The 68314-nt window shown below is 49.5% G+C and overlaps 17 protein-coding genes across 17 annotated transcripts; 9 read left to right on the plus strand and 8 right to left on the minus strand.

The window, feature by feature from the left end:
* Positions 1–41: 41 nt before the first annotated feature.
* On the minus strand, positions 42–3660 carry FTJAE_5102 (uncharacterized protein; the record flags this gene model as incomplete). The annotated part of the gene is made up of 10 exons (XM_037351576.1): positions 42–701; positions 765–931; positions 985–1137; positions 1186–1564; positions 1628–1692; positions 1744–2168; positions 2228–2613; positions 2698–3242; positions 3423–3488; positions 3552–3660. 10 exons carry the CDS (start codon positions 3658–3660, stop codon positions 42–44), a joined length of 2955 nt encoding a protein of 984 aa, XP_037207787.1.
* An 814-nt stretch (positions 3661–4474) lies between these two features.
* FTJAE_5103 (replication factor C subunit 1) lies at positions 4475–7826 on the minus strand (the record flags this gene model as incomplete). The annotated part of the gene is made up of 4 exons (XM_037351577.1): positions 4475–4796; positions 4848–7472; positions 7622–7673; positions 7727–7826. The coding sequence occupies 4 exons, from the start codon at positions 7824–7826 to the stop codon at positions 4475–4477; spliced, it is 3099 nt and encodes a 1032-aa protein (XP_037207788.1).
* A 342-nt stretch (positions 7827–8168) lies between these two features.
* On the plus strand, positions 8169–9029 carry FTJAE_5104 (ribosomal L16 precursor mitochondrial; the record flags this gene model as incomplete). The annotated part of the gene is made up of 3 exons (XM_037351578.1): positions 8169–8600; positions 8653–8794; positions 8845–9029. The coding sequence occupies 3 exons, from the start codon at positions 8169–8171 to the stop codon at positions 9027–9029; spliced, it is 759 nt and encodes a 252-aa protein (XP_037207789.1).
* Positions 9030–9409: 380 nt separating this feature from the next.
* Positions 9410–10586, plus strand: FTJAE_5105 (replication factor C subunit 5; the record flags this gene model as incomplete). Its single annotated transcript, XM_037351579.1, has 3 exons — positions 9410–9496; positions 9553–10175; positions 10238–10586. The coding sequence occupies 3 exons, from the start codon at positions 9410–9412 to the stop codon at positions 10584–10586; spliced, it is 1059 nt and encodes a 352-aa protein (XP_037207790.1).
* A 3573-nt stretch (positions 10587–14159) lies between these two features.
* FTJAE_5106 (acetyl-coenzyme A synthetase) lies at positions 14160–16681 on the plus strand (the record flags this gene model as incomplete). Its single annotated transcript, XM_037351580.1, has 5 exons — positions 14160–14376; positions 14426–14449; positions 14682–15844; positions 15897–16562; positions 16619–16681. The coding sequence occupies 5 exons, from the start codon at positions 14160–14162 to the stop codon at positions 16679–16681; spliced, it is 2133 nt and encodes a 710-aa protein (XP_037207791.1).
* A 2167-nt stretch (positions 16682–18848) lies between these two features.
* Positions 18849–21233, plus strand: FTJAE_5107 (Disintegrin and metallo ase domain protein; the record flags this gene model as incomplete). Its single annotated transcript, XM_037351581.1, has 2 exons — positions 18849–18915; positions 18979–21233. 2 exons carry the CDS (start codon positions 18849–18851, stop codon positions 21231–21233), a joined length of 2322 nt encoding a protein of 773 aa, XP_037207792.1.
* A 604-nt stretch (positions 21234–21837) lies between these two features.
* On the minus strand, positions 21838–22316 carry FTJAE_5108 (uncharacterized protein; the record flags this gene model as incomplete). The annotated part of the gene is made up of 2 exons (XM_037351582.1): positions 21838–21960; positions 22020–22316. The coding sequence occupies 2 exons, from the start codon at positions 22314–22316 to the stop codon at positions 21838–21840; spliced, it is 420 nt and encodes a 139-aa protein (XP_037207793.1).
* A 2079-nt stretch (positions 22317–24395) lies between these two features.
* FTJAE_5109 (nuclear receptor co-repressor HDAC3 complex subunit TBLR1) lies at positions 24396–26759 on the minus strand (the record flags this gene model as incomplete). The annotated part of the gene is made up of 5 exons (XM_037351583.1): positions 24396–24422; positions 24480–24917; positions 24970–26193; positions 26345–26505; positions 26567–26759. The coding sequence occupies 5 exons, from the start codon at positions 26757–26759 to the stop codon at positions 24396–24398; spliced, it is 2043 nt and encodes a 680-aa protein (XP_037207794.1).
* A 5009-nt stretch (positions 26760–31768) lies between these two features.
* On the plus strand, positions 31769–32906 carry FTJAE_5110 (PL6; the record flags this gene model as incomplete). The annotated part of the gene is made up of 2 exons (XM_037351585.1): positions 31769–32145; positions 32204–32906. 2 exons carry the CDS (start codon positions 31769–31771, stop codon positions 32904–32906), a joined length of 1080 nt encoding a protein of 359 aa, XP_037207795.1.
* Positions 32907–33630: 724 nt separating this feature from the next.
* FTJAE_5111 (ferric cupric reductase transmembrane component 2) lies at positions 33631–35393 on the plus strand (the record flags this gene model as incomplete). The annotated part of the gene is made up of 2 exons (XM_037351586.1): positions 33631–34006; positions 34057–35393. The coding sequence occupies 2 exons, from the start codon at positions 33631–33633 to the stop codon at positions 35391–35393; spliced, it is 1713 nt and encodes a 570-aa protein (XP_037207796.1).
* A 788-nt stretch (positions 35394–36181) lies between these two features.
* Positions 36182–38816, minus strand: FTJAE_5112 (RNA-binding protein; the record flags this gene model as incomplete). Its single annotated transcript, XM_037351587.1, has 2 exons — positions 36182–37335; positions 37385–38816. 2 exons carry the CDS (start codon positions 38814–38816, stop codon positions 36182–36184), a joined length of 2586 nt encoding a protein of 861 aa, XP_037207797.1.
* Positions 38817–41447: 2631 nt separating this feature from the next.
* On the plus strand, positions 41448–42753 carry FTJAE_5113 (calmodulin-dependent kinase; the record flags this gene model as incomplete). The annotated part of the gene is made up of 2 exons (XM_037351588.1): positions 41448–41621; positions 41695–42753. The coding sequence occupies 2 exons, from the start codon at positions 41448–41450 to the stop codon at positions 42751–42753; spliced, it is 1233 nt and encodes a 410-aa protein (XP_037207798.1).
* A 1741-nt stretch (positions 42754–44494) lies between these two features.
* FTJAE_5114 (aureobasidin-resistance) lies at positions 44495–45918 on the minus strand (the record flags this gene model as incomplete). Its single annotated transcript, XM_037351589.1, has 2 exons — positions 44495–45446; positions 45506–45918. The coding sequence occupies 2 exons, from the start codon at positions 45916–45918 to the stop codon at positions 44495–44497; spliced, it is 1365 nt and encodes a 454-aa protein (XP_037207799.1).
* A 7559-nt stretch (positions 45919–53477) lies between these two features.
* On the minus strand, positions 53478–55488 carry FTJAE_5115 (SRP40-suppressor of mutant AC40 of RNA polymerase I and III; the record flags this gene model as incomplete). The annotated part of the gene is made up of 2 exons (XM_037351590.1): positions 53478–54301; positions 54354–55488. 2 exons carry the CDS (start codon positions 55486–55488, stop codon positions 53478–53480), a joined length of 1959 nt encoding a protein of 652 aa, XP_037207800.1.
* A 549-nt stretch (positions 55489–56037) lies between these two features.
* Positions 56038–58531, plus strand: FTJAE_5116 (polynucleotide 5 hydroxyl-kinase GRC3; the record flags this gene model as incomplete). Its single annotated transcript, XM_037351591.1, has 6 exons — positions 56038–56086; positions 56142–56334; positions 56414–56576; positions 56623–56910; positions 56958–58412; positions 58478–58531. 6 exons carry the CDS (start codon positions 56038–56040, stop codon positions 58529–58531), a joined length of 2202 nt encoding a protein of 733 aa, XP_037207801.1.
* Positions 58532–61997: 3466 nt separating this feature from the next.
* FTJAE_5117 (uncharacterized protein) lies at positions 61998–64343 on the plus strand (the record flags this gene model as incomplete). Its single annotated transcript, XM_037351592.1, has 6 exons — positions 61998–62114; positions 62157–62405; positions 62462–62558; positions 62611–63018; positions 63071–63161; positions 63212–64343. 6 exons carry the CDS (start codon positions 61998–62000, stop codon positions 64341–64343), a joined length of 2094 nt encoding a protein of 697 aa, XP_037207802.1.
* A 2016-nt stretch (positions 64344–66359) lies between these two features.
* On the minus strand, positions 66360–66791 carry FTJAE_5118 (uncharacterized protein; the record flags this gene model as incomplete). Its single annotated transcript, XM_037351593.1, has 2 exons — positions 66360–66678; positions 66754–66791. 2 exons carry the CDS (start codon positions 66789–66791, stop codon positions 66360–66362), a joined length of 357 nt encoding a protein of 118 aa, XP_037207803.1.
* Positions 66792–68314: the final 1523 nt, after the last annotated feature.

Below are 68314 nucleotides of genomic sequence, written 5' to 3' on the forward strand. Positions count from 1 at the left end.
TTTTTTAGGCCTCGCCGTCTCACATATCTGTTGATGAAAGATCAAAAGAACTCGTCGGTTGGATCAACGGTCATGTCGACATGGTAACCGGCAATTTCTTGATAATCGCAGCCATAGCGAGCAGCCACCTCGGACTCGGGACTTTCGATATCCGCAGACTCGAAGTTCTCATACTTGAGGTAGGTGATCTGTTCTTCCCGCTGCGTTCTTCGGATGAGCTCCATGGCATGTTGTAGGTCGTCAGTTGGCTCATGGCCACATTCTTCGGCACGATGGAGGATTTGTTCCCTCATGGTCTCGTAGACCTTGTCCAAGTACTGGCACATTTGAAAGGCGGCGGTCGCCTCGCGATTGATTTTGACCGCAAGGCGCCGGCCCTCGATAAGATTTCTCTCCACAGCTTGGTAGATCTTGAGACGTCGGCGGCTAGCAGCTTCCGCGCTCTCTTGTTCTTGCTCCTCGAGCCTTGGCTGCTGGTTGTGTTTGTGTATGGAGGCTACTGCATCCGCTCGATCCCACTCAGCGAAGATGACTTCGTTTCGGGACATAGCCGGCTGCACTTGAGCGGTGTATTTTTCCTTTGCCAGGGAATCTATGTAAATAGATTTCTTGAGAAGATGGCATTCGTCGAAAAATTCCTGTGGCTGGCAACCCTGAATGACGGGCGCATCTGGATGCGCGAGAGCAGCTTCAATCTCAGCCTGGAGTTTCATATTAGCATCAAAGGCTGAAAGGCAGAAAGACAGAAAGGGATATGTGCTTACTCGACTTGGCTTGTAATCCATGGCAGACAATTCTCCATCATTGCCTGCAGTTGAAAGAGCTTGTTGGAACCAGTGTACTGCTTTGCTGTCACGAAGCATCTCGCCGATCGAGGTCAACTCGGCAATTCCATCTCGCCAAGTAGCCACAGCTTTAGGATCGCGGGCAGCTATGCAACTTGGTAAGTACTTATATAAGGCAGAGAAGCATGTGTCAACTTACCAATCAATCGCTCGGGGCTTTCGTTTCGGACGTTCTCAAGGGTTGTGAAAAACCCGCCCAGTCTCTCTATGTTGAGCTCCTTGATCAAAGCCTCCGTGACTGGCTGTCCCGGAGTAAAGTCCTCTGGGAGTTCTTCTTCATCCTCTTCAAATACTAGTACGTCGGAACCCATGTCATCTGTGGCGGCGTAATACTAGTTACCGTCCACTGAATTCTGATAGTAAAGTCCCTCAGGGATGAATCGGTCTGCGCTTCTTGCTCTTGTCAAGATCAACTCGGTTTGGTCGCTGGCATCGTCTCTCTGCTCGGCATTTGGTTCTGGGGTCTTCTGCCCCTCGCATCCAAGATTGGTGTTGGGATCCTCTATGCTCGGAATGACCAGAGAGTGGTTCGTCACGGCGATCCAAGATTCATTGGAAGCGACCCTATTGGGCGGGAGCTCAAGGTCTTCTGTCACCTCACGCAGCAATCGCTGTTCGTCTGCGGCGATTGAGCTCGTTTCGTCCATGCTTGGTCCAAGCAGCCCAATGCTACGAATTCGATCAACAACTGCAAGAGAACTTCGGTGACGGGCATATGCCTACAATTGACAGTCAGAATTCTGATCTCGGTTATGTCCTAGCCAGTACCACAGTAATCTTACCTGTTCAACAGTCTCGACCTCTGTAGGGTCACCTCCGTGCTGCCAGGTTTGCGGTGGGTGGACATCTAGTAGCTGTTAGTTTATGCGAGAGGAAGACTTGTCTTTTGGAAACTTACCATTCGTTGTGTCGCGCTCGACTGTTCCTTGCGGAGCTTTATTCTGGTCGGCGATACTGCGAGTAGCTTGGTTCATGATTCGGTCAGATCGGGTCTGGATTTCTACAAGCTGCGCCTGCTTGTTCTCCATGTGAACTTCCATGGCAACCAGAGCGTCTTGGCTAGTGGACTCATCGTGCACTCGTTGGTTGTCAGAATATGAGACCGGGGTCATTGCAGGCCGAGGGGGGATATTTTGATCCATCGAAACATCAAACTTTGACGGATACGAATGGAGGCTTAGAGTCATTGAGGACACAGGGGTCTCGTGAGCCAATTCTTGCGTGGCAGGATTGAGGTCGCCAGAGAACTCTCGGATAAGCTGGCCCATTTCATTTTTCTCAGCTGGAAGTTTCCAATCAAGGCCCTTGAATGTTCTATCTTGTCTTCAAGACTGTTGTCAGTGTTCTCGATCACATCAAATATATCTGTAAAGAATACTTACTCGACAATTTGATTGGTAGGCTGCGCATCACTCTGGCCGAGATTCTGCGAGGAGGATTGGGAATTGCTCTTAGTGGAAGACCCAGACTTTGTCTTTCCAACCAGCAATATTTTCCATCGAGCTGGCAATTCGCTCTTGTCCTTCAGCTCTCTGTTTCCATCACTCTTGGGTTTTGTCTCTCTATCGGACTTGTGGCTGCCCATAAGCATACTCAAGACAGATCTCAGTGAGAATTTTGGCGACGATTTACTTGTGAGATCGTTGTTGTTTGGGTGTGCCTGCCCAGGGTTCTCGTTCTGTAGAACATTATCCTCCTGTCGAGCAGTCACCTCCTGTCGACCAGTTTTGTCCTGGTGAGCATTCTCTACCGGTCGAACATCCTTTTCCTATTCAGTGATGCGGTTCCGTAGATCAATACGCTGTAGCTCGGTCGCTTCCATCTGTCGAGTAATGTCTTTCTGTAGATCCACAAAGTATTCTCTTTGAGATTTGAGAAGCTCGTAACGTGCCAATGAGGCACCATGGCCATCTGATGTGTTTTCGCTTTCGTCTTGAGAAGGACCTTCGTCTTCGGTGGCACTTGAGTTCCTACTGCTGAGATGCGTGGATGGGTTGGATGTACAGTTTCGTCCGCCGATCGCGATGCCTTCATCGTTGATAGTGGCATCATGAGCATCCCCTTCAGAGATGCCCTGAAGGTTAGCTTGCTGGATTATAGTTGTACATGTTGTCATAACAGACACGTCGTCCCCGTTAGTTTGACTGATAGCAGAGCATTGAGTGTTCTGGCCGACAGGCTTTCGAGATGAAGTGCTGACAGATACGAGATTGGCTTGTGTCTCGCTACTTTCACCGACTTCAGTGATGGGATCGAGCTGATGTGGGACATGGATGTCACTCGGAGCGGACTTTGCCCGCTTATGAAGCTTGTTTCCTGACTTTGTGTCGAACAGTTTTTCCCAGGATAGTTTGTTGCTGTTTCGTTCTGTGTCAGATTCGTTTGCGTTGCGTAGTTCTGGAAGAGCAAAGGTCAGTTCGGGCAAATAGGTAAACAAAGTAAGGTATTCAGCTCCATACCATCGACGCCTGCCTCGGACCGTTTCTTTCTATTCGCAGAAAATACATCTTGAAATGCCAATCAGTATATGGTCCCGTATATCCCTGATATTTTTCGGCGGATGGATGTGAAACTCACTTTTCAGCTCCGCTTTACTCTTCTTGACAAAGTCACGGAATTTGACTTCTTGCGGCGAAGAAGCTCCTAATATAAGATCAGTATGATGCTCTCAGCATGACAGAAGATAGCACATGGGTATCGACTCACTGGTAGAGGTACGGACGTAGATGCCATCGTCATATCGGTGTCTCGCTAAGAAGCTCGCGATCCATTTGCTTCCCCCAAGAGCAGCAGGGTAGGATGCAGAGCCCTGCATCGTGAAGGATGTATCGGGGAAATGCAGTGTATGAAGATGATGAGAACAAGGAATGTAGGTTGAAGAGACTTGGTCACTGTGGTGACATGAAGTCTTGATGTTAGGATGTTGAGATGATGTTATGGTATTGAGTGAAGGTGAAGAAGTTGAGTGTGATGGAGAGAAGAGAAGGAAGGAAACAGACGGAGGAAACAGAAGATATATATAATAATGGGGCTGGAAGCGCTTGTTTTGATAGAATGAGCATGAATCATTCTAGCTACCACTGCTATTGTCCCTGGCAGCCGGCAGCAACTGGCAAGTAAAGTGGGAATAGGATCATAGGCGGTTCGCACTGGCAGATGGCAGCTTCAGTACCACTGCCAGTGGCAATAGGGCCGATCTTAATGCCCTGTATTCACACATACATGCAGCTCCATGGTCCGGTCCATATGCAGCAGATAATAGATGCTATACAAGCACTAGAGATTTTCGGTTGATCATGCGATAATGCCTATCTACAACGAACAGTGTTGCTTGGATAATGCATCTGGCAATAACTTCGCTTACACAAGTACTGGAGACTTCAGAGTCTATTCAAAAACCAAGGTATGGCTACTGCTGTTTATCGAAGATATCTGAATCTCATTTCTTAGTTACTACTAGAAATCTATAACACAACGAGGGCTGGCTCGTTACCTTCGACTCCGTTTTCCCCATCTCGCCTCCATACTAAACACTAACTGAATGTGATATGCCTCTAGCTTACTTACCATGAACCAAAAACCGAATATTATCTGTTACATTTAATGCCATGCAATAACTCGGCCGTCATTCACTTCTTCCCCTTAGCCTTCGCACCAGTAGCCTTGGCCTTGGTTTGACCTCGCTTAGGTTTGTCCTCGTCCTCTTCTTCGTCGTCGCCAGCAGCCTTGGCCGTCTTCTTGGTGACCTTCTTGGCTTTCGGTTTTTTTATATACTTGTCCTTCTTGAAATCGATTTCGTCGTCTTCTTCGTCGACTTCAGGTGCCTCGACTGCCTCAGCATCATCATCTTCAACAGCTTCCTCAAGATCAGGAACCTCCTTGGGCTGAGCCTTGGGAGCGACGACATTGCTGGCCTTCATAAAGGGAACTGGGTGGCTCATTGCATTGTATCTAGAGAGCTCGTTAGTTGCATATCGGAGCATGGGCAGATGGTCAACCTACGTTCGGGTGAAAGCAGCTTTGGTCTTGGTCTCAATCTTGACGTGTTCCTCGTCCATCGGTCCGACACCGAGTTCCTGAACGGCATCAAAATCTTCACGAGTCAAGTAGTAACTGTCCATCAAATCAATGACCTCTGACACTGCTTCGTTGCCCTGCTTTTGTAGGCGATCTACAAGCTGCGTCCAAAGAACAGGGAGGTACTGCTGGCGAATCTCGTTATGATCGCCAGAAGATTTGAGGCGCATGTGAGAGTGAACTTCTCGGATCGACCTACCCAACCTTCCGTACTTGCTGTTGTTGCCCAACCACGACGTGAAGTTAGAGCCCATGAGCTGGCCTGCTATAAAACTGGCGGGGCGGACCGTACTAAACACAGCATGTGTGGGCATCAGGCTCCAATGTTGCTGAGGTCCGTGGATCATGCGATCGACAAGGTCTCCGTCGCTGATGCTCTCTGCTGCATTATCGAACAGTTCGAGAGCTTTGAGCTTGAGCTCGCGTTGGTTATACCCCTTTCCATTTAACGCCATAGGTTTCGTTCGGAGATAGTTCTCTTGTATCATGAGATAGCTGAACTCGTGGTCGTTGAAATAGAGCTCAATCTTATCATTGAGTGTTGACTTGCTTGCGGGGGTGAACAATCCACCTGCCAGCATCTTTTGGCAGATGTCCCACGGCTTAAGGATGACGTGCTTTTCCCAAGCCTTGGACATGGCCTTGCTTTGGTCGAAGTCCATACTTGTCTGGTCTAATTTTGCCGTGGAAATCATATTGATGATCTGTCGAATATCTTTGTTGCTTCCCTCGATAAGAGCATCTACCACAGAAGCAGGAAGCTTGAGCCCTTCTCTGTGGCAAATAGTCATGACGCGAGATCGAACTTGATCCACAGTTGGGCGATTGAATCGGATGTCGAAAGCTGCATGGTCGAAAGGCTTCATCTTGGGCAGTCTTCGCTCGTTACAGATGAGTATCAGAGGAACCTGTGTTTTTTTGCAGAACTTTGCCAAAGCACCGACACCGCCTCGATCGCCCGCAGACATACCGTCAACCTCATCCATGATGAGAACAATCTTCTTCTTGGTTGCATCCACATCTTTGCCGTCGCCAGCAAAGTAACCGAGGAGCGACGTGTTATTCATCACATCACTCACTCCGTTTTCGACGAGCTTCTTGCTTCGAGTATCGCTTGCATTGCTCTCCAAAACGTCATATCCCTCCAGCTTTGCAGCTAGGTGAGCAGCAGTTGTCTTGCCGATTCCAGGGGGTCCAGAGATGATGATGGCGCGCTCGCCACCCATCCCGTCAGCACCCCTTCTTTGAAAGTTGTATTTCTTGTGTTTTGGCCAGTTTCTGAGCCAGTTCTGAATCTTTTCGACTTGAGCCTTATTGCCACAAATATGGCCAAGCTGTGTGGGTGCATACTTTGAAGTCAGTAATTGAACGGGGGGTGCCGCAGCAGCCTTCACAGGAGGCCCTCCAGCGGCAGCCGCTTTTTTGGCGGCCTTCGCAGCCTCTGCCTTTCGAACCTTCTCTTCGGCCTCCATCTCTGCAACCTGTTTCTTGACTTTGTCTTCTTCGGCCTTTTTCTTCTCCTGGGCCTTCTGGGCTCCTTTGCCGCCACCTCCAAATGCAGGAAGTTTGCGGATCAGTTCGAAAAGTCCGTTCTCGTCAATTGTCTTGATGCCGATAGACTTGATCTTTGCCAGCTTACTTGGCCCAGCGTCTTCTCCCAAAACCACAAAACTTGTCTTGCTGCTCGGCTGACCGACTACTTTACCACCATACCTCTTGACAAGAGCTTGCCCCTCATCACGACTAATGGTCTGCAAAACACCGGTAAAGACAAAACTAAGACCAGTCAAGCATTCATCCGCGCCTTCGGGGAGGTCAGCTGCACCGGCAGCTGGCTGGGCAGATGCATTACCACCTCCGAATGCGTTCTTTCGCCAATCGAACTTGGCATTATCATCTTTGGGTGGTGGTGTAGGGGCACGAACGGTAGTAATGTTATCGAGAATATCCTTGATCTCTTCATCTTCAGGCTCATCATTCTTCTTTCTTGGAGCCCGAGGTTTGGCTGCAGCTTTGGGTTTGCTTGTAGCCGCTTTCTTGCGTGGGGCCTCTTCTTCTGACTCTTCTGAGTCTTCTGATAAAGACTTTCGCTTTCTGCCTTTTGCTGTAGGCTTGGCTTGTTCTTCCTTTTCTTCCTTCTTGACGGTTGATGGGCGGCCTCGGGTCGCTATTCGCTTTGGCTTAGGAAGTTCCTCGTCCTCGGATTCGTCCTCCTCGTAGTCGTCGTTCTTGCGCTTACTTCCACCCTTGGCATCAGCTGCAAAAATATCTTCGTCGTCATCGTCCCCGTCATCCATATAAGCATCAGAGTCCTGATCGGCATTGTGGCGTGAGTAAGAGGTTGTTGATTTTCGTGTGGCAGGAGCTTTATCATTCTTCGCTATTGCTGCGGGCTTCGAAGCAGTAGGCTTTCCTCGGGGACTTGATCGAACGGGAATATCAGGCTTTGCAGCAGGCTTTTTGGGTGTTGCTGAACTTGTAGGCTTGCCGTTCTTTGTGGAAGCGAAGTAGTCATCAGCAGAAATAGCCACGCCCTTAGTTTCCTCCTCCCTGTAAAAGGTCAATTAGAAGGCAATTGGCAAGACAGAAGTCAAAACACAAACTTGGCTTTTCTCTTTGGGGCGGGTTTAGTGGTGGGCTTTTGCACTCTGCTTAGGATCAGCTTGGTTGAAGTAACAAGTGGAAGGAAACCAACTCACTCTACTGCTTCATCTTCGTCATCGTCGCTATCTTCGACGACCTTTCTTCCCTCTGAAATTATGTTAGTACCGTTATAGGTCCGAGAGTAACATTGTTTGGCTTACTTGTACGCTTGCTCTTGGCCAGCTCCTCAGCTTTTCGTGGAGCAGGTTTTGGAGCGCCACCACCCTTGGGTCCAAAGAAAGACCGGATATCGGAAGGCATTTTGGCAATCTCGTTTTTTTTTCTTCTCTCTTCTTCTTGTTTTACTGGAGATTGAAGAAGTGCATCGACCTTTTTAATGGCATGCGCCAATGTTGCCTGGGTGAGGGATGGTAACGTGAATCCCAGGCAATCAAGGAGCAGCCTAGAAGTCCGAGTCTAGTGACGTGCACGGTAGCTCCTATCAAACGCGAAGCTGACGCGAGGTCCGTGACTGCAAGTTAAAGTGGTTCCGGATTGTGTGCCTTGAAACTTAGGCATCGATATCAGCCCACCTTCGGCATCGGGAAGATTTTCTGGAGCTCCGTTGTTCGAGGCAGCTTCAAGTCAACTCCGTTCGCCGCCATGAAGCTCACTAACACATCGACATTGCTCAATGCCTTCCAGGGTTTGAGGTTGTGTGCCTCTTCGCCTCTGCGACAACCTCATACCCCTCTTCGGCAGTCTTTGAAGACCCTTGATGCGATTCGACAACCTCAAAATGTTCGAGCCTTTTCAACGACCCCATCAATGTTAGGCAACTGGCTTGAGCCAAACCTGAACCGAAAGAAGAAGATGGCAAAGGGACGACCTCGTGTGGCTACGGGTGGTTCGACCAAGGGTACGACAGTAATTTGGGGCGACTATGGTCTACGGATGACGGATCACCACCGAAGAATCAGCGCCAAGCAATTGAAGATGGCCGAGGACACCATCAAAGTGCGACTTCGAGGTCAAAAATACCGATTGTATAAGCGAAAGAACTGTAACGTCGGTGTATATGTCAGCGGTAACGATGTAAGAATGGCCTTCCCAGAGTTGGGTGGAACATCGGCTTATAGTTTTACAGATGCGTATGGGTAAGGGTAAAGGTTCATTCGATCACTGGGCAACCCGAATGGCTGTTAGCCAGATTCTTTTCGAAATCCGAGGACGACTTCACGAGCAAGTTGTGAGAGATGCTTTTCGCTTGGCCGGTAACAAGCTGCCTGGTGAATATCCTACAACATTATTTATGGAGCACAACTAACCACAATCTCAGGTCAGTGGGAATTCGTTAAGAAGGGAGAGCCTCCCATGGTTGGAATTACCAAGTTGGACGGCGTGACTCTAGAAGAGTTGAAAAGACCTCGACGACACATTGCTCCCGTTGAACTACTGGAGGCTTCCTCGCCTACAACTGAGACTCTGGTCGGGAGCACTTCTGAAGCTTCCCGCAACCCCTAGAGATTTGGGCTGATGAGACAATGCCATGTACATAGAGGTGTAGATCTATTGTTGTAACTTGTATGAATACCAAATTCTAGACCTACTAATTCTAGAAATAAATAAAATGAGATCTATGTTCAATATCCGTATTCTTACAACGGTATAGAACCCATAGTAAAGCTCCCCTTTTCTTGGTGGGCATCAATACCTTTCCTTGTCGAAAGCATTGCAATTGCTCGTTGCCTGCTGAACGGTTGTCACACTTAGATGTCGTGCACAGACCACTTCATTTTCTAGACATCATCCACTCTGCCACTTTACGCGACAACGCGTCTTCCACCATTTCCCAAAAAGCTGCCTCGACACAATTCTCACCTCCAGACCAAGCAGCTTCCACGATGGCACTTATTGTTGACAAGCATCGACCTCGGTCCCTCGAGACCCTCACATATCACAATGAGTTGTCAGATCGCCTTCGCTCTCTTGTAAGTCAATAAACCTGACTTGGATGAGTAGCATTGTTGACTAGTATCCCTTTCAGGCCCAGAGCGGTGATTTTCCTCACCTACTTGTGTACGGGCCCTCAGGTGCTGGAAAGAAAACGCGAATCGTTGCTACGCTGAAGGAGCTCTATGGGCCAGGTGTGGAGAAGATCAAAATCGATGCTCGAGTATTCCAGACGACTAGCAATCGAAAGCTCGAGTTCAACATTGTCGCCTCCGTCTACCACCTCGAAATCACACCGTCCGACGTTGGAAACTATGACAGAGTTGTTGTCCAGGACCTTCTTAAAGAGGTTGCACAAACGCAACAAGTGGATCAATCAGCGAAGCAAAAGTTCAAAGTCGTGGTCATCAACGAAGCGGACCACCTGACGAGAGATGCACAAGCAGCTCTGCGACGAACGATGGAAAAGTACTCGCCCAACCTACGACTAATCCTCTTGGCGAATTCGACTGCCAATATTATTGCTCCGATTCGCTCAAGAACTCTACTGGTCAGAGTAGCGGCCCCAACGCACGAGGAGATATGTGATGTGCTAGCCGTATCGGCGAAGAAAGAGGGCTGGCCCGTTGTGGATGGTCTTCACAAACGAATAGCGGAGGAGAGCGGACGAAACCTTCGACGAGCTCTCTTGATGTATGAAGCCGTTCATGCACAAAAGTACGTTTTCCTTAGTGAAATTGATAGCTGTGGCGTGAAGTAAAAGCTAACCTAGTCGATAGTGAGAAAGTCACTGATAGCACAGTCATCCCACCGGCAGACTGGGAGGCCCTTATCGGTCAGATCGCAAAGGAGATCCTGGAAGAACACTCGCCAGCCAGGATACTGCAGGTGCGGTCAAAGCTTTACGACCTCTTGACACACTGCATTCCCCCCACTACTATCCTCAAGACCTTGGCGTTCAAGCTGATTGCCCTCATTGACGATGGGTTGAAAGGCGAGGTTATTCAGTGGGCGGCTTTTTATGAGCATCGCATCAAGACCGGAACCAAAGTTATATTCCATCTGGAGGCTTTCGTGGCGAAGTTCATGAGAATTGTCGAGATGTATTTGATGAGTATGGATATGTAATTATGTTAGAAAATATGCGGCGTTTTAGGAAGGCTGATGTAGCAAAATCTGCGGAACTCGACGGTATGTGCGTGTCGATGCTTCACTCTATCTCAACTACAAGCCACAACTCTTGTAATGTGCTGCATAGTATATGCTGGCAAAGTAAAGTCATGGTCATATCGTGAAGCAACTGAACAAGAGATCTTAACTGTAAGAGTGCAAACGGGTCCCGTTAGGCATCAAACTTGAGATGAGCCCCAGACCCGGCATGGAGAATCATGTTGAAATGGGGGATGAGGATGGGGAAACGGAACCTTGTTTAGATACCGTGTGCCTGGCTAGAACGCATGGAGAAATGGAAGGAGTATCATTGGCTATGGTATTTTCTACATGTTGGAGAGCATCACTGATATTGACAAACTTACCAGGCTATTGTTAGTCTTATATAGAGATACCTGTTTGGTCAGTTATTAGATCTCTTATTTCAGCTTCTTTAGCAGCCAGGATGAAAAGAGATCTGTAAAACTCAAGTCCGCTAATTCATCGCGAATATGGGAGTAATCGGTATCGTACTCTGTAACTTTAGTGAACAAAAAAGGCTTACTGTGTGATGGCGCATTCACCACTGAGAATAACCGCGGGAACTCATGAGGAAGACCGGCTGGATGAGAGGAGCCAGATCTGTCCTCCGTAGTGTGTGCGTGAACAACAAGTGCAGGCTCAGGATAATGCGGAAAGCAGAGGCGCTCATGGCAAACGGACAAGTTCCATTCGCTGATTGTATCACTTTATGACACTATCTCGGTCGAGTCCCGAAGATACGGCCAGCCGGCAACATTCTACATCTATAGCGTGGCTGGGATGACAGGTGAAGCCACAATCTTGGGGGTTCCGTGGCTTCGGCTATGAGACGCAGGTTGGACCGACCGTTGGGGCACAGATCAACATGGGGACAGGGATTGACTTTGAAAGATTGACATGGAGATGCCAATTGGGGACGGTCCTCCTGATGGGCGATCTCGCGGGAAGCTAGCGGCGACACGGAGAATCGCTTTGGCCTTTATTTTTTTCGCTATAGGAATTATGAAATTACCTGAGTGATCTTTGGGACACCTGTTGTACACAGCTTGATAAATGCAGCAGCACGTAGAACAATGTCCTCGTCTCCAAATCTGTGGTATATATGTTTCAGTCACTTTGGTACATAAAGTGCTGCATCAGAGATATGTAAATACTTTCTCCAAAAGATGGAAGTAGAGAGTACATGCCGCATTCTCTACATAGACCCGCAGAGGGACAACGGAAATGTTCTAACAAACTCAACTTTGTTGAGAGTGAAGAACTCATAAGGAATTAGACCCTGAATGTTTAGCCATGAAAGGGCGAAGTCGGAGGCGGAGATAGGCCAATCATGTTGTACAAATCTCGACCCCGAATGCGGGGAGGGCGTGTGAGGGGGCATATGCAGCTGCCACGCTCCAACAATGTGGGGTTAAATCGAAGCCCATTAAATCCGACTGCCCCGAAACGGCAATAAGAGCACAGCCAGTAGATAAGGAAAAGGCGCCGTATATCCTGTTTCAGACATTGCTGCTGGAAGTGTCGCCAGTTGAGAGCCACCAGAGTATCGAACAGGGCATTCATCTTGAGAGCGATCTCGGCTCACTGTCGACAGACAGGGTCAGTGTTGTCCTGCATTGGCGAAATGCAATGCCTTAACCGGGTTCCACTATATTGCCGGGCTCTCAAAGCTCCACCTCCTCCGTGACTACGATCAATCACATAACACGTTTTGGCTATCAGTACTCCTCTGTGTGCGGCCCCATAGCGGCTCCGTCATAGGATCGAGGAGAGTCAAAAGAAAACTAGGACCTTATCCTGAACAACAAAAAGACCTAGGGAAACTTAGGTGAGGTTTAACTAACCTTTAGACTGATTGTTTTTGACGCCTAAACTTGGGGCCCGAAGTGTTCTTGCTCCCTGAGGTAGATGCATCTCTTCCCAAGGCTGTTCAATCACGAGTAATGTCACGTAATATCTCAATCATAGTAGCCAGGATGTTACTCTGGTGGTGATGGCCCCTAATTGTGCATGCTTTGACTGTCTGTCTGTCTGCTGGCTGACATCACCGGTTCTGTTTAAGAAACAATCTTCTGTTGGCCCTGAAGCATTGGTCTATCCGGCTGCCGCAGATAGTTCGGCAAGCGAACTAGTGCAGGGATTCGGTGATACCTGTACTTGATAGGTGGATATGCCAATGCATCGTCGATGATATCAAATTCGAAGCCATTGGATGCAGGATGAGCCTCCAACGTCGAGACCTATGAAGGTATCAATTCTAGTAGAACTCTGGTATCTTATTGCCTATTACCTTAGGTATAACTCTCTTAAGATAATTGATAGCTAACAGCAGAGCGCGATATGTCAACGACTATGGCTATCGACCTAGGTAACTTCCTGTGAAAGATTGAAGAATATGCGTAAGGCCGTTCTTAAATATCGGGAACAGTGCTACGTATTTACGGCATGTATCATTCAACCAAGTCGAAGTGAAGTTCCTCTACGGTGTGTTTTCAACAGAGAATGACCAGAAATCCAGCATAGGCCAGAACACGCGGGAATAAAGTAGACAGATGGTAGCATTCAGGCCATCGTGTTATAAGGAATACAAAAGCACAAAAGCTGATGGAAACCAGCAATGCATTCTTTTTCGGGCGTAGGGCTTCGGGGTAGAACCGATGCGGTCTGATATGGATGAATGGCCGGTAGGATAATAGGATACATGGCGCGGCAAAAGGGTTCTCATATGTAGCGGCCACATCATAAGCCCTTGTATGTATATCACATTGGCATTTGTGTAATGCCGACGTCAAGTCGCATCTTATTTCCAAGGCTCACATTGCTGACGGGCAGATGCCGTGCTTAGTATTTTGGCCACTCTGAATGCCGAGAATTCAAGTGTGAATCTTGGTGACGATCTACAAAGACTATCAGACTTTCATCAATGCTGATGAACTTACAAACTTACTAGCGGACGTGAGTCGCTAACTCACTACCTACTGGCTATTCGGGACTTGAGGTGGCTCGGGGGAAAGGATCACGGCAAGACCCCCCCCGGTTCGCCGGCCGCAGCTCGGGTTTGGTGCCAACACCCACTGAGACTGATCCCAGTTGGTGCAGGTACCAGTGACAAGTCGCAACGGCCGGCCGGGCCTTCCAATGATGATGGACCCATTTGCCATAAAGAAAGCTCCCCCCGCAAGCCGGGCCTCATCAAACCTCTGGATCCGTCTCAACTATTTCTCCAGCTCCTCCCCCTACTCTAAATCCAACTAAACACTTTTTCTCTACTTTACTCTTCATTGCCTTCTCCAACCTCTTCTCCTCCTCCTCCAATTCGAATACCTACAACTCGACTGCGCGATCTCTGTATCACCATAGAACAGCAACACCGAAAGCTGTAAGTCCTGCAAGTACAAGCAGTTCTGACAAGCTCCACGGTCACGCTACCCCGCCATCAACGTCGCACCTACAGGCGCAACGCTCAACGAAAAAAAAATTATTCTCAAACAAACCCCAGCAAAAGACACAATGGCAACCGCCGTCGAGCAACCCCAAGTGCCCCAGGAGCTCAGGACTTCGGCTCCCGAGTCTCTCCCCAAGAGTGCTATCCCAGCCGCCGTCGCTTCTCCCGTTCCCGCTCCTGCAGCCACCGAAACTGTCTCATTGAGAGCTGAGGAGACTCCCGCACCCGCTCAAGAGACAAAGGCTCCTGTAGTCGCTGAAGCTCATCTCGTCGATACCTATCGTAAGTTTGCGCAACCAACCTGGTCTGCCATCGCTAACTTTCAGCTTAGACCCTCCTCAGCGAATGTTTGCTAGTAAGTCAATTGCGCCCCTCTGTTTTCTGTTGAGGCGAAATTACTCGCCGCAGTGTCTCCCGCTAGACCCTGCCGTGTGGTTCTTTGCTTATTCTTGACTCCATCGTGCTCCGTCTCCCTGGCTCATACTAACCTTGCAACCCGGCAGAGCATCCCCACCGGCCCCACCTTGCCAGTAAGTGATCCCGGCTTCCGCACCGGAGCCTCAACATGAGCTGACCCACTCTCATAGACCTCGAAGAGTACAAGCGACTTTACAAGGAATCGATCACTCAACCCGAGAAGTTCTGGGCTGAGCGCGCACGCGAGCTCATCTCTTGGGACCGCGACTTTCAGACCACCCGAAGTGGTTCTCTTCTCAATGCCGATGTCTCCTACTTCAACGAGGGCCGCCTGAATGCCTCATACAACTGTGTCGACCGTCATGCTTTCAAGGACCCTGATCGTGTTGCCATCATTTATGAGGCCGATGAGCCCACCGAGGGGCGCAATGTTACGTACGGAGAGCTCCTCCGAGAGGTTTCTCGTACCGCCTGGGTTCTCAAGCAAATGGGTGTACGCAAGGGCGACACCGTTGCTATCTACCTTCCCATGATTCCCGAGGCCATCATCGCTCTCATGGCCTGTGTCCGTATTGGTGCCGTACACTCCGTTATCTTTGCTGGTTTCTCTTCCGACTCTCTCCGCGACCGTGTTGTCGATGCCGGCTGCAAGGTTGTCATCACAACTGATGAAGGCAAGCGAGGTGGCAAGTTGATTGGCACGAAGAAGATTGTTGATGACGCTCTCAAGCAGTGCCCTGCTGTCGAGAACGTCCTTGTCTACAAGCGCACTGGCTCAGAAATTCCCTGGACCAGTGGCCGTGACTTCTGGTGGCATGAGGAGGTTGAGAAGTGGCCCAACTACTTCCCTCCCGAGCCTGTCGCTTCCGAGGACCCTCTATTCCTCCTTTATACCTCCGGCTCCACTGGCAAGCCTAAGGGTGTCCTGCATACAACCGCTGGGTACCTCCTCGGCGCTGCGATGACCGGCAAGTATGTCTTTGACATCCACGAGGGCGATAGATACTTCTGTGGTGGTGATGTCGGCTGGATTACCGGTCACACCTATGTCGTTTATGCTCCTCTTATGCTCGGTGTATCCACAGTTGTATTTGAGGGTACACCTGCCTACCCCAACTTTTCGCGATACTGGGACATCATCGAGAGACACAACGTTACTCAGTTTTACGTTGCTCCCACCGCTTTGCGATTGCTGAAGCGTGCTGGTGACGAGCATGTTCGTGGAAAGTTCGCTCACCTTCGCGTACTGGGCTCGGTCGGCGAACCTATCGCCGCCGAGATCTGGAAGTGGTATTTCGAAGTTATTGGAAAAGAGGAGTGCCACATTGTTGATGTAAGTTTTCCATGGGTATCAGGTTGGTGGCCGCTGCTAACATTGATCATAGACTTACTGGCAAACCGAGTCTGGCTCTCATGTTCTCACGCCCTTGGCTGGAATTACACCTACCAAGCCGGGCAGTTGTTCTTTGCCCTTCTTCGGGGTTGAGCCCGCTCTCATCGATCCTGTTTCCGGCGAAGAAATTCATGGCAACGATGTTGAGGGTGTGTTGACCTTTAAGCAGTCCTGGCCTAGCATGGCTCGCACCGTATGGGGAGCTCATAACCGGTACAGAGAGACTTACCTTGATGTCTACAAGGGTTACTACTTCACTGGAGACGGAGCTGCTAGAGACCACGAGGGCTTCTACTGGATTCGGGGTCGTGTTGACGACGTCGTCAATGTCAGCGGTCACCGATTGTCCACTGCTGAGATCGAGGCTGCTCTGTTGGAGCACCACTCTGTTGCTGACGCAGCTGTCGTCGGTATTGCTGATGAGCTTACTGGCCAAGCTGTGAATGCCTTTGTTGATCTCAAGGAGGGTGTTGAATCAAGTGATGCCCTGCGCAAGGAGCTTATTGTCCAAGTGCGCAAGAGCATTGGTCCATTCGCTGCTCCCAAGGCGGTGTACGTCGTACCTGACATGCCTAAGACACGAAGTGGCAAGATTATGCGACGAGTATTGAGGAAGATTGTTGCTGGTGAGGAAGACCAGCTCGGAGACATTACTACTGTAAGTTATCTCCTTGAAATACCTCAAGTGGCATTTGTAACTAACATGACACACAGCTTTCTGATCCTTCTGTTGTTGAGAAGATTATCAAGGCTGTTCACGATGCCAAGCGCAAGTGAGGTCATTGACGAAAAGGGTTATAAAGACATGATGCATATTATCTAGTGGAGTTATATACCATGGATACAAGGCAAGCGGGAAAGGAATAGTCTGCCGACAACGGGAGCAGCCTGGAATCAGATTCCCGCTCGGTGTTTGGGGTTGATGTTGGGATTCAGCCACGACCTGGAAGAGGATCTTGATGGCTTGGGAACCAATTTTTACGAGGTTGATTTATGAGCAGTGCGGTCTGATTTTTCTCTCATATTTTTTAAGCTAGCAAGGCAAAAAGAAAGTCCAATAATGAAACATTGGTTAAGACATCAATGACGTTGGTGATGCAGGGTAGTGGTGTCAGAAGAAGCTAACTGTGACCACAGCAAGTGATTGATGTCAAAACAAGGTTCTGCACGAATCTGTCTTTGAATGGCTGGATGTTTCCTTCTATCGAGATTGACTTGTAGGAGATTTGGATAAAGAAAAACAGGCTACTGCGCCAGCTTTCAAAGGACGCGTGGACACATGTCCGAAGTGGGATATCAAGTGGGATGAAGCAAAAGAGCAAACAGTCACGATAATTTTTTTAACGACATTCCAATATTTAAGCTTCAGTATTTCTGGGCCGCCGCGTGGAACTACGGGAGGTCTAGAACGAGAAAGGACTTGAACGGTTTTCACAGTTGCAGAGATATCAACCAGCTCCACGAGGCAAAGGCGCCAATAGATGGTCCCGCTGGAGTGCCAAGGGTGATAAAGTCGTCATCGTTTTTGGGGGCTGTTGGTGTGTGTACTGTAGGTAAATATGAGTTGCAAGGATGGGATAGTTTTGAGAGTGGGTGGTTTTTATTTCCCGCTGACTGGAGGCTGCGTAAAGTTGAGGGGCCGACTTGAGTATTTGGCTCGTATACTCCGTACCTAATAAGGTGAATGATCTAAATTCAGTTTCTCTGAGGATATCGTAATATCGTGACATCGTTGTAAAACAAGCCTTTTCAGCTACGGTGTGCGTTTTATAAGAAATCTTGGGACAGCCCGATAAAGTAGCAACAACGTGGCAGCAGGGTCTAACTATTGTTTATCTGGGTAATAAAGTCTGTCATCAACACCTCTTATGTCCCATAATAATGAATATCAACTCGTCAATGCCAAGAAACTTGAAGACATAAATGACTAGCAGCGGGGAAGATTAGTCTAGTTAGTATAAGGTAGTCCAGGATTGTAAATGGTTGGATGAAAAGATACGAGGGCGAAACATATTGACCTCGGTCGGATGCCCCGGTGAGGCTTTGGGAGGCCGCCTGTAATCAGATGGACGGACTCAGGACTGCAGGTATTATTAGTCGGAGTTGTTGATCTGTATGTATTCTGGATACCAGGGTTATCAAATTCTGTTGCCAAGCCTGAAAGATGGATATGTCAACATCCGTTGCCATTGAGTTTCATAACAAGCAACTCTGAGATGAGGTTCACGGGCAAAGTTGACAGTTGCTAATGGAAGTTAGTCTAGGTATGGCTGACAAGTGTGACGCTTGCTGTTTGGGAGGCTATGCAGTGGGAGAACCGCGCGGCCTCTGGCTCATGATTCGCTGGCCAAGAGACTTGGTTGTCCCTCCAGCACCCACACCCCAGCCCTCGGGAACCTTGGAACCCTTGGCGTGAGGCAAAAGCCAACGGCGTTAGAAGGATCTAACCTAACCCAACAGCCAACAGCCAACAGGCTGGCTCTAAGCACCCTCCGCCACACTCTGTTTTGCCTTTCCAACTCCCTAAAATGGGACTGGAGTGAGCTGAAATATCCATCCCGTACTGTATTATTCAGATCTCAATGCTCATCATGCTTCGCGATTAATCGTTTCGAATCCCTTCTTCTTCCCCTTCTTCCCCTCTCCTCCTCCTTTGTACTATCTATCCTCTTTGTTCTACCTCGAGATCCAATACTTGCACCCTGACTTCTTTCTCCACATTCTCCTTTGACGTTCCCAATAACTTCCGTCATCCTTCCGACTCTATTTTCGGCCGCTCCGTCTGACGATCTTCGTCTCACCTTGATTACATCTCACCTTACAACTTCCGTTCCCCTTCACTAGACAGTTTCTTCTGTGTTACTGTATGGCCTTGCAGTGATATCTCTCAAAATCGGCGCGCCGCCGTTTCTCTCCCAGGACCGTTCGAGGTCCGATAAACACCATGGTATCATTGCGGTCAATTGCGACCGCTATCGCGGGTGTGGCTTTGTTCTTTGAAACCTCGCTAGGTATGCTCAGCACTTGAAATCTACCTTGTAGTTTGGAACAGTCTTCTAATATCCTCAAAACAGCGAGCTCAGTAAAGCGCAACGCCGTTAACTATATATCTTTCATCGATGAGCCCGTAATCAACACACCATCACACCGTATACGCGCCGACTCGCACTTTGATCTCCTATTCTCACTGCACAATGGACAACAAAAAATACGCCTCAAGCTCGAACCGAACCACGACATTCTACACGAGAACTTCGCTATTACTCACATTGGCGCAAACGGTGCCGTGCGATCTGTCGAGACAGTAAACCGAGAGGACGAAAAAGTATTCAAGGGAAATGTGTTTATTCAGCGAGTCGGAAGGGAAGGTTGGACAAATTCTGGCTGGGCAAGGATAACAATGCATCGAGATGGAGAGGAACCTGTTTTTGAGGGCACTCTGCGTATTGACGGCAACCATCACCATATCCATACCGGCACGAACTACCAGCAAGTTCGACACGAAGACGACCCTATTCTGTCAGCATCAGAGGCTCGGGACGATGTTATGGTTGTCTGGCGGGACTCGGATATCATTTCTTTTAATCCTACTGAGCTCAAAAGGCGTGGGGCTTCGGCTGCACTCTGTGACTCTGACACATTGGGTTTCAACAGCAAGTTTCATGAGCTCCAAGACTTTGACACTTTTGGCGCGGCAAACACCAAATTTCTTTTCGGTCGCCAATCTATCGACACAGGCACAGGGAATGACGGTTCGAGTGTTGACCTTGAGTCTACAATTGGCTCTGTGAGCGGCTGTCCAACTAGCAGAAGGGTCGCCCTCCTAGGAATCGCAACTGACTGTGGATACACCTCCACGTTTAACTCTACTGAAGCCTTGAGGAAAAATGTCATCAGAATGGTCAACGATGCCTCCGAAGTTTACGAAAAGAGCTTCAACATTACGCTGGGTATCCAGAACCTCACCATCAGTGACGGGTCATGCCCTGGAAGTCCATCGGATACAGCTGCTTGGAATCAGAAGTGTTCCAGCAGTGTCGACTTGTCCGATCGCCTCAACTTGTTTTCCGCCTGGCGCGGTCAGAATGAAGACAGCAACGCCTACTGGACTCTTCTGAGCACTTGCAACACCGACTCTGCCGTTGGCCTTGCATGGCTGGGTCAGCTCTGCCGCCCTGGAGCCTCAGCCAACTCCAACACTGGAGGTCGTAACGAGACGGTTGCTGGTGCCAACGTGGTCGTCAAGACTTCGGCAGAATGGCAGGTATTTGCTCACGAGACAGGACATACTTTTGGTGCCGTCCATGATTGCACTTCCCAGACTTGTCCAGTCTCGTCCGATGCGCAGTCGTGCTGCCCCTTGAGCAAGAGTTCGTGTGATGCTCAGGGTGACTACATCATGAACCCATCCTCCAAGGAAGGAATCAGTGAATTCTCTCCTTGCACCATTGGAAACATCTGCTCAGGTTTCAAACGTAATGTCAATACGGAATGCCTCACTGATAACAGAAACATCAAGACCATCTCGGGCCAGCAGTGTGGTAACGGAATTGTCGAAGAAGGCGAAGATTGCGACTGCGGCGGCGAGGACAGCTGTGGCGATAATCCTTGCTGTGACGCAAAGACATGCAAATTCAAGGGTCAGGCTGAGTGCGATAACTCGAACGAAGAGTGCTGCACGGATAAATGCAAGTTCGCATCTTCAGGTACTGTTTGTCGATCGAGCACAGGTCCTTGCGATCCCGAGGAGAAGTGCACGGGAAGCAGCGCGACATGCCCCAAGGACAAACACAGCGACGATGGCACAGACTGTGGTGATAGCCTCCAGTGCGCATCTGGTCAGTGCACATCGCGAGATGAGCAGTGCCGAGCAAACTATCAAAATACGACATCCTCCAATGTGAAGGCATGTACCAACAGCTGTCTCTTGTCTTGCCAGGCGTCGGGCGATGGCTTCTGTACGCAGCGAAACCAAAACTTCCTCGACGGTACACCTTGTGGCGGCGGCGGTCGATGTCAGAATGGTAGCTGCGAGGGCGCTTCGACGTGGAAGGAGATTGAGAACTGGTTCAAGAACAACAAGAATATTGCCATCCCCGTGGGTTGCGTTCTTGCTGCGCTCCTCCTCCTGTCCATCTCTTGCTGCTGCTTTAGCTGTATTAAGCGACGCATAGCTCGCCGCAGGGCAGCCAAACAGCCAGCCATGGGTGCGTGGCCAGGATATCCTCGGGGCCCTGCTCCAAACCAACAAGGCCCCTACATGTACGCCCCAATTGATAACAACAATGGCTGGCAGCAACAGAGGACGCGCAGTATGAGATATGCTTAGACTTTTTCTTCCTTCTTTTTCTTTTTCTTTCCTCTGTGTTCGATACAAAGGGGCGGGCTTGCCATGTCCCGATACAGCATTTGCCGGCGTTTTCTTTCTGGACACAATTGGTTTGAACATTGTATCTCTCTCGTGTAGTCTTTATTGTACGGAATGCATTTGCGCTTCCGCACATGCATCTTGACATTTGTTTTCAACTTGTTGATAAGCGAACCAGGACATACAATGACGGCGGATTCGGAGAAGTACTCATGGGACAGTTGGTGGACAAATGCATAAGGAGCAGACACATTCACATACACAGCGATACACGCATACACGTCTATGTTAAGTTAGATATTAGCACGAGACTATAACGACATTTAGAAGAGGCAAAATGCCACAATTTATTCGATTTCATGTGCTTTGACCAGAGTTTTGAACCACAATGTGATTCCTATAACAGTGAACATTCACTACAGCAGCATAGATAAGCAAATACGGGGTTGTTTAATTCTATTATTTGAAAATCATGATTCGTTATAGAGGGCTTGGGATGGTTTTGCTAAAAGATCCCTATTTCACCAAGGGCAGTCTTCCCTCTTCCTAGGACGAGAACTCTGTACTATCGAGAGATTTTATCACTGACCCGGCGATTCTGCTTACTCCTCGCCGTGCCATTGTCGTCGTGCTTGTCCTCGAAGCCACATAGTTGGCGCATGAATCGAAGCCGTTGACCGGCGATGCTCTGTACACGATGGTTTAGCACGACTAGCATTTTAATATCAAAGCGGTGGTGATACATACGTCGCCGGTCGCCTGCGCATGTGCCATGAGAGCCGCATGGTTATCCAGAATATACAAGGCCTCCCCTCTCCGTTCTCTCTCTATGTGTGTTTCAAACATGGGGCTGCAGGAATCAGTGTCGGCGGTGCAAGGCCGTGCAGCCGAAGCACGATATTGCGGTCCAAGATGACTTGGTTCGCCATCGCTCACGTCGCTTTCTTCGCTGTATGGGTTTTTACCGCGGGCTTGCCTATCGCGCATTTGTTCCGTCCATCCTGATGAGCGATTTGATTGATGGTGTTGCGTTGATGAAGACATTGTGTTGTGGATGATTTTTTTGGTAGAGGTTGGTTGGTTGGTGGTAGTAGGAAGAGAGTTGATAAGAGAGTTTGTTTTGCTTCTGAGGATAGTGCTGAAGATGTATTCGGGGTTGAAGATGAAGGTGCTCCAGGGAAGATGAACAGATTCTCGTTATAAATAATGAGAGAAGGATAGAAAGAGAAAGAAAAAGAAAAGGGAAAAGTGATTGATGACTTCCCGAGTCATTCAGCTTCATTCACATCCAACACAGCTCAACTCATAAACTCCCAATGACAAGCGAGAGAGACAAGGGCCCTGCCTGACCTGGGCTTGAAAAGGAAACCAACCCCTCCAATGGAAGTGGGGCGCACGTCACTTACATAAACCTCCAAGAGACGGGAGACACGCAGAGAGGAAACAAGAGAGAAATACATACAAATACAGAGCTAATGCAGGGAACATGCAAATGCACATGGCCTCGAAGGGAAATAGAAAACCGGGCGAACAAACCAAACCTTTGTGGGGACGGAGTATTTTTTTGGGGGGGGGGGGCGAGACCATCTATCGACGGTAGAAAAGCACTAATCTCACAGTGAGTGAGTGACTCGGTGATGCCCCGGTCTAAGATGTGAGAGAGACACCATCTCACACGATAGAGAATCATCAAGACATGTACACGTACGTCTATTTACTCTACAACATTTCCATGATCCTTCGCAGTCATCAGATAAACACGACGATTGCCAAAGACCAAAGTCAAACGCCCCCAAAAACACAACACACACACAATAGCCTGTTCTCTCTCTCTCTCTCATCTATGATACTGCATTATATACTTTGTGATCTGCAGCTGAGGCTGAGACATGCAAGGCAAACAGTGCATGGTGTCTCAGTCTGCAATTCAGCCTCCAATCACGACCTTCTGTCACAAATGACTACGTTAGAAGAGTCGCTGAGAGGGCCATGAGATCCTCGGTTACCTGATAGACGACTACAGTACAGTACATTGCAGGTGAGACTCCCTGTTGTGCTGAGCCTCAACAACTCTACTGTACTGTGCTTCAGATCCGATTGGCCTTGGTCAGGCCCTCATGGTCCAGAAGAAACCTGAATGTTTCCCGACGCTATGGCCCCTCGTATCTATACCCTATCACTGTCAAGTCTCGAGTGCATCTCTTCCGTCTATCTTTACACCATTCCCTTGTCCCCCATCTGGGTATCGAGTCAACAAACTGCAAGTTACCTACTAATGTAGGCCACCTTGCTGCTGGCCTGATATGTATATGCTAGTACTCCTCTTCCCTCCCATTCGAGCCCCCTTTTCACTCGTTGTAATTGGCGGCGATACGTCACAACGTTCATTACTCTCTTTGAAACTATTGCTTTACTGACATCTTCGGTTTGGCTAGAACCAACCTCAACTCCTTATACGTAAAAACAAGCCTCTTGTGTTTTTCTGCGCCGTTTCATCACCCCAGATGGTATATAATCGTACAAATAATGCAGAAAGCCCCCCCAAAAACAATAACACCGTGGAGACTGGGTATGATGCTCCCCAAGAACCCAAATCTCATATCAGACCGCATCCCCAGTACTTTGCCTGCCTTTCGTATGCCTCCACCTCCCATGGTAACCCAGCCCGCCCTCAAAACCCCTGGTTCCAGAAATAAACAAAAAAAGACAAAGAAAACCAACGTAATGCGATGAAAGCAATGTCGTTTGTACTCCTATAACCTCTATCCATGTTCCTTCATTCAACAAAGAATTCGTGCGTAGAGAGGTGCCCAGATAGTGTTGTGTATGTGCCAATCAGGGAGTTTGATTTCCACCCCCGTGACCAGCCAGCCGTAGTTCGTCGTCGTGTTATACAAGGAAGAGCTTTCGCGAGCTCGCAGTTTCGTACAAATGGTTCCACCAACTATGTCCAAGCGAAAATAGACATTAAGGGCTTCCGACCATGCCCGATCGCATCACAGTCTATTAGACTGTCTTCCTAAGACGTGCCTGAACAATTCGCCTTTTCTTGTAGCGGCTTTGCATGAGGCGCACATCTAGATCCTATTAATGTCGCAGACGTAATCATTTTTGGTGTAGTCGTCATCTTCGAAAGTTGATGATGGCAAGCTTTTCAAGTGTTAGCAAAAAGTGCAACTAGACACATGGTAATGTCCTGTGACTCACCCTACTATTGGAGCCATAGGCCAATTTATGGCCTTCAGCATCCCAGCACAAGCAGTGCTCGTCTTCTTCGTCCGTCTCGGCACTGGCCTTGGGGCTGAGCCACCCCGGATGCACCGGTCGACTCCAGCTTGCTCGTGGCACAGCGTAACTTCCAACTTTCCATATCAAAATCTGAGTTGCTGTCGCGCCCGCGATGAATGCACCATCTGGCGTGAAAGCAAGCCTCATAATTGGTGAATCCATGGTCAAGAAGCACTTGGGCTTGCTTTCGGGCATTCGAGCATTCCAGATAAGGATCGCACAGTCGTCTCCTCCAGTCGCAATTAAACGCTCATCGTCAGGTCCAGGTTGGTTTTCGGGCAGAGGCTGCCATTGCATCGCAGTAATGGTGCCTTGGTGAGCAGAGATGGACCTTCGATGACCACTCTCATCCCACAGCTATACTAGTCAGCATGTCTTTTCGATAAATTACTCTCCAGTATATCCTTACATCAAGTGTGCCTTTGTCGCTGGACGTAGCGGCTAGTCGCGAACGTCCGTCAAAAAGAACCTGGGAAAATATATCGTCTTCCTTGGTCTCAAATTTCCTGGCCTGCACTATCGTTGTATCTGTGCATTGGAGGCATAGCATTAGGTCGCCACCACACAGCAAGAATTCCGCTTCTCCAGTCCAGGCGGCATCAAAAGGTGTAGCATCAATATTGTGGTCCGGGAGGACATATGAAAGAGAGTTTCCAGCGGGCGGGTAGTGAACGGTAATAAGAGTACCACCCTTGTCCGGGGAAATGGCTAGTAGAGCTGTGTTGTTAGGGTTCCATAGCATCTTGATGATTGGAGGCTCCGATAATTCCATCGACTGCAAATGTGCGCCTTCAGCGGACCACACATTGATCGAGGCATGGTTCCTCGAGTCTGTGGCTACTGCAATTGCAGCGCCATCGCTGGTCCACGACATGGCCGTCGTTATGGTATCGCGGGGCACATCACGATCGATAAGGGAGTGACCTTGTAGTGACACGTGATCTTGTCCCGGCTCGATGGGGCCCGCGCGAGGGACAGTCCAAACACGGGCTAGCGCATCGGTGCCACCAGCCGCGAGGATGGACGGATCTCTTGGGTTCCACTCGCATCGCAAAAGGATGGGAGCATTATCTTGCCCAGAGGGTGAGGAAGGTGATGGCGTAGCGCCTCGGTCTCCCTGAATTTGGTTCTGGCCATCGTATACCAAGCGGATGAAGGTCGTCTCTGGAGCCAGCTCCTCGACCTTGTCTACCTGGGTACCCTGTTCAGGGCCGTCAGTCCGCACCATTGGCTCTGGCGCTTGCTCACCCTCTAGAGGTGAAGGATATGCATGGTTATCAGGGTGGTTGTCAATTTCCATAGGTGTCGTTACTGGTGCCGGTGCTGCTACGTTGGGATCCGTTCCTGTTGCTGTTGTTGCCGTTGGTGCTGATGCTGATGCTGGCACCGTTGCTGTAGCCGATGCATCGGCGCCATTCTCCAATCCATTGCTTAACCGTTGTCGCTTTGCTGGCGACACATTTGATAATTGCTGAGGGGCACGTTTCCTTGAAACCTCCTCTTCGATGATGTCCTCTCCTTCCGCATCTTCCTCTTCATCTGCGTCAATTCTTCCTTGTGAGTGCGCGTCCAGAGGTCCAAAAATGCCCATCCGCAGCGAGTCGGCTGCATCCGCTGCTGCATCCTGAGGCAGCTGCATGTGGTGAATTTTGTCAGCCTCTGACCGTTTTGGAAATATGGCCTTGTCATGAATACAGCCCACCTCGCCTTAATGGGTGGGGGGAACAGGCGCAACGCCGAAACTCTCGATAGATTCGCAGTGATTCCCCAAAAAGATTACTTACCAGTTTTCGTAAATGCTCACGCTCAAGCGCGTGGTAAACAAGGCCACGATTAATCACCGAAACTAATGCATGGCTCTTGACGTGAGGCGCAAAGGCGAATTCTCTGTGAGGTTGCTTGACGTGCCACTCCTTTTGGAATTTGGCAGCAGTCTCTCGATAATCTGTGGGCGAGTGTGGTTAGTTTAGCTGTGCTGTGGCGCCTTGAGCGCGCAGACGTAATACATACTGCCTTCAAGAAGAAATCTGTGGGCGCGCAGAAATTCATGGTCAGCAAAAAGGTCCAGAGGTAGGGAGAAAGGGTGAGGGCGAGAAGGCGACTAGGCGCGGTGATTGTGAGTCGAGTACGCGAAGTAGTGACGAACCTCCAAACAAGAAAGTTGACTCTATCCGAGTCGAGGAATTCCTTAGCGACCATGGTCCCAGAGAGCGCCGCAAAAGGCGCAGAGTCGCTGAAGGGTCGCAGTTGACGATGTGAAGAGTAGTTCAAGACAGCAATCGGCAGGCTCCCGTGAAGCCAACCTATTCTCGAGGGCGATGCTGAATTATTCGATGTTGTTTATGGGGTTTGTCCGAGGAAAGGTAAGTGAAGATGCAAAAGAAAGATGAAATTCAAGGTTCCAGTCGGGGCGGTGATGAGTGGGTACGTACCTCCCTCCTCTACCTCTACCGCCCCTGTACTGTGCTGTACCTTAGGTCACTCCCGTCCCAGCCCAGCCCGAGATTCAATCAATGCTTCTGCTCTTGTGCAAGGTCCCTAACAGGCACAGCCAAGCTAGTACAGGATCAGGTCGTTCTGCCTGTGGCTCTCTCCCCGTTTCTGCTAGCTCGAATTAGTTGGGGTGGTGCAAGGATTCATTGATGCATTGGATGGACTGGAAGGCTAGGAAGGGTACGGATACCTTGTCGAGGTACCCTTAAAACGCCAAGGATAAAGCGACATTGCTCACACTGGAGCTACGGGGCCTTTACGGGGAGCTAGGCACGGGGCTGACTGGGGGGGCAGTTTGCAGGTACAACAGAACCATCCAATTCGTTCGATCCACGAATAGCCCCAAGACTTCCAGTGAGGTGATACCAGACCAGGGAGGCTGATAAGCAGAGCAACGGTAAACAGCGTGCTCGGACAAGACTGGCTGCTCGTGGCATCTACTCTCGACAAATAGCGGGATGACGACCAGAAAGCACAAAACGTCCAAGTGGTACGCACAACACACTAAACTCACGTATTACCGAGATGCTTTTGGGTGCAAGGGAGCTAACCCACTGAACGGCGGGCTTGAAATGGGACAGGCGCTAGCGAACGCCAGGTCGAAGGATGGAAAAACAGACAGAACTGGACTCTCCAACAAAGTCGTTCTCTATTTTAGAGGAGAAACACAGTGACACCCATGCCTGGCGCGCTGCTAAAGGTATCGGTACTTTGAAGATGGTGGAGTGGCAGCCAATCGATTCGCTGAGCATGGGTCGTGGACCTGCGGATTGTGGACCTTGAATGCTTGGGCAAGCAGGGGTTTGCTGTGAGCATTTGAAGGTCCTTGAACCCGTTTGGGCCATGGCGGATATTGATGGTGAAATGTAACCTCCAAGATGATTGATGACTGAAATAACAGCACGCACCCCCTGCTTCTAGCCATGACCGTGCCACACATTGAAGACAACGGTAGATATCCCCTGTCCTGGCCAGGCTTGGTCTGGTCTGTTCAGTTGTTGGCCATTCCATCATCGTTAGGTTCGTCTTCAACAGAAGCAAGCGTCCGTCCACGAGAATGGCAAGGTTTCGAAGATCATGCCCCTTGTTGGAGGATGACACTCGAGAGTGACTTGACTGACAACGAGGGGCAACCAACCAACAGGTCATAGCCAGGGAAAGGATTGCTTCGTCTCTTCCCCTTCGCCCATTTGCTGCCTGCTCTGCTCTGCTCTGCCTCTATCAGCAGAAAACACAGCCAAGCAAATCTGTTATCGCTCGTCATCAATTAGATTACGCCCCTGCCGCTGCGAGTGTGATGGTGTTCCGTCAATGATTTCCCCCCCAGTTTGTGCATGAGGCTTCTTAAATCCTTGCCCAATCATATGACGTCGGCTGCCTTAGTCACGGCTAGCCCGCGTTCAATGCCATGCCATGCTTCAGGGCTTGGGCTGATGCATTTCGCCTTTCCTCCCAAAAATCTGAGACGGACGGATGCAGATCGGCCACGACAGGGGTACGGCCTTGGGAGGTTCAAGGCTCGAAGCTTGGGTAAAGGGCTTCAAGACTCGACTTGATCAATGTACCTCTACTTGAACATATGTCAGGTTCTGTCCCCCGCCCATCCCTTTCACCCCTGCGGTACTCACTCCAATTCGAGGTCGTAATGTCACAATGGGCTAGGGATTCCGGGTCCAATTTGGCCTCATTGTCTCCGGACTCGCGATGTCACGACTTGGTAGAGGCAGCAGCTCGTTGTTGCTACCTAATCTCTCATCTGGGAAGCACGACGAAGTAATGGAGCAAAAGCCCCTCAACGATATCCGCCACCACCTCCACCGCCTCAACTTAACTCAACTCAACCTTCCGTCGAACCAGTCTGGGGAGGCGAATGGATGGTTCAAGACAAGCCTACAATCAATAGGCCCACCAAAAACACCGGCTTGCTTGCCAGCTTGCAGCTTGCCTTGCTTACACGCCGCACGCCTGGCTCCCACAGCTCCGGACGGGCAGATGCCACCACGGACAAGCTGCATGGATGCCACACCCAATGTCATCTAGTCCATTCTGAGCATCCATCCATCCAACTGTCTCTGCGTGACATGATATGCACAACTCGCTACGCTCACCGATAGCCGCCAGGCAGGCAGAGAGAAAGACGAGCGCACTCACTGATCAACTGTTGCGAGGACAAGCAGGGCTACAGGTTGCAGGGCATGCTCACGACTTGGCTCGGTTCCATTGCTTGCTGACCAGGTTGCCAGCGTCATCTCCAAACTGCAGTCATAAGCTGTGCAACTGCTCAAAACCCTCGCAACATCTCGTGTAACAGAGACAAAGACTGTTGTCAGCGACTGTGTACAGAGAAACATTGCAACTACATGTAGAATGTTTTGGCCCGTCCCGTCTATCGCAAAAAAGGTGCTCTCACTCACTCACAGCCCTGTCTGAACTCTCGTCATTACGTGGCAATACTCTAGCTCGCGCAAAGGGGCCGCCAAGCAGCCAGCCCACCATGCAACCGGGGCCAGCGGCTGCCCATGCCAGGGTTTTTTGAACCGCCAACTTAGCAGTCTTTCTTTTTTTTTTTTTAAATAAAGATCGTGGTTTCAACTGTTTCGCAAAGGCGACGCGACTTGAACAACCTCATCATCGTCACCCAGGACACGGAGCTGTGATCTCTGGGATGTACAGCTTAACACCCCCCAATTTGCTGCCTCGAGAGCGCCCACGAATGCACGCCTTGCTTCCACCCACACATGCACAGTAGCCCACAACAAACCTCCGAACTTGGCGGGTATCCGCACCTTTTGACTTCGACAGGGTCCCGTGCTCTTCCTTTCTCCCTCTTCTGTTTTTATCATATCAATGCACAGACTTGATGACGATTTCAGTCCTTGAGCCCCTCGCTCGCCCAGGACAAGAGCATAACCACCACCTATATTCGTGATATCCTCCATCCTAGAAGGTCTCATCGAGTATAAACACGCCATCATTTCAATAGCTCGTCGTCACGTGATTTTCCTGTTGCAAGCCTCCCGTGACATTCCCGAGGTTCTTGCTTGACCTTGTGCATCTCCCGTCGGTACTTGGACCCTCCACCAACGCAACATGGCCTGAGCCGTTGCTATACGTACTTGTACCACAAATCTCCGGTTGCGTCTCGAGCAAGCAGCTCCCAATTTTGGATGCTGTCATTTTTGTTGGTATGTTGAAGATTGAGAATGACATTCGACTCGAATGCCCTCGCCTCGGCAACGAAATACGGAGTAGACCATGGCAAGATGGAAGATGTGGCTGTCTCTGCTTTGCCCTGCACGACATTCCAGAGTCGGGAGGCCCCACCGACTCCATTTGATGGCTGTTCGAGAGGCACAGGGGAACAGCATCGACAATCTAAACGTTGTTGACCAATCAGATATGAATCAAGAATTAGTCGCGTTGAATGGCACCCGTCATCTTGTTCTTTGCCGAGGCCCCCGAACCTTGACCGAATTTAGCATCTCCATCTCCCCAATATTGATGATACGGAGTACGGAGTACAGAGCGCGACATCAGTAATATTGAGTTCGATGGCCATGCATCTAAACATCGAGAGATATTCCCGGAGGCAAGGTTTATTGAGTTCAGCGTGGCCTTGAATATGCAACGCTAGCAGGTGAAACAAATGAGGTTTTCAGCAAAATCTCAATCTCAAACTCTAACCGTGGCTTTATCGCTAAAAGGTGTGGGCACTTAATAGTTAGTGGATCAAGGACGTCAATCCTAATGGTCTTCCTTGCTGACAAAAGTCTCAAATCAGAGTCCCTCCGCTGAATGGATGTCTAGATATTTGTTAGCGTGTCCTGACAGAGTCCTCGAAGGTGTTACGATAAACTCAGCAAAGGGTACCTATCCTAAATTAACTAAGTTACCTACGTCTTTTTGTCACTTAGGATCAAGGTCCTGAGTTCTTTTTCCTCCCCTGGAGAGTGAGCCGATAACTTGCTGTGGAGGATGAAATCCAGTATAGGGCTTGCATAAATCAGTGGATTTTCAAGTGATGAAACTGTTTCATATACAGTAGATTTGGACCAGCAATGTCTTGAACAGCCGCATCACGAAAGTCTCCACAGTCAGATCTTGAAAGCTTGAGGCTTGTAGCACCAGCGTTCGTGAAGATCTCAAAGCGCGTCGAATTTTGATTGAGTTTCTCTGGTAAAGTCAACATATATATAGACATTGATACTTGAACTGCTAGTCCACAAGATGGTCAAAGTATCGCTTTAGACTCTCGGGTCCAACGTATGTAAATGAGGAGAAAGAGGCCTCATCAAAATTAACTGATCAGGCGCTCATGTGCATGGCTTCACATTGCATGGGGGTTGTAAGTTGTGGCTGCCTTAGGCTCCTAGCCGAGCTGTGCGCCACAAGAGGCGGTGGTCCCCTAAAGTGGTGAGGCTGGCAACCACAGGGATAGGTAAGTTTACAGAGGACAGTTCAGTTCTCGTGGCATCAAAGGGGAATCAAGAGAATAAAAGACCTTGTAAAGGCCAGCGCCAACAACGAAAATTCCCGATTACGACAATAGCTACAGCGCAAAAAGAATCACTATCAAGCATCGGATTGTTTGACGAATCACGAGTTACTATTGCCGATATATCGCACCAACGGCCCAGCATATCCAACCTGTGATAGCCTCAACGAGTTTGGAATAAGAGCCGATCCGAACCTGAAACCTACATAACCAAGTCACGATGCCGCCTCGAATAAATATTCCGCCGGTTACGCGTATCCTTCTCATTGCTCTACTAGGCCAGTCAATCCTCAGCGCTGCCATAAGATATCGGCAATGGACCGCCAACGCAAACATTGTCATTCCCTACTTGACTCTGGTGCCGCAGTTGTCTATCATCTATCCCTGGACGTTCATAACATCAACTTTTGTCGAGAGTAATGTGTTTACGCTCGGAATTGCTGCTGTAACGATATACCACGGAGGACGATATCTCGAAAGAGCATGGTCATCGGCTGAGCTGGCCAAGTTTGTCGCTATTGTATCGCTGGTTCCAAACTTCCTGACACTCTGCGTTATGGTGCTTTGCTTCACGCTTACACGTAATGAGAACTGGACGTATGTATTATGTTGCGCTCGTAATGCTAGATAAAGAGAAACTGACATAATTGTGTAGCCTGACTGTCATTGCTGGAACCATTCCCGTTCAGATTGCTTTCCTTGTCGCTTTCAGCCAACTCGTCCCAGCGCATACCGTAACCCTCTTCCGCGGTGTCATATCTCTCCGAGTTCCTCGATTTCCTCTCATCTACATCGGCGCTGTTTTCTTTCTCTCTCTTACGCCTCTCCTGACTAGAGCTGCTCTGTGGCTTGCCATCTTTGGATTCCTTACCAGCTGGACCTATCTCCGATTCTACAAGACTGTGTTCCCCGACCTCGACTCGGCACAAGACGCCTCCCTCCGTGGTGATGCGAGCGAGACATTTGCATTCGCCGAGTTCTTCCCTGGCCCGGTAAAGCCATTCGTCGCTGCCATCGCCGATCAGATCTTCCTGGTGATGGTTGCCATGAGGTTGTGTACGCCTTTCACACCGGCAGACGCCTCCCGAAACGACAGCCGGATCCAACGGAGCGCCCCTGGAGGCGCTCGCGCAGAGGCCGAGAGGAGAAGAGCCATCGCCCTCAGGGCGCTAGATCAGAGACTACATGCCGCTACAAGCAATCTGCCAGCGCAGAAGCCAGGCCAGGCAAACCGACCGACAGGTCCAACAGTGCAAAGCCAACCTCAGCCGGCTACACAGACTGCCATGACATCATCCCCCGGCCCCATGCTTGGCGAGACCAAGTTCGAACCTGATCATGACGACGCGAAGAGCTGAATTCTGCCTTAATTTCAAGGGTAACATAAAGCCACTGTGATATGGAAGGATTGTAATGTGCCTTGTGCGGTTTAATTCGAGCCCGCCATGTTGAGACAAAGACTGACCGTAGACGCAGAGTCGCCAGCAACGGTCTTGATAGATGAAGAGATTGACGATTGGCATTGCTAGTGGAGCTCTGGTGTTATGATGGGTTTCCGGGCTTTCCTTTGCAGTTTGGTCTGTTCAGGATCCTAATTAGGATGTCATGGGATGGACTAGTTCGCACCAGGAATGTTTGGTTCAAGTTACTTATAAGCATGAATAACAAGATAAGAGTATCATGATCATCTATCATCATGCGGAAATCGAGGACTCGAGTCAAATTCTCCTATTCCGATGCTTGCGCTGTAAAAGAATTCACATTTGAATCACCCTTGCCCGTTGGCAGGCTTGGTTACTTGCTTCTAAAGTCCCTATAGTAAGTTAGCCATTATGTAGGGTAGGATGTAGATCGGGGTGCCCAGAAGCGCCGACCAATTAGGTTGATGCAATTTGCATGCTGTCCTCCTTGGAGATTGTTGACCAACATATCTTGTCCTCTTGCTATATTCATCGACTAGGACCTAATAAGTACACGAATGTAGCTAAGTTTCAGCTAATTGACTTATATATTCCTGGTTTATCTCATCAGAAACCGTGCGAGCCCTTGTTCGGATTCCAGCCGAAGGCAAGTTAACTCATGATGGGCTGGCCATATGAGTTCCTCACTCTAACAGATGAGGAAAAGCACCAGCGTCGCCTGAGCCTCGACTACTACGCACATATAGCACATCTCTCTGCTTTCGTACCGGCGCTATTATTTCTCGTCATTCGACTCATCAATCGTGTGCGCAAGGGCCGTAACAGCGGGTATCATCAAGTTCCAGGTTCACCAGGCGTCAAAGCGAATCGACAACGATGGATCTCTAGATTTATAGAGAAAGGACCCATTGTGCAGTGGTGGCTAGGCGAGGACATAGTATTCATGGGCAGTCATTGGGGACAACGTGATGAATGGGTTTTGGGTACTGCTTGGACAACATGGCTGTTAGTCCTGAGCGTTCATGGCACAGGCAAGGGTATGTAAAGTCCGTCTCTGATTCGTATGGGTTTGTTGCTGACAATACAGACTATCTCCATCTCACAAAGCGAGTGGGCATCGTTGCAACATCTCAGATGCCTATCCAGTATCTCCTGGCTCTCAAAGCGCTCAACCCTTACGCATACCTGCTTCACTCATCTCACGAGCATCTCAATCGATATCATCGTGTGCTTGGTCGCATTATCTACTCCCTGCTCATACTCCATGCTATCTTATACAACATCTTCTTCATAGAATCTGGCATATGGTTCAAACGTTTCTTCGCCCCGGTTGTATTTGCAGGTGTTGCTGGCTTCACCGTTCTCCATGTCCTTAACGGTACAGCCATGGCTCGCGTTCGTCAGGCTTCATACCGACTCTTCTTCATCGCTCACCTCTTTGGAGCCTTTGCTATCCCCCCATTAATCTACTATCATGCACCGCCCTCACGGTTCTATATTGCCGAGGCCGTTGGTGTCTTCGTTCTTGACCTTGCTGCACGAAAGATCACCACCATCACAGCTCCCGCTACCATCGAAGCTATTCCTGGCACAAGTCTCGTCAAAGTCTCTGCCAAGCTTCCAGCTCCAAAGATTGCCAAGTACGCCAGCCGCCCCGGATCTCACATCTATCTCAACGTCCCTGCGGCTTCGCGACCAGGAATTGGGCAATTCTCAGCTCCTTATCTCGTCTTCGAGTTTCTTTACAATCCCTTCACGGTGGCATTTACCAACCAGGAGACGTGTGAGTTGACATTCGTCGCACGCACAAGAAATGGCCCCATGACGAACCGTCTGCACCATCTATCCTCAACTACCAACGCTGGAGGGTTGACTGAGAAGGTCGAACTTAATATTGAGGGTCCTTATGGTACTATTGGAAAGACGTTCAATGACCTCATCAATTCAGGTATGAACCGTATACTCATTGTGGCTGGTGGTGTGGGAGCAACATTTGCTGTACCACTCTATCACGCTGTTCTAGCTGAGAACTCAACCACGAATGTCCAGCTCGTTTGGGCCATTCGAAGTGCAGGCGACGCCACCTGGGCCGCCTCAACTCCCACTGGCAAGTCTCTTCTCGACGACGATCAAGTGCAGCTCTTCCTCACAGGAGACATGGGTGTTGCCAATGACAGCGACAACGCAGCTGGTGTTGAAATGAACAACTTATCTCAACAGAGCACTCGTCCTGTCGTTCGAAACAGCAAAAGGCCTGATCTACAAAAGATCGTTAACGATACGTTCCAAAAGGGTCAGCAGGATAGTGTGGCTATTCTGGTCTGCGGTCCTGCCGAGATGAGCCGGGAGCTACGCAAGAGTGTGACGCCGTGGGTGATGAAGGGACGCAAAGTCTGGTGGCACAATGAAAGTTTTGGATGGTAGAAGGGAAGACGATGTATGACGGTCACCATGGCTGTTTCTTTTCAGCCTGAAGTATGTTGGTTGAAAGTGTCGAGTTAGCAAATAAATCACACAAAACAGTAGCGTCGGTTGTAAGCCTTCCGAATCTCCACAGCTTCCACAAACTAACTTAGATTGCCATGTTGAGCTAGAAGTAGCTGCTTTGCGACCCCTGGACTGTCTTGAAGGTGGTTGGTACGAAAGCGTTGTGGCGTGTAGAAAACTGTATAGACGGTTATGCCTTGCAGAGAACCTTCTACCACCGGGGCCTGGTTCAAGAGGTCAGTCATGGAAACTCGAAAAGGATACGAAGCTGCTCCAATAGTGAGCGCACTATGGATATCTAACGACCACGTTGGATATCTTAGGTTCAAAACACCAGCCATACCTCATCCTAAAGCAATTCGGTATAGAATGCACACCAATACAACACCGCCGTCGTTAAAGGCCATACTATCATATTCTATGCTCGCGCGAGGTGTAGTCTCCTCCTTGCTAAACCATCATAATAGCCATCAAGAATTTTGTCCATCAACGCCTCACCCATCTTCCGACCTTACTAATAGCGCACCACACTCCGTTATCTAACCCTAAGTAGGGATGCCGTTAAGACGGCGTGAAATCTAGAATATGAATAAACAAGAACAAGAGAATATCAGAAATCCCAGCGTCTAAAAGAAACCGTAACCTTTGGTGGTATCATAAGAGGGTGCCATCAGCCACACACAACATCTCATCTTCATCGAGAGCTCACAGATTGTCGTTCAGTCTCACTGCCGGTATCTAGCCAGCTGCGCCATGATATTCTGAACTTGAACCGCTGCATCTCCGTTCGACGGTGGCTGTGGCCCATGCCCGTACGAAGCTCCATATGGGCCTGAAGGGTGCTGCTGTTGTTGATGTTGCGGCACCGCACCATTCCCACCCAGACTTCCAAGTAGTCCTTGGATGTCAGGTTGAGGTGCTCCAGCTGCTGCTACACTTGAGCCACCTTGAGCAGGCGCTGGGTTTTGGACGCCCCCTTGAACCTGTGCGAGCAATTGCTGAAGTGACGCAGAGTCGAGCTGACCCATCATGGTCGCGATGTCAGCGACGTTGACTGGAGAAGGCTGCTGTTGACCGTAATGTGCGGGAGGCGGAGGGGGAGGGCCAGGGTAATTGGCCGCAGGCGCTTGATACGGGGGCTGGCCTCCATAAGGAGCACTGCCATAGCCATTTCCTCGGTATGTTTGACCATAGTTAGGAGGGCCTCCTGATGCCTTGGCTTGAAGAATAACCTTGGCTGCAGTAGCGGGGTCCAGGTTTTCGTACTGATCATATCGAACATTGTTGGAGCCAGCGGAGCGATCAAAGGCCTGTACCGGAATCTTGCCCGAGCTTTGTGCTCGGATATCGAGATCAACAACGGCATGGACACCTTCAGCCGCTTGCCGCTGAACTACCATGTCCTTGGGAATCCTAGGATGCAGGAACATAACCTCAGACCTGAGACCTTGGGACTTGAAAGCTTGCTCCACCCAGTTGACAAAGTCGCGATTTACATCTGGCTGAAGGATGACCTGTACGTCAGGAACGTCTGCACCATACCTCCGTGGGAGATCAAGCTCGGCCTCATGTCGGGGTCGCCCATAAGGGCTCGGGCTTCTTCGTCGATAATTGTTGTCCTTGCCGTTGCGACTGTATCCTGGGGACCGAGATCGTGCACGCCCCCTGCTGTTGTCATAGAAGCCTCGATCTCGACCATACGACTCATCTCTTCCGTAATCGTTGCGATGAGGAGAATGACCACGACCAGATCGATAATCATCCCGGGTCTGGTGGCCTTGCCGTTCATTTCGACGGCCACTGTCGCGGGTTTTGTTTCTGTCTGGGCTTCGAGCCTTGTCCTTTTTTGATTTGTCCTGGGCCCGCGATACTTCTAGATCTGGATAGTGTTAGAAGCACAACATGTAAATACAGCAAGCACTACTTACGAATTCTACGACCCTTGATCTCGATGCCCTGCAGATTATCCATTGCTCTCTGTCCTTCCTCAATAGAATGGTACTGGACGAAGCCGTACGCAGATTTGAGTGAGATTTGAGCAATCCTCCCGAACCGATGAAATAGATCGAAGACATCCTGTTTTGACACCTTGTCGCTCGAGAGATTACCTGTAGCGAATATGTGAGCGCCATTTTTGGACGCGCCGGACGCGGATCGTGTACCAATAAAAATGCGTGAACCCTCTGGGAAACGGTCCCATTTGGCCTCAGCTATATACTGGTTCTCGTCGGCTAAGAATTGATTCCATTGGCGCTCATATTCGGAATCTTGGGCTTGATCAGTATTATAGAGAGCAGGTTTGGGTGGGTATGGAGGGGCGTTCATAGAAGTGATGGCACTAGGCGCCTGGAGACCGGAGCCAAGCGGGACCGGAAATTCACCCAGAGCATCAGGGACTGTAGCAGGTGCGCCAGTTGCCACATAAGTGGATGGCTGCCCAGGCGTGGGGGGCGCAGCTAGGTTCGAGGGAATACTGGCATTGATGCTAGGTGGGTGGTGCTGCGAGGCATACGTCTGAGGAACTGCCTGTGATAGCGGAGGCCTCGGTGGAAGAGAAGCTGACGACGAGAAGGCTGAAGACAGAATAGCAGACTCGGGAGAATGTTCACCTAAGACGGACGGAGCATTATGTGTGTTGGAGTTGGAAGGCGCTGTGAGATCAGCAACCAGGCGTTGAATATCAGCTGAGGGACTGGCAGAGCTGGTAGCGTTACTGGCGCCCGGCTTGGCCGTGCTTGGAGACGACGTTTGCTGGTTGGATGGCTGCGACGTAAAGGTATTCGCGACGCCAGCAGCTTGAGCTTCGGAGGAAGCATTGGAAGTAGTTGATATCGCAGACTGGCCTGGCTGGGCCGACAAGGATGATTCATGAACGACATGGGAGACTTGAGATGTGCGATTTGTCAAATGATCGGATGAAAGAGAAATTTCGTTGGATTCTCGTGGTAGCGATGATACATCTTGTGGTTCGACGACTCCGTCTTCACCCTCCTCCGCCCCAATTGGTGAATCAAAAGTCTTTGCGTAATCGTCATTGCTGTCGGGTAGTTCTTGTTCAACCTGAGGCTGCGGCACTTGCTGGGCGGCCACGTCTGTGTCGTCTTCACCATAAGGGTCGTTGAGGCTGTCGTCATCTACGATATCGTCATCACCACCAGCCCCTGATATAGGCTCAAGATTAGGGGCCTTGTTGATAGAGCCATTGGCAGCGGCAGCGGCAGCGGCAGCAACCATGGCGTCGATGGTCTCGACGGTCTCTTGAAGCACAGGGACCGCCAACGAGGTGGCTGAATGAACAGGTGATGGGGAGACCGGGGAGAGGCTGGCAGTCGCCTGAAGCTCTGCCTCGGGTTCTGTCATTTAATTAAGGCTGGGATTGGAGATTGGTGTGCAGTATATGGGACGACCTTCTGGAGCAGCGCTGGTCGTACAAGCAATGCGAACCAAGAGATGGTGCAACTGATGATCAAACAAACGAGCTCGGCTCCTTGGTCAGTGAGAAGTGCCGCCAGGCGATGGCCTGGCGCAAGACGGAAGCTGGAAGCGTGATGGAATAGACGGAGTGGCGGTCAAAGCGCCGCCAGATGAAATACGAAAAGGTCGACTTGTAGACCAAATGGACGCGGGATGATAAGAAGCCACGAAAGAATCGGCACTCTCACCAGTTCGTCACCAGAAAGATAGAAGACCTTTGACAGGGGAGGCAGTCGGGTAGAGGGTTTTGCGAAGTCGGAGCTTGGCTAATCGCGCCAAATGAGTCGAGTTCTCCAGAAGACTGGGGCTCAGCAGACACAGGCACGTGAGAGTATAGGAAGATGGGCTAGAGAGAGGATCTAGAGTCGCGACACCAAGAGCATTGAAGATGGCGGCACGAGTGAAGTCGACGATGTGTCGCAGGCTGAGGGAAATGAGCAGATGAAGGTTGAAAAGGTGAGGTAGGTTGATTAGGTTAAGTAAGGTAAGGTAGGTAATTAAGGCCAGGCCTGGCAGGGCAAGTCAGAGACCCAGACAGGTGAAAGGCTGGGTTTCGGGGTCCCAATTGAGGCTGATCGGGCGCAGGCGGGAACCACAGCTAACGACAGGCTACTCCAGAATTGGCAAGGCGGTCAACAAATCATTTGTGTTTGGGCTCACAACCAAGATCTCAGCCACAGACAAGCATCAGGCGAAAGCCAAGAGCTTGAGAGACCCAAACTTCAGATGTTATGAGACATTGATCTTGGAGGATTAGCAAACCAAAATATTCTTTTAGCTCACTCAACCTGTCAGATTAAATATTTAACTTGGATCGTTCGACAGTTATATTTCACGATGCTTCAGCGACACTTTGCTCTGGCGCCGCGTCCAAGAACCGTTCCAGCATGTCTGGCAAACCGTCCATTTGCGCCTCGGTTCAAGAGATACCAGGCCTTCGACACCGGGCTCGATCAAGAGGCTCTTTCTGAAGCTCGCTCGTGGTTTCAATCTTTCAGCTCAACACAGCTGCCGAGAGGAAATACCACATACGCTCGCTCGAGTGGACCAGGAGGTCAACATGTCAATAAGTATACACGTAATTACATCCAAGCAAGTCTTTAGCACTCACAGGTGAAAGGACCGAAACAAAAGCAATCACAGCGTATCCATTGGGACAATTGCTGTCAGTGCTCCCCAAGTCATTACATCCTGGCATTCGCAAGTCCAGGTACTACACAGCAACCAATGACTCTTTGACCTTCCAAGCCCAGGATTCACGATCACGGGATGCGAATGCGGAAGACAACAGAAGAAAGCTCATTGAGGAGGTAACAAGCATCTACAAAGATGTGATACCTGCTGAAACAAGCGCGGAAAAGAAAAAGAAATATGAGGAGATGTCAGTCGCTTTATTTGTTGTAAAACAATTGCTAACATCGATTAGTGGCAGAAGATTCCACGAAACAAGGATAAAACAGAAGAAATTTACCGGCGCAAAGAAACAATCACGGAGAGGGCCTTCTGATTGAGCAAACATCAGTCAAACAAAGCGAGACAAAACCAGCAGTATCAAATTGATGGCGATATAAAGATGCCTCTACCTTGCGAAGAGGTACTAATGTAGATGGAGTACGAATCGCGATATAATTCCGAGCCCTTCTTCAAAAGAAACATCCTGTTCTTTATCGATACTACCGAGCAATACCGAAGTTCAGATGGCGAAAGCCAAAATTGTACGCACAAATTAAAAGAAACGAAGCTGTCACTATTTGATTTGGCTTGAAAGCAAACAATAGCGGCAGATGGTCCAAGGTTCCTCAGCAGGTGACTACTGCGCCTCCGTATCAGTAGACTCAGTCGATGGATAGGACTGAAATGGGATCCCACAAGAACAGGCATGGTTTCTCTCAGGGAATAGAAACCACAATTATGATGCGTTTAAAGGCGAAATATCGTCATTGTCACTCCGCACCACTGATAGGTAAGGGTCATGAACTGCAATACCTCCTTTTATGCATGGTAGCTAGCCCCGTGAACATGAGGCAGCTCACTACCTACTGAGAAGAGGGATACGGATACACATCTGAAGGCCTGGCATTCATAATTGTAATCACTGCCGGGCACCAATTCTTCTCGTACTCTATCAATTAAGCGTCCAGAACTAAAACGCCTTGAGCATTATTGTCCATTGTCATTCTCTCATCCATCTTTCAGCTAGACTTTGTCTGACACAACCCCACCCACCTCTTTAGCCCCGACCCTTCTGACCAACCCAACCGAACCCCTTCACTTCAGCTCATCAGCATTGCCATCTCGACTGCTGATATCTACTCTCTCCAACTCAGTTGTTCTCGATTCCTGTGTTTCTCCCCTCAACAGAAGACGCCCGTTTCTCCGAACCAGACAACCTTATTATATCTCGCACTGCACCCTGACGCCGCGCGACAGGTCACCCCCTCCGCTCTGCGGGGCATCGCGATCTTCTTATCACCTCTCCGTCTCGACTCGTCTCAACTTCGACGCCATATTCTCACAATGGACTCCGCAGCCCGCCAACAACCCCAAGTCCAGCCCTGTAGATACAAGGTTGGCAAGACACTGGGAGCTGGCTCATACTCCGTCGTCAAAGAATGTGTCCACATAGACACTGGCCGTTACTATGCGGCCAAGGTCATCAATAAGCGGCTCATGGCTGGTCGCGAACACATGGTGAGGATTGCTCTATTGGATCCTGAAACTCCTGTTCCGTTGTCCTTTTTTAACACGCCATGCGCAATGCTAGGTTCGCAACGAAATCGCCGTGCTCAAGAAGGTCTCTATGGGCCACCAAAATATCCTTACTCTTGTCGACTATTTCGAGACCATGAACAACCTCTACCTCGTCACCGATCTTGCACTCGGTGGTGAGCTTTTCGATCGAATCTGCCGAAAGGGCTCCTATTTTGAGTCAGATGCTGCCGATCTGGTTCGCGCCACATTGTCAGCTGTCGCTTACCTCCATGACCATGGTATCGTTCATCGTGACTTAAAGCCTGAAAATCTACTCTTCCGAACCCCCGAGGACAACGCAGACTTGCTTATTGCAGATTTTGGACTTTCACGGATCATGGATGAGGAACAGTTCCACGTTCTGACTACAACCTGTGGTACCCCCGGATATATGGCTCCCGAGATTTTCAAGAAGACAGGCCATGGCAAACCTGTAGATCTCTGGGCTCTCGGTGTCATCACCTACTTCTTGCTTTGTGGTTATACCCCTTTCGATCGCGACTCTGACTTCGAGGAGATGCAGGCCATTCTCAACGCAGATTACAGTTTCACACCTATTGAATACTGGCGTGGCGTTTCCAGTCACGCCAAGGACTTCATCCAGCGCTGCCTGACTATCGATTCTACTAAGCGTATCACTGCCCATGAGGCTCTCCAGCATCCATTTATCGCCGGCTTCATCAACGCCGAGGGAGAGAGCCAGAACCTTCTGCCTAATATCAAGAAGAACTTCAACGCTCGCCGGACTCTACATGCAGCCATTGATACTGTTCGTGCTATCAATAAGCTGCGTGAGGCTCAAAGTGGGATGATGGATGGAGCTCGTTCAAAGGAACCCAGTCGTGGCGCTGCGCGACAGCAGCCGCCTACCAACAAAAAGGGAGATAGTGCCATCTCAATGGGCAGCAACCAACCAAAGGATAGTGGATATGGAACTCAGACAGAGACGGACGTCGTTATGGGCAACACATCAGCATCCAATGTCCCCTCCTCATTGCAGCCTGGAAACAACGGAAATAGGGTCATCGAGACATCCAAGGGACTTTGGAGTGCGCCTGCGCCAAAGAGGTAGAGCCAGAATGGGATCGATGTGTCTGAGTTATTTAGAAATCTTTGGGGGAGATATATCAAAGGGGAACTACCTATGGTGAGAGGAAAACATGCTAGAAGAATGATGGTTTAACGTTATGAGGAGGGAATTTTGTAACCCGGCATTTGCGTTATAAAGCGGGCGATTAGGACATACGCATGTGCAATGAGGAGGAGAGCGAGGACCAACAGCGATTTGGGTACATGTATTTTCAACAACGGACTGCAGGCACGGCGTTTGCAACGATTGGAAGGAAGAATTAGTATTTCTATTTTCTATACATTTTCCATTTCCATTTCAGGTTTGGTCTTGGTATTTGCAACGCCTTTTGTGAAACCTCCTTTTCGAGATTCTTGCTGTAGAGATCCGTGACTTCGAGGCCCAGGCCAGACATATTATCACTGCTTGTGTTATTTTCGGGAAGATGGGTTTCTGGCAGATGGGTTCACGGCCTGTAGCCCCTTTTGGACTCCTCGATATCTAGTATAATGTATGTGCCTTAAGTGGCATGCCTGTTGGCAGCAGTAGATATTAGGCAGAGTCGGGTCTTCTAATATCTTGTGGCCCTATTGTGTGTTACATGCTAGAGTGCCTTATTCCTGACAAATGTGGAGGGCGCCTTACTTCGTAAATCAAATACTGTTTTCAAAAGACATGAATGGATTAACTCGGAGTTGGGAATTCTCTTGCTTGAAAGTTGAGCAGTGATCAAGAGTTTCAGATCATATGTTTGTATAACTTAAACTTCTGATATTTGCGTACAACCTAGAATAACAGATCGACAAACTGATACTTCTTAAGTCATGATGACAAAGAGAATTTCAGGACACAGCACTTGCGAATGCCAAGAGGTCTAGAGTGCCGTGCAGACTTGGCGTTCCTAAAGCCGCTGAACAGAAGACGGAGGGATTATTTGGGGCCAGATGAAGATCGACATGTTGAGATTTACATATCATGAACGGGCCCACCTGATCGCGTGCCAGCTGCAACGACATTTGAACGAGGGACGTCAAGCTGGATGTTGGTACGGGGTACTCATTGGGTATCATCAAAGATTTACAAGCTACTTTCACTCTGAGAACAGGATGTGACAGAAACAATGTGCTGTCAATTCTTCTAGCTGCTAATATCTAGCGAATGGTATCTTTGGTATTCCTTTTCCTTTTGACCAAAGTCAGCCTGCCTCCTTGCGCCGCCTGGCTTTTGCTCTCCAGGATCATCCAGGATTCGGCTGTGAGCCAGCTGTCCTTGCTACCTCCTCCTCCTCCTCATGATAAGGGATTGCTTGTCATGAAGCATGTCCCTCTCGAGTCGTCGTCCAGGCTCTCTAGCGAGCGTATCGGTGCATGACATGGCGTCGTCTCATGTCCATACACGAATTAAACTTCCTCTGGTTGTATACATTACTCTATTCAGTTCCGGTTTTGTCCTTCCGCAGGGTATACATTAAGACGGGACGCATCAGCCCCTTGAACCCATTATTACAGCTTGCCGTCTGGCCCTGACGGCCCTGCGTCAGAATCCAGTATCTGCCATAGTAAAGCACCCTGTTGCGCCATTTCGCTGTGCCGAAGAATGCCAAAGATGTTATCAAAAAAAATATAAGGTCGAAGATTAAAAAGGGTTCGGGGCATTAAAATCGTAAAATCCCAACAAGTCGCTTCGTTTCCCTGGTGGGATGAGAGTGTCCGAGGGTAGCCGTATTATTACTCGGTCGTGCCAATTATCGCACCACCACAACTTCACTCAGCTCCACATCTCGAGCAGGAGCGTTGCCGTCCCAGAGCTGTCCGTTGTTGTCCATATCCATGAGCATCCCGGGAAGGGCTTCTTCGGAGAGAGTAGGACTTAGGGTTCCGCTGCTAGAACTGCAGCTGGAGCTGGCAACAGTCCAGCCATCACTGGAATCGGCGCGGGGGCGTCCGAGCAGACCCATACCGAAATACTCGCCGTACTCCTCGTCAGAAATGGCGTTGCGGTCGCCATACTCCACGTACTCGTACTCCCATCGTGTGATCTTTCCCTCCTGTCGTCGGGGTAACCATCGGGCCTTTGCTGCGTAGAAAAAGCAAGAGGCAATCAAGCCACCGACCACCAAGTCAATGGCATAATGGTGGCTGAGGTACATGGTGGCCCAGCAGACCCATCCAGCGTACATGATGAAGTAAGTTCGGAATTGGGGGAAACAGTGAGACATGAAAAGAGCCTCGAGAACAGCGTTCGCGGCGTGAAGCGAGGGGAAAGCGCCGAAAGGAACAGGTGCAGTGCTGAAGTTGGTCGTGTAAAGGTCGATGCCGAAAATGGCGTCGATGCGGGCGAGTCCAGCAGGAGATCCAGGCATGCCGTAGGCAGCAGGTTCAAGACCATGCTCCATCTCGTACCAAGGTGGCGCACAGGGGAAGAGAAGCTGGATGGTGACACCCAGAATGCTCATCCAGCCAAAGGTGCGAGCCCAGACAGGGGCGGTACCGGGGGCAGCAAAGACGAACATGAGCAGGGCGCAGACTACAGGAGCACCAAAATGACACAGGCCGTAGGGGATCCAGGCAAGAATGTCGAGAACCGAGTGTTGATGAGCGGAGAGAATGCTAGACAGATTGGCACCGTACAAGACGTTCTCGAGGGCGGGTAGCACGCGGACCCAAATATGGGGTCGGTACTCGTTGGGGATGAATCTTTAAACAAAAATTGTCAGCAGGCGATAGATTATTTGACCTTGGAAATCAACACATACCGGCTACAAAAGAAATACAATAGCCAGGTCCAGATTGTCACTGATGGCAAAAAGAATTGACGTGTCGCAGGCATAAGCAGAACCCAAACACTACCAATGATAGCTAGGAGCTTGACACCAGGAGCCGGAGGGGCAATCCAGAAGGAGAAGAGAACCAGGAGGCCAACAACAGCATATTGGAGATCCGACGTCCTCCAATGATGCTTCTGGAGATCACGAACACCATCCCAGGCGTTGAAAGATGTTTTGAGACTGGTGATCTCCTCATTGCCAGGTCTCGATTTCGATTTGGTGCGTCGACGGCCAATTCGATATCTGTGAGGAACAGTGTTGAGGAATGGCAGATTAACGTGCTCGGGCCAAAGTAGCTGGAGCTTGGGCTTCCCCGAAAGGGTGGCGGAGAAGTCGTTCATGGTGAAGGTCGATAAGAAACTTGTTTAGATCGACACAACTGTGGTTCGAAAGGGGGCGTGTGATGATAATTTGTAGCGTAGCGCAAGACAATTCTCGAAGAAATTCGTAACGCGTAGTCGGTAACCCAATATGAATACCCAAAAGCTACCTCATATCCAAGTTGACCTATTTACTTGACTTGCACGCATACAACGATGGTCGGAATCGTCGGGATGGCCGTCTAGAGCGATGGTTGTCGAGTCGCAGAGAAGGGAGGCAGTACGCGACAAGGACGCCACAAAGAAGATGTGAGGCTAGGACCTGAAGTCGTGACGGAGGAAGATAGATGCTTTAACAAGGTGCGAATCTAAGACGAAACCAAGCCGAGGATCGAGGAGAGAGAAAGGGAGGGATGAACAAGATGGAGGTGAGGAAATGGGAGTAGTAATATGAAGAAAGTGGAGGGAGTGGAGGAGAGAGTGATCGAGGATGATGACGAGGTGCAGGAAAGTGATGCACCAGGGGGCGTGTACCAGTGCAGCTGGCCACTAGAAGCGCTGAAAAACCAAGGTCTTTACAGCTGATTTTGCAACCGTAGTCCGCTAAGGAGCACAAATTCAACAGGGCACCTCGCGCAGGATTCCAGTGGGCGCTAAGCTACTGCCCCCATCACACTCCACTGACATTAGCTTCTTCCAAGGGGCCCGCACCGCAGGATTTTTCCTCGTCCTCATCTCAAATGAGTCCGGATGCTGCGGGAGGAGTCATCGATACAAGGGTTTGGGGTACCGGCCAGTCAACAAGCCTCAGTGGGGCGTTGTGCATGGATGGCACCAGGGTCGCCTGGAGATTACACTGGAGCCAGCGCCTAAGCCTAATCAGCTCTTCTCTGACGCTCAGGCGGAGCTCTTTTGTCACTGCGAAGCCAATCAATCAAGACGACACAAACAAAGTTGCTGACATAGCACACTGGCCGGACATCGCGGAGCAACGGGGTTTGCGGCAGCCCGAATCAAGGCGTATTACCGTAATTTCCTTCAAAGCCGCTGCCAAGCCTGATAGGCGGGCTGAGTCGCGTGAGAATTCGCCCTGTCAAATAACGCTTGTTCCGCGTATTGTATCGCCAAAACTTTACCGGCCACGTTTTAAACTGAGGGGGAGATGAGATTACCTACCTAGTATTTACCAGCCCAGACAGGCCTACAAGTCGACGTGGCAATCTGGGGACTGAGCCTCGATCAATAAAGTCAAATGAGCCGTAGAGCATCTGTTCTCCCCTTGACTTGACTTGTCTTAGTCATATGATATGACCACTCACAGTGTAGGAGCCGGAGGCAGCCCATGCCCCAGTGATCCATGAAGCAACTGCACTCACTCCATGCGCGTAGTACATCATTTCAGCCTTGGCATATGGATAGCTGCTGGGCAACGATTGACTGAGAACGTTAACGGCCGGCACCTTGCCAACGTAAGCGACCAAGTCTTCCGGACAAGTCCACATTGTTTAGGTACCTACCTAGGTAGTTAAACTCCAATAAATTTTCCGATTAGACTGGTAGACTGGCTGTCGCAATTAATTGCTGCAAGCACCCTTTGAGTCGGCGTCGGGGGCTCGCCAAGCTCCATGGACTCCGAGGTTCCGACTCCGACCTTATCACATCACCATCTGGAACGAATGAGATTGGAAGGGTGATCTGCCGACGCGAATGCACACACACAGCCAGCACGAGGCTTTTCGCTTTCTGACCTCAGCGAGACCCGTGATCCCAAGTGCTAGATTGCACTGAGCTGATGATGACAAGACGAGACAAGAACAATCCATGTTCATGACGAGTCTTTGAGTGGCTTGATCAACACAAAGACCCGCTCCTCGATTGCATCTTTGTTTTCTGCCATTGATCAGGGTCTGTGGTCAATCAATGATGGTGGCTGACACTTGAAGAAAACGTCACCATCAGAAACGGTTCCAGACGGTGTCGCTTGGCTTCCTCCACAACCTAGGCATTCTGACTGAACGGACGGGGGGAGACTCTTTGTTCTGATGGCAGCGTCATGACTGTGGCACAGTGACATGCGCCTGGAAGACGGCCTCTGGGCCTACAGTAAATTCGATTATCGGGACAGACTAAACCAATCAGACCAGGAAGGGAATCTAGCTTGGTGAGTCCGCGTGCCCAGCAATCAGCCGCGGTTATAGGTTGTAAGATACCTATGACTATGATGATCGCTGGCTCAATCTAACATGACAGCTATAACTGTTGATTTCTTAGATTGAACAGCTCCTATCCATGTGTTGGCAGTAACATAAGGTACATGCAAGGTTGCAATTATTAGGTGTCAAGAAAGCCTGTCTCCTGCTTGCGGTTGAAACATGGAAGCGACCCGGGGATATCCTCAAGGGGACACTTCCGCTGAGGTCATAATCAATCTGCGCACGCCAGGAAACTTCCTGCAGCTCATACTGGTAGTTGCCTGGGTCTTAATTGTTATGAGCTTTGTCATTTATGCACCGGCTGCTCCGCCGCGGAGCATGGCATTAACTGTTGACAAATCCACTGATACCTTCAAAAAAGCCAATCGACAATCAATCAGCAAATTATTGAGCAAAAATTCAGTTATGCTCCTTTCTGAAAAATATGTTGCACAAGAGCTCCACTGCAAAGTTTCACAGGCCGCAAACCGAGATGGATGATGAACAACGAACCATTGAGAAGCAACATCAGAGACAAGGATCAGCTTTCTCTTTTGACGCTAACAAGGAGCTGGGGCCACTGCATCTTTTCTCGTCGCATTCAATGTGGAAGCGAAAAAGCGATATGCGTCCATTAGGTACTCGCGACCATTGTACCTTTTCCAATTTCGCTGCTTCCTCCATGGACGATGCTTACCATCCGTGGCTGTCCATGGAGGCTTTCGATGCAGCTAAGAAGGGGTATTCTACTCCATGCTTACCTAGGTACTCTCACCTGTCTTTCATTGACAACTTGCATACGCTGCTGCCTTAACCTACCTAAGCTCCAGAGCTCCTTGTCTTGTGATGAAAGTATCGAGTTAACACATATTACGCTGGAAGGAAGACATGTATACTTCTACTTTTTGGATAATCAAGGTTGCAAGCCTCAATGCTAATGGTACCAATTCGAGCTGCGGTAATGGCGTGCTCTAACTCATGTTGGCGTTTATTAGGTACCTAGCCATTGACTACCTATCGCCGACCTCTAGATTGTAAGCACGAGATTTGTTTCTAGACACTTGCCAAAGTCATATAAGCAGCCAATTGATATTAATTGTCAGTCCAAAAAGACCTGAGCGCATTCTGGGCTGGAATAGACGTACTCGCGATTGAGTTTTTCGACAGCTTCCGATTACCAATTTTATTCTCAGCCCTGCTGTTGACGATTCTTGGGGGCTCTCTGTGTAACAGTTCAAGTGTTCCCAACTACAAGCGCTTCGAATTCAAGGGTCAGCTTCAGATACCTAGTACACTTCACAGGCCATAGGCGCGCGCAGCCCATCCCGTAACTCAGGAGACATACACACGACAAGGGATATAGTAACCCCACGAAACACCTACACTTTCCCCTTGTCATTTTTGCTGCATCACGACGCTCACTCGGATGCAGCGGAAGATGGTTTCTCGTTGAGGGTTTACACAAAGGAAACCGTTTGAGCTTTTCTGGCCACTGGGCGAATCAACAGCCAATCAGATCTATTTAGCACGGCAAGCCTCATCGTCATGACGGTGACGTCCTGCTAGAGGGAAAAGAAGGTTATGAACTAAACGCATCCTCGGTCAACAGCTTTGAGGTATTCACTCCGACTCCGACGCGGAGTTTTCGATGTGCGTGCGACACTGAAAACCCAATGGAGGAGGCTCTTAACGGTCGGTCGAGTCTTATTTGTCAATGCGTGAGGCGCGCGCCCCGACGTGAGACGAGGCGCGAGGCCATAATGCGAGGAAATTGAACGTGGATAGCGTGGATCCTCCTAGCCTCCGTTCGGGACGGAAGTAGAATAAGCAGAACGAGTAGTGGAGGCTCAGGGTCTGAGAGAGATTGGGAGGGTCTCACTGAACAGGGATACGAAACTCATCCAGTCCCTTGGATAGAACAGGTCGATTGCTGTCTTGTCGCAGCGCATGATCTTACTGATAAACAACCTGATCAGTATATTGCAATCTCTTCAACACGTTGTCGATTCAGCCGCCCGTGCACGGATCCAACTTGATTGAAACATCCATGCCACAGCTGCAAAAGCCAAGGTCGAGTTGAGGCGGAATGGCCCAAGTTCAGGAGATCGCCTAGGGTCCCCTACCTGCGCACGAGACACTGTCACTTGCGATGCGCTAGTCAATTGGGAATATGATGAGTTAGTCTAGGTAGTTTCAACTTTCAACCCAATCTCAAAGACAGTTCTAGGCACAGAGTACCTTGAATACGTATTATTCTTGATAATATTGCAAACGAATGTGCTCATGAAAAGGCAAAAAACAGATCATGTGGGTTGAGTCTTGGCCTCGGCTGTTACTCGATATGCCGTTAGTGTCTGACACTTCATGATAAGCACATGCTGGGCTTGCTCTGAGCTCATCTACTTTGGTCTTCTTGCTGATGCTTGAATGTCTGGCCAGAAGCGAAGGGATATACAGTAGGTGTCTGATTGGGGGTCGCTGGTCCAGACCGCATTATGTGAACACAGGTATGATGACTGCTGAGCAGGTACTGTTGCATGCCTCTCACCCTGCCTACAGGACATGAAAGACCAACACGGTATGCAAGCACACGCCAACAGCGACTAATGCCCAATCAGAAATGCATCATGGTTGATTCTGACTGGACAAACACTGATGACTGCTACTCTAGCTCCAGATCCATGCCCTCGTGAGCGACAACTCCAAGGTATATCATGGATCAGGTATCATGATGCCAATAAAAGCCTGGTTTGGAAGCCCAATACAGAGGCGGTCAATGCGACGACATCCGAGCGAGCCGCCATAATGGGTAGTATTGGATCGAGCATACAGAGTACTACTCTGTATCCGTAATGTCAACCCAGTTGTCGCCATCCTCTCTTGCGTACGGTACTTGGGCTGAAGTCTGACCGTCTGAGTGAGACAAAGTGCAATGAACAACTGACTAAACGAAATTTTCGTTCTTGAGCCCCAAAAATCTATCATGACGGCCGATTACCTTAACTTAGTTCCCACAGCGGGTTCAATCTTTGCGAAGTCCGCCGAGGTCCCACCTAATTCAGGGCCATCGAACTTTGCTTTCCGCGTTTGGTTCATTGACTCGGCCGATTTCTTACGATTTTTTCTTCTTCTTTAAATCTCTCACTAATTTAGGGCAATGTCCGTTTAGAAGTCGGGTCTCGGCCCATTGACGGATGAGAAGAAAAAAAAGAAGGAAAATTTAGCAACTTTCTCTCAGTGGCGGACCCGCGGTCGGTAGTTTTCGGCCGGCGTAGAACACCGACCGACATTAGCATGGGACGATTATCGATACAACGAACGAATGCGTACCAGTACAGTATTGTCGGTCGGTCTCCTCATATGATTGATTGCCTGCATTAAGATTCCCGTTGTCCGAAATTTTAACTTTTCCGAGTGTCCGTGTGTGCGGTTCCTTCAAGCTTTGGCTCGCTTCCTCAACTTTATCAGGCCATATGTACATATTGTCTACGGAGTATCGTTGCACTCTACCTAAAGATCGAGCTCGTGCAATACACGTGGTTACCTTAATGGTTGTCCCCGGCTTTCTGCTGCGTGACATATATACATACACCTTGTCTGCATTTCTGCTTTTGAGTGGCATGTTCAGTGATGCGTCATGTCGTCTTCCAAGGTTTTGTAACACTTTTGTTCTTCGAAAGATCCATGTAGCAAATAGTTCGAGGACGTGAGACATAGCATTCCTCAGTGATCAAATTGACTCGAGTTTGCCAGATTCGAGCAAGATCCTTGTTGCTACCTACATACTACTAGTATTGTTCAAGGAAGCTATCCCAGTGTTGCTTGAGATGTCTTACACAACATTAGTAGCCAATTACTTTGGTAATCTTTGGCCGAATGACCTCGTTCGTGATCTCTAGCCCCCAGCATCTGAATGGCAGCTAGAGACCGCAACCAGCGACGATCGGCTCTTATCATCACTATATGGACTGGTCAACGCTGTCAACTCAACCAGGATATCAGCTCGATACCTTGTCTAGCCTATAGGGCTGGCGGTGAGAGACGTATACAGTCTATCCTTAGATGTCGTAGATCTAGAGCTTCAACTTAGACGCATGATCCTAACAACTCTTTCAGGCATCAGATCGGCCGCCCAGTTATTCATCGTGAGGCTGGAGAATCAGATCTGGCATCGCCTTCAGTGACAGCTACACTCGACTCTCGTATTCTCTATCATTCCGCATCCATTATATTTATTGACAGTCTTTCCGTTCATCTCTAATACGCAATGGTGTCAAAACATGGCCGCATTGAGGCTCTAAAATATAGCGAACGTCATCGTCATATTTTATCCATGGACACCCTAAGGTGCTAACGAGAGGCGGGGGGTGTTCTTTCGAATGGCAGACTAAGAAACCTTACGTACATCGTCTCTGACTTGACTCTGCCGCCTGTCATCCGAGATTTGGGGAATTGACTTTTCTCGTGAATTCAATGGCACTCGACGGGGATAATAGTTTCATATTCTAACTAGGTAGGTAGCTTGTCTACTTGTCCACAGAGAAGAGTGACTGAACGTTGGCTGCTTATGGAGTTTATGGCATTCCCATATCATCGAAATATAATAGTTACCTTGAGCAGAATAGGAAAGAAGCGAACCCAGCTTCCAACTAGATATCTTGCGAGGTGACATGTTCTCGCCTGTATGTAAGGTAGTGATAGCTTCGCCAGGCTTGGTAGGTACAGGGTAGGTGTATATGACAGCACAGAAGACAGTTATGGCTATAAACCTTGCTGTAATGACTCAACTTTCGAGCACAGGTCAAGGCATTAACTTATTGTGACAACCTTTCCCAGGGTCTGACACAGTCACAAAATGCAGTGTAGAACCAAGGTTTGTTTGTTCTGACATTGACTACACTATCTCACAAACATCCTTCTACTGAACGATGCTGATGCCCAAAAGTCAAGCTAATAAAGATCCACGTGGATCCTCGCAGAAGGGACGTCTTTTTCGAGTCTCTCCCTTCGTCACTCCTCTTACACTATCCTCAAAGACCTCGACCCCTTTTTCTTTTCCATTTGCTACCGAAATGCACCACCAACGCCATGCCGCTGAAATCCAGAGACAAATGTCTCGCCGCGGGTTCGAAATGCTTTGCATGATCAAGCCATGCGAGAAAAAAAGGCAACATCTCCCATGCGCATCCAACACCATAAGCCTGCCCACAATAGCTGCTAATGCCAATAATGGTGTATGCCGTGTCAGATAGACAGAGATGCATATCGATAGCATACCTACCTAGGCACCAAGCTTTCCCAAATACTGTCATATCGAGCTCTGCACTACTTTCTGCGGGCTCTGCGTTTACCCTTGCCCTTTTGAGGACTATTCTTCACAGCAGAACGCTATTCCGAGGAAGATAGAGGCACAGGGGGGACTACAGGGGTCTCCTTCTTGCCCGAGGGAGTCTTCTTACCATCTTTATCCTTGCGCTTTCTGGCTCGCTTCTCCATACCCTGGCTAGGTGAGGCAGGAGGCTGCGATGCAGGAGCGCGCGCAGGAGAGGACCTGGGAGGGGAGGAGTGGGGGATAGAGGGTATGGGTACCACGCTCTGTCGGGGAGCGGGGACAGAAGCCTCCTTGACCTTCCTTTGCTTCTTGCTGCTTGCAGCAGGCGTGGAAGTAGACTTGGGAGTGGGAGTTCCTACTGTGGGGATTGCAGGAGGCAAGACAGGGGTGTACTTCTTTGCGATTGCAGACGTTGGCTCAGAGCCCAGATCGGGGCTTCCAGCTCGGGCTGTCTTTTGCTTCTTGGACTTGCTCGCTGCAAGCTTAGCCTCCTCTCGGAGCTGCTCGGCTACGGCGACGGCATCATCTTCAGAGGCTGCTAGCTTCCGCTTGTTCTTGCGCGTATCAGAAGTTGGTGCTTCGGCTGGGGGCTCGGGGATGCTCTGTCCCTTCTTCTGTTTCTTGTCAGAAGGCTCCTTTGACTTGCGCTTCTTTTCCTTCTTGGCAGCTTTGGTCGACAGAACGGGAGCATCGCCCATCTCGACGTCCTCATCATCCCCGATGCTTCCCATGGGTTCCTTGACTCCAATGGGTTGGTATCGAGCTCGTAGACCAGCGGGCTGAGCACGAGGGGCTGGCTTGGGAACAGGAGCAACAGACTTAGTGGAGCCAAGTTGTGTGATCTTCTTGACCTGCATAACTTGGTCGATCTGCTTGGTGACTGATTTATAAGTTAGTGGAGAATATCGTAAACGTAACAGCTGGGAACTTACCGGGCTGGTATTGAGGGCGATCAGAGGGAATCATGATTTGGATATTTCCCTTGGGAGCAATACTCTCGAAGGACACACCATAGTCCTCGCCATTGTGAGAAAACAGCTTATCGGTAGACTGAGATTGGTTCATGGGGATCTCAAGATTCTGAACAACTGAGATGGGCACATTGGAAGGAACTGTGAAGTACCAAAATTGCTTGCCCTCTAGGTTCGCCTTGTTGCAGATCTCAGCAACATCGCGGCCGTTTGTGCCATCATCGCCCTTGCGAAGCACAAAGTCGGGAGCAATGAAGTTGGGGAGGGCGAGCTGTCCTTCGCGATCCTCAATGTGCATGGATTCATCAACCATCTCATCATCAGAATCCTCCTCCTCGCTTGAAGAACTGTCGGGCTCGGGAGCGACAGGCTTAGTGGCAGGTTTAGCAGCAAGTTTCACATTCTGCTCTTTATCCTCGCTTTCACTGTCTGAAGTAGTAGCAGCTTTGCCATTCAGAGCAGGCTTAGCCTTGGCATCGGCTTCATCCTCGCTTTCGTCCTCACTGGAAGTGTCGCTGGTGGAGGCAGAGTCTTCTTGCTTTTTGGTGGATGGCTTGGGTGCCTTATCGTCTTCCTCATCGCTGTCACTGTCGCTCCCTGACTCCGAAGAGCTCGAGGTGCTCTCGGACGCCTTTGCAGGAGTTGTGCCGTTAGTCTTTGCTTTGTTTTTTTCGTCGTCAGACTCGTCTTCGCTGCTCGAATCGCTAGAGGCTTGAGGATTAGACTTGGCAGGAGCAGTTCTCACAATAGTGCTCTTTTTGGACGCGTTGCGCTCGGCATCGCTATCGGCAATTTCATCATCTTTGCTACGACGGCGTGGAGTGGCAGAAGCAGGTTTGGTAGTACTGGTGAGTTTGGAGATAAAACTGGCCGGGTCATCGCTGCTACTATCGCTGTCACTTCCGCTTTCTGACTCATCATCGTCATCCCCATCGTTGTTGGCAAAAATGTTGTTTGGGTCGCTTGACTCTTTCTTGATAGTTGCAGCACGGTTGCCGGGGCGGCGGTTGAACTGCGCTTCAGCCGATACGCCCTTCTTTGTGTTCTCTATGTGCTTGTTGAGGGAGTGAACCTTGAAGGGTTCCTTAGGTGCCATCTTGGGCGGACTTTTCCGTGGAACTTTTCGGAGGTGAGGGTGCAATTGTCGGAACGAGGTTGATAAAGGTGAAGATGAAGTTGCTGGAAAATAAATTTTGGGAGATGCCGCGCTAGTGGGGCAACCCACTAAGTTATCTTGGGTTAACTGTAGGCGGACGCGCCTCTGTCGTGTAGATAGATATCCGGCAATAGATGACGCAAAATCAATGCGACTGGGTAAAAGAAGTAAGGTTTTACGCACTTCAAGTGAGATATCGAGGAAATCCTAGATATCAACGAGTCGCTGGTAGGTACCATCCCTTTTCATAGGTACAATTATACACCCGGTGTCGAGTGAATAGAGACGCAGGTAACGCGAAATGATTTTTTCTTATCGATAAGACCATACGCACCTTGAAGACGTTTTAGCCTTGATCGCATGCGACGTTCATCAGCTCTATGACAGTTAAATAATCACCCTCCAAAAATTTATCGATTCCTTTTAATTTTACTTGGACTGATCATATTCAACGTCAACATTTAAGTCTCAACATAACCGTTCTCAGCCATGTCCTCTCACAAAAAACGAAGAATTGAAGGTGTAGATGCAACAAAGCGTAAGTGTTACACTCTTTGCCGGGCCTTTCGATCGTGCTAAATCACATAATAAAGCGATGAGTGCTATTGCTGCTCTTGCTGCTCGGCGGAGAGAGGCTGCGGCCTCTTTGACGTCCGCGCAACAATCCTCAGAATGCGATGAGAAACAACCTACCAGCAACGTCAACTACTTCAGTCCACTCCAAAAGGGAAACAGTCAAGTCGGAACTCCGTCAACTCCTAAGAAGAGTGCAGTAAAGGCTCCTAGGTCACATCGTGTAACTGAGACGCCTGCCGCACATTCCAAAAGCCATGAAATGGCAAGGTATATGACCCGGCATCACCAGCTTCGACATCGCTCATCAGCTTCTCAGTCGGCCACCAGGATCTATAACTCCTGAATCCGGGACAGTTCAAAGGGCCATACCATACTCATCATTTCGATTATCCGATCAAAACCACCGAGTTAAGAAGGGAGGTGTGGTAGAATTACGACTTTCTAGCAAAGAGGTAAAGTTCATGCCTCGCTCTGAAAAACTCCTGACTGACTTAGCAGCGATTTACAATCATTGGAAGTTTTGGTATTAAAGTGATTCAAGGTGAGGTAGTGTTGGCTGGTGCCACTCTCTATCCTGCTGAAACCATTGAATGGGTTCATGCCCCTTACTGCCATGCAGTGCCCGTATTACGGACGAAGGAACAGACAAGACTAGAGCTGCATCCAGATAAAATGGCTCAAGGTTTGCGCCAGTTGAGCCGTTTATCTCCCCTATTCAGGAAAATGTGGAACGAGCCACCTGAGGGAGACCCAACCAAGTCAAATAAAGAAGCAACTTTTCAGATTGTGAGTTTTCTTACCTGCTATGGAAGTGCTTGCTAATGTTTTCATAGGTCCAAACGCCGGAAGATGCACCTAAGAAATGCATCATCCAAGAGTTAGACTCACTAGCTGCGTGGAACAGGAAGTTTTCATCCCTGGTGACGACCAGTCGAGAGAAGCCGTCTCTTTCAACGTTGATTTGCGGCCCCAAGTCGGCCGGAAAGTCTACTTTTTCGAGATTGTTTCTGAACCGGCTTTTAACAGATCGGTCTCATAGACAGACCTTGCGAGGTGTTGTGGTGATGGACCTAGATCCGGGCCAACCGGAATATGCGCCAGCTGGGACTTTGTCTCTCGTGTTTGTGACGAAGCCGAATCTAGGGACACCATTCACACACCCGGGCATCGGAGACACTGCTTCGAACGTCGTTCGTTGCCATTCAATGGCCTCCGTAACACCAGCGTCCGACCCCGATCTCTACCTGGCATGTGCCGTCGATCTATTTGATACGTACAACAAAAGTTTTGCGGGTGTTCCTCTCATCGTCAACACACCAGGGTGGGTTCTTGGAACTGGGCTCGATCTTCTCTGTGCCTTGGTCAGGATGATGAAGCCTGAAGAAGTATTATATATGTCTGAAGATGGCCCTTCAGAAACAGTCGATGCGTTACGGGCTGCAACAGAAACCACGTTTACAGAATTACCGTCCCAGCAGTCTGAATTTACATCAAGAACCGCTGCTCATCTGAGAGCGATGCAGACCATGTCTTATTTTCACTTACAAGATCTAGCTTTAACGACAACGAAGCAAACTGACATCACCCAAAGGTTGAAGTGGAACCCATCGCCACTTTCTTTCAGACCACCCTTACTTGTACGATATTCCTCCAAGAAAGGGATCTTCGGTTTGGTATCGTACGATTATCAATGTCCACCGGAGTTGTTGGCCGATACAGTGAACGGACTGGTCCTGGCGGCAGTTGAGATAGAGGATGTGAAAGCATTTTCCAGATTCACCCAAGACCAGGTCTCTGCCGATATATCATCGAAGCTCACGAAGCTTGACGCAGCAAGCAAATATGAGGCTCTCCAGATAGTATCAACAAGCCCGGAAGGTATTCCTTACATCCCCAACTACAACGACGCTGCTTTGGACCCCCGGTATTCTCGAACTATTGGGCTGGTTCTCCTGCGAGGTATTGACGCAAAATCACACACCTTGCAGCTTACCACACCAATTCCAGCAGAAGAATTCAAACACATCAAATCTGAAGGCAGAGACATTGTTTTGCTCCACGGCAAGTTTGATACCCCAAGTTGGGCCTATACCGAAGATCTTTATGAGAGAGCTGGGGCCGACGAGGGGAACGACGCAATACTTGAAGTTACGGACGAGGACACAGACGATGATAGGTCAGAGGCCGAACCAGAAGACGTTGACAGAGTTAGCGATTTGACAGAAGTTCCCTGGGTGGAGGTGCTAAAAGGGAGCCAGAGACGGCCAGTTGGCTCAAGAGTTTGGAGGGTACGTAGGGATCTAGGCCGCAACAATGCTTGAGACTAGTCCGCAAGAGTACTGGGAGTCAACAGATCGGCGATGATGGTGGCTGCGGCCATCTGCTACCACTCGCTAGCGACCGTTGACCACCCGAGGGTGGGGTTTCGAACCGGCACTTGAAAGCAATTGCCATGTGGCGAGCTCGGCACTGAAGATCTAATGACGAGTTGGCTGAGCTGAGACTTAGTGACAAGATTGGTCAGCCTCAACTGGAATCAAGTTCATAGCTCACGCAAACGCTCAGACGATCGTAGGCAAAAGAAGTGAAGCAGGTCTTAAGTCGGTGAGGCATGGATGCCAAAGAAGAACAAGTCGCGAAGATAAGTTGGAACTTATCGCAGCCCTTGGGCCCGATTAGCCAACTCCTTGACGTGTCAGCTCTCGGCCCCAGACATTGGCCTGATGTAACATCGTTCCCACCTTTGGCTTGTTTCGAGAGCATGATATGGAGTAGATGACATGTCATAAATAACCTCGTGGTCAGATTGACGCCATGCACAATTCGCTAGTCTTTTGGTAAATGGAACAGTGCCAATAGTTACACAGGGAATACGGGCACTAGCTGAAGTCAGGCCATTTTGGCAGATTCTAGACCGAGTGCATCAAGTTCTCCGAAGAATACAACTGAAGCAAATTCCGGATGCTACCAATAATCGTCCAGCTCATGGAAGTCGAGATGAGTGTTCTTGCATGACAACCTTAGCATCGCCTAGGATTAATTGGTCGTGAACTTGGGCATACCAAAGCTGAAGCCATGAATTCGTTCTGCCAACTCGTTGTGTGTTCATATGAGAGCCCAGATATGCGCCAACTTGCATAAGTTTGCTCTTCTGCCCCGCTTATGACCTGACCCGATAAATCTCGGGAATCGAGGGGTTCTTTCGGGTGCATTGGCTGGCAGTTCAGGAACTTTTCAAAGGATTGAGGGTTGTGATATATGCGAATATGGTGGTGTTTATCAGACTGGAAGTTCTTATATTGTAACGAATCCGCGTCTTCTCTTCTAAATCTGATCCATAGCTCTTCTCTTAATCCTTCTACCTTACTTTACCAAGGGAGTGGCGACTTCCCTACCTTGGCTTTACACTGGTTTTTAGCTCAACATCAATTCGCGCCTGCCATGGGAAGGTTCACCTTGCAGGAGATACCTCAGATTGTTTCTCAACACCTTATACCCGTGTTTCCTCCGGTTTGGTGCTTTTGGCTTCTTCCTCTTCTTCGCTCAACAAATACGATAATAGCAGCGCAATCTCCACCAAAAAGTCGGGCACTCAAACTCCGAGCTATCCACTGTCTTTCCAGAAAGCGGCCATCTGCATACGCGTGAGCTATACCGAGTGTCAAAATGGAACCTCCGCGCGTCCTTGCTTGAACTTTGATGCCCAAAGCCCATGCTTGCAACCAGAGACAGAGTCCTCTGCCCTCTTACTGGACCTCAGATACGACATCTCGAGACAATGGCGCTGACTAGGGATGCAGCAACCCAGTGAGCTGCATCGAGGAAATGAGGCAGCAGATCTGGCCCCTGTATTGCACAGTAGGGTTTGACCTTGAACACACAATTTCACGAACTTTCCGGGGGTCGGTACTAGTCTCCGAAGCGATTACATTACAGTAGCTCGTTCACGGGGGCGCCATTACACAGTCATCGGCAGACGAAGTAACGAGTCCTTACACATGGCGCATGAGACTTCTTCTTTCGGATGTCGTTCGATTTTACGCCCTGTTATGCGAGTCTGAGGCGCGGGATCTGCCTTTGACGCATGTAAACGTACCGGCAAGTTCGGACGAAGCATGAGAAAAAGCATAAAAAACTCGTGGTGGAAGCTTGGGGCAATCGTTTGTTCGAGGGCCGAAAGCAACCACCACCATGCGTTTACCTCACCGCCTCTCAACTCCCCACGCGCCACATGCGATAGTACGACTTTAGATCAGTTCACTTGTAACGGCGCGCCGTTGTAACTTTAGCTCGAGTTTCGGATCCTCATAGTACCCTTGTTGCATAGAAACTCTCCACCACCATAACGTTCGAACGTTGTTGGGCTTCAAGGTTGTCAAATTTGACGACATGGACTAATGGTGGAGAACACCGTTGAACCCATCTCGTGGGATCGGAGGATAGTCAGTGACGTGCATAATGGGTTGGAGGGTCAAAGAACACTCTGGTTCAAGTAAGTAGGTTATGAAGACACCAACATAAAAATATGCAACTCATATCTCCAGATACGCCAGTCTGAGCATGTTCAACTCTGCCCTTGCCGATGGTATGGCACAAATTTAGGGTTCTCTCAGCCTGAGTTTCACTCTTGATCGGCGACGGGGCAATGTGTTCCTTTCACCACATGGGTGGGTAGCATTCACCGCCCGCTCAAGCTGCACCAGCACCAACGTACATATGGGTGAGCAACAACGACAAAACGAAACAGAATTTGGTGAAGCCCAAGCCTGCCCAAGCCTGCCCAAGCAGACAAGGATTGAACATCCATACCCTGTCAAGAAATCTCATTTGCCATGATCGGGAGCGGCTCAATAGGAAAACAGGCCTTGTGATTGGTGACTGGAACGCTCAGACCGGGCGACGCCGGTCTGCGTAGCGGGGACAGCGTCAACCAAGCTAGGAGAGGGGTTCAGTACGGGATTTCGAGAAGTCAAATGGAGAGACAACAGTGGATTTGTGCAACAAGACCATACAGCAGAATGGAGCTGAAAATGATGGATGATGCATGAATGGTTGGTGTGGGTGAGGCAAGGACTCTTGGGGCTTTGCTTTTTGATCCTTGATACAGAACAATCTCCTGATGCCAGTGGAGGACGACATGTCCAGAATTGATGGTCTCTCGACAAGACACACAGCAAGTTGGGACTACCATGTCCAGTGGATGTTCAAACAACGCAATATTTGCTTCTTTTAGTCAAGTCAAGATGTCGGATCGCAACGAAGCCACATTGACCAATGAGAAGAACCAAATGAGTTTCCAAACTCTGGTTTCATGGCCATTTGTTCTCAGGCGATTGAGCCACAAAGAATCTAGGAGGTGCATGATGGAATGGGGCATCACAATCACTAAGCATATTCCATCTGAAAGTCTCACTTGATCGCCTCGCTTATCTCCCCTGGTCCCGTTAGGACCCATCGCTTCGAACAACCGCCGACTCGCAAAACCCTCGGCACGAAATTAGCAATGGAACGAACCCCCGAAGTGATGCATGCATCTCTTCTCGTGTGCCACCTAGCCACGCACCCACTTGCTTGATCTGCAGGCGGGCAAATGCATCTTATTAGCAACGTTCGAGCAGCATTTTCTCCACTCGGAACCCATGAACATGATTATTCGCCTTTTCTATTGCCGGTGTTATGGGCGTTTCTATTCATCTTGTTTTGATGCGTAGGCTCCTGTCATATTGGTTCTTTTTACAAAGCACTCTGCGTTCATACCCAAAAGTAACAATAACACCACACATACCCCGTGTTTCCATATTTACTCTTAGTCGATAAAATCATATCCATGCGGAACACCGATCCTCAGTTTGACGGCTCTATAATCTATCGTCATGGGAGAAGGGGCTCAGCGACGAGAACTCAGCTATCGATCTGCCTGCACAGAATGTGCACGCCGCAAGCAAAGGGTAACGAACCCCAACCTTGACCATTTCCACAATGGCCGGCAAGTTGCTATACATCCATGCTGAAAATGCTAAACATATACCCAGTGCAACCGTGAGTGGCCATGCAGCGGATGCCAGAAACGCAAGGTGGCCGATAAATGTCGTTTCAAGGACACCAACCAACCAACTACAGACAGGGTTGCCTTGGATAGGCAGAGAAAGATTCGCACCAACAACAAAATCGGCCCAGACTCAGGAGACGAACCCGACACTGAAGGCACAAGAAGCGATGGTATCGACGCCTTGGGTTATATGCCTTCCAATCTTATTTTTGATCTGGCGTCAGAGCACGAGGTTCGTAACATTTTCTCAATTGTTTGACTCAATCCTAACATGATACTTGCTTTCAGACCACCAGGAGTGCATCACAAGAATTCGTGAAGGATCCTAGAAGTTTTCCACAGCTGGAAAGAGCGTTGAGAGTGATTCCTGCCAGACCTTTTACCGGTATGTACTGTCAGCAAAACACGTGAGAACATCTAGCCAACTGCGATATCAGACACACTTGTCCAAAACTTCCTCAGCAATGTCAACTACCACTACTACATCGTTTATCCGCCATCTTTCATAGAGCAGTATCAACTGTGGTGGACATCACGAACCAAGAACCGCCCTCTTAGTGTCCAATGGACTTGCCTTCTCCTAACAATTTGCGCATGTGCCTCGCAGTATACTGACGTCGAATTGCAACGGAATCTTGAAGTTGGCATTGGCGATCCGATACAGCGTATAAGTGAGCGGTTTCATGAAGCTGCTCGAGAGCTGGGAAGCGCTATACCCCTCGGTCATGGCCACATTGTCAATGTTCAGCAACTCCTGCATTCTTGTTACTGGTTCAAAGCTGAAGCCCGTTTTGTCGAATGTTGGCATGTTTTGAACTCTGCTATTCGAGAGGCCCAAGAACTATGTATGGCTTGTGTATAGCTGGTAACTTGACACGACAGCTGACTTTATCACAGCCATCCATCAAGAAGGCAAGGCAGGCCCCATCTCAGAATTTGATTTGGAAATAAGACGGAGAATCTGGTGCATTCTGGATACTTGGGACTGGTATGTGATCTTCCTCACGGCTCAATGTTTTGTGGCTTACGTTCCGAAAGGCAGATTTCGACACTGTTGGGTAGGCCTATGATTATCGATCGAGCCGACTGCGATGCCAGCCTTCCAAGTCTCAGCTTGGAAGGGTGCGAATACTCGCCACTATTACACATGAGGATGCAATGCAGCGTAACACGACAACTTTCTCGAAGATTCGGCTCGCCGAAAAACGTCATGGCGCATGCAGATGTCCAGGAATACCAGGGCGTCATTGAGACATGGATCGCAAGCTTTCCACCCCCCTTCAACGTCCAACACCCGGACACATCTTTGGACGGTTTATATCCCTGGATGGTCCTTCACAGACATATACTGCATACTGTGGCATTTTCAATGCTTCTACAACCTATCCGTGGTTTCCTTACAAGATCCTTTGTTATACGATCCTTAGAGGCAGAGCTGCAAATACGCAGCGATGGCATCAACTACTGTCTAGAACTGATGGCATCTTTGCGTAGATTCTTCAAATATGTCTACCCCCGAGATGCGAAGTTCCATTTTGTTCTCTTTTGTATTTTCGACATCTCGACAGTCTTGTGCTCAGCAGTTCTTCATGATGAGCATCATACACTTCCTCGACGAGACGATGTTTACAAAGCCATAGATGAGGCGCATGCTATGTTGCAGGATCTTAGAATGGTGACTAAATCAGCCAAGGCATCATACGGTATCCTCACTCGAATCGTTCAGCGTCTCCCACGGGCAACGACAACAACGCATAGCATGGTTAGCAGAAGCCCAGTGCCCTCGAGACCCCAAGCGCTCCCAGAAGCCGCTGCATCGCCACAAACACTATCGCCAGGCAGCGTATCAAACTCCCAAAATTCTCCTCCGGCGGCAGCTTTCTCGCCTTCTCCTGCTATTATTCCTACGCCAGGGGCCGTGTCTCCAGTATATACCTTGGGAGGTGTTCCTGTCGTGGGTGGTGACTTTGTGCCTCCCATTGCATACGCTGCTACTGCACCATGTTCTGACTGGCAGTCACAATTGTACCTGCAAAATCCAACAGGTTTCGTGCCCACTGGTGTGCCCGCTGAGGGCCCTGTGTTCGCGAACATCTCAGACGAGGAGCTGGGAGAATTGGCCAATTTATGGAATTACCAGTCTCTTGACTTCAGTTTCATGAGCACATAGCTATGCACCCGGTGTGCCTATACTCGTAGCATGGGAACAAAGCAGTATCTGGCTGAAGTCCAGGCGGCCAGGGAGTAATAAACCAGGAAACACTTGGGACTGCTCAGTGCAAGCCTCAAGATGACAGGACTACGTGGTATTCGTGGTACCTATGGGACATTGGACACATTCCCCCTGTGAATCATGAGGTTTATTAGCGCTAGGACGCTTTGATGTTTGACAGCCTGCAAAAGCGTGTCACTCATGGTATAGCCAATATTCGAAGTGAGCAACACGCTTGGCTATGATGAGTGGTATGAGAAATGAGCAGGGTTTAAAGTTTGACGAAATTGTGAAGAGATTCTGCTACAAACTAGCGAAGACATGTGGACATTCTAAGAGAGGACTGCTCAAAAGAGAAATGGGTTGATTCATATGGCCAGTTCAACTTTGCAAGCGGAGATTGTGAAGCCGCGAAGTGGTTGTCGAGATGTACGGCCGCCCTAGGATCGGGTTTGGACATCTCGCAATATGTGATCACGCGTTTGGGGCAGTTATGATGAGACGATGACATGAAAATTATGCTGCCTTGGGAGATGAACAGTTGAAGCTTCACAGAATTTTGGAGGATAGGAACACTCATGCCCACCACATTATGTTTTCTTATTTATAATTAATGCCTGTCTACCTCTGTGTGATGCAATATACCTTAGTGCTCTGAACGATACCAATCTATAATAGCACAACAAACCCAAAATGTCGTAAACTTTACACTTTGATACAGGAAGGAGATGATTCAAAATGACAAATAACCCGTGAATCATGTAACCCATGCTTCCGTGCTCCCCTAAGATGGTACTTTTGATAAAACACCCAAAATGAGGCCAACTGTTTTGAGTGACCGAAGCCAATGAATGGAGCTTCACAGGGCTACTCCTTGTAATGGAGAAGAGCCTTGATGACCTGCCCGGAGATAATTGGCCACAGAGTATGCCTCAGGAAGCCCGAGGATTATGCTCTCGCGATTGATGGTGCATTGTTATCCATGGGTTTTGGGGCCTAATGTCAAGAAAACTTTAGCCTGATTGGCTGCTTGATGACTGGGCCACCCACAAATAGATAAAGCCCAACCCCCTCTCTCAGTTGCCATGCTTTGTCCCTCATCATTCTTAGTTTTCTTGTCTCTTCCACAAGAAAACGTGCGTCGTCAATCGTCTTGAGTCTGTTCATCATGAGACTTGCGCAACCAGGTCTTATGCTGCCTCGACCTGTGCCGCCCGCGGCGTGAGGGCTCTGGATCATATGCTGACGTACCCTCATGAGATTCATGCCGATGGAGCACAAGGGAACGCTTCACGCGATGAGAAGAATAAGCAGTCCCTTGTACCACATATTGCGATCCCAACATGGTATCAGGTTGCCCAGGACATATTTTTTCCTTCGTTCCACGCCCATGCACTTCAATACCGCTGCTTCTTGGAGAAGCGGTCTGCAATGCTCTAAAACGCGAGCAAATATCCGAGAAGATAACAACGGCAATACGGAATTTGAAACACTCCAAACACAATACACACGATAAGGAGAAGAATCAAAGAAAACAAACATGTAAGAGCGATGCAAGGAAGTTGATAACAGGACCTCTCTCCCGTCGCACAGAAAGCAAAATGGGTATAGTATTTACAAACAGAAAAAAGACGGGGTATATGCTTCAACCTCCTGGCGGCTTCTGATCAACAGAATCACTTCGGTCAACTTGCATACGAAGTGATGCCGCCTTGAAGGTTTCTATATCACATCAACATTGCTGGTCCCGTAGGCCCAGCCTGATATATGTCTCAACAGTGGTCTCCCAGAGTTGGTTCAGTCCAATGATTTGGAGATTGCGACAACCGGGGACAGGAAGATGCCGTCTATCAGAAAACCGAGCAAGCAAACCAAGGAAAGAAAAATCAACGAAACGCACAAACCTACCTTATTGAGTAATGTTGAGGGAGGATATTGGGACGAACCAACGCGGCTACTCTGGAGCCCCTACTGTTAGCTTATGACCCAAGGTCTAGGGACAGGAACTGGCGACGAACCTTTGAACAATCCCTCAAACTGTGCACCTATACCAGCCGAGTTTGAGTTTGACGGAACGGCAACGATAGATTGCGTCGGCTGGTACCTGGCCATGTCGGTTTCCAGGTTCGCAATGCTGTGGTCTCGAAGTTGACCGCCATCAACGTGACCATTGTTGGCACCACGAGACTGGATGCGGGCAAAGACGTTATCGTGGGAGTACGTAGCCACACGGTTCTGTGACAGTTCCGGGGCTTCTTGTCGAGCTTCTACCGCAACGCTACCATCGTCATATCTATTAGCTGCATTCTCCATCACCTAATACCGAGAACGTCTAAGACGTGCTTCCTCAGCGGGCAACGCAACGTACCCAACGGCCGAACCCTGATGAGGGACGACAGAAGACATGATTATTGAAGGGCGATATTGGACGGGCGTTATAGATCGAAGGTAGGAAAACCGAGATTGCTATGAATCAAGCGATTGCGGCGGCGGCGGCGATGTCGGTGGTGATGATAGTGATGATCGGATCCGAACGACGACGCGAAAGAATACGGCCTTTGCCAACGACCGATGAGAATAACAATATAAGAATGGATACGAAGGAAGGATCCGAGCAGCATGAGCTCCAGATTATGCAGCGCAGAAGACGAGCAGCGGTGTTCAGCGCACAGAGGAGAGCGATGAGGAAACGGGTGAAAGCTGGAGAAGATAGGAAGAGGCGGCGGCGGCGGGTGGGGGAGGGACAGCACTCGCAAGAGCTCGATGGGCAAACAACTGCGGCGTAAGGCAAGGTAGCTAGGGGGAGCAAGAATGTGCGGTAAGATAATGCGTCAAAGGTAAGTGAGTGATATGATGAAGCCAAAGTAAAGAGTTGTAAGGGGGTGAACAAGTTTATATCCAAGGTGCTCGATAGAGTTGGGATGAAAGGATGGGATGGGTGTATCAAGCATGAGCATAGAGAGGGAGAGGGAAAAAAAATAATAAGGTACCAGGCAATATGACGGTACGGTAATCAAGTAACAGTAAAAAAAGTTGCGACACGATCCATCCAATCTGTGAGCGAGTGAGCAGCCGAGCACGGAGAGGAGAGGGGAGGGGACAGCGGGGAGGAAGACACCAGATACGCCCAGGGGGTGTAAATGATGATGGCATCCAACCCAGCTCACCCCAGCACAGCACAGCACAGAGCAAAGGGGAGCAGCAAGCCCAGGAGCATCCGTAAAAAAGGAAGATGCAAGCCGACTGACGTGCAAATCGGCTCAGCTCAGCCCAGCTCAACGAGCGCCGGTCTTCCATTTGCACCGCCCGGCGCTCCAATGCCTCTGGGCTTCCGCTGTGACTTAGTAGACTTCCGTCACTTCTCCCCTCCCATCAACGTCCCTGGCTCCAGGCAGCCCAGTCAAGCCAAGCCAAGTCAAGTCAAGCCCAGCACAGGCCAGCACAGCGCAAGGGTTTCCTGTTCCTTGAGGGTTGTTCGCTTTTGGCCCTGCCACAGGCGATCTAGACCCTTGAAGCCGTGTGTCTTGCAGACCTGCACTGAAGAAACCCGTGTCATAGATCGTTGACGGATGAATGTCATTGTTGTCAGCGAGAGACAGCAGCGAACAAGACAAGCGGTAGACAACAGAGTTAGCTTGACTACCCCGCAGACTTACCTGCACCCCTCTCTCGCTTTATCCCCTCGAATTCTTCAGTCTCATTTTGGTCGAGTCCCTGAACAATGAGAGAGAGCGAGACAAAGGGGAAACAAGAGAGGGTATGTTGATAAGGATAGATGGATCTGTGATGATCTCTCGCTTCCCCATGGCGTGGACCTCAAGTCCAAACGTCTCATCTAGCCTGGGTCTAGCACCAAAATTAACGTTAGCAGGCCCGTCGGAAGCATCAATAGCCAATGGATGCACCAGCGATTGCTATTGGGCTGGGTT

The sequence above is a fragment of the Fusarium tjaetaba genome (assembly GCF_013396195.1).
Source record: "Fusarium tjaetaba strain NRRL 66243 chromosome Unknown NRRL66243_c0000096, whole genome shotgun sequence".
NCBI lineage: Eukaryota > Fungi > Ascomycota > Sordariomycetes > Hypocreales > Nectriaceae > Fusarium > Fusarium tjaetaba.